At 31.5% G+C, this 70,619-nt stretch overlaps 6 protein-coding genes and 1 long non-coding RNA gene across 11 annotated transcripts in view; 5 read left to right on the plus strand and 2 right to left on the minus strand.

The window, feature by feature from the left end:
• Nucleotides 1-3,602: 3,602 nt before the first annotated feature.
• On the minus strand, nucleotides 3,603-56,896 carry LOC129913203 (chromatin-remodeling ATPase INO80). Of its 2 annotated transcripts, XM_055991759.1 has the most exons (15): nucleotides 56,302-56,895; nucleotides 56,049-56,242; nucleotides 52,945-53,880; nucleotides 50,759-51,888; nucleotides 50,509-50,691; nucleotides 50,277-50,454; nucleotides 49,254-49,651; nucleotides 48,927-49,188; nucleotides 48,696-48,863; nucleotides 32,421-32,579; nucleotides 31,825-31,927; nucleotides 31,447-31,529; nucleotides 24,394-24,631; nucleotides 5,192-5,362; nucleotides 3,603-3,989 (listed from the first exon to the last, which is right to left on the minus strand). In XM_055991759.1, the coding sequence occupies exons 1-15, from the start codon at nucleotides 56,528-56,530 to the stop codon at nucleotides 3,694-3,696; spliced, it is 4,728 nt and encodes a 1,575-aa protein (XP_055847734.1). In that variant the 5' UTR covers nucleotides 56,531-56,895; the 3' UTR covers nucleotides 3,603-3,693. The 2 variants fall into 2 exon arrangements, with proteins under 2 accessions (XP_055847734.1, XP_055847735.1); XM_055991760.1 differs by lacking the exons at nucleotides 3,603-3,989; nucleotides 5,192-5,362 and adding an exon at nucleotides 19,162-19,429 and having other exon boundaries at nucleotides 56,302-56,896.
• On the plus strand, nucleotides 13,266-14,357 carry LOC129913207 (uncharacterized). The gene has a single exon (XM_055991763.1). It carries the CDS (start codon nucleotides 13,365-13,367, stop codon nucleotides 14,163-14,165), a length of 801 nt encoding a protein of 266 aa, XP_055847738.1. The 5' UTR covers nucleotides 13,266-13,364; the 3' UTR covers nucleotides 14,166-14,357.
• On the plus strand, nucleotides 17,708-18,678 carry LOC129913208 (uncharacterized). The gene has a single exon (XM_055991764.1). It carries the CDS (start codon nucleotides 17,810-17,812, stop codon nucleotides 18,569-18,571), a length of 762 nt encoding a protein of 253 aa, XP_055847739.1. The 5' UTR covers nucleotides 17,708-17,809; the 3' UTR covers nucleotides 18,572-18,678.
• LOC129913205 (putative serine protease K12H4.7) lies at nucleotides 36,355-38,324 on the plus strand. The gene is made up of 7 exons (XM_055991761.1): nucleotides 36,355-36,694; nucleotides 36,764-36,945; nucleotides 37,004-37,239; nucleotides 37,300-37,531; nucleotides 37,586-37,755; nucleotides 37,824-38,114; nucleotides 38,169-38,324. Exons 1-7 carry the CDS (start codon nucleotides 36,494-36,496, stop codon nucleotides 38,285-38,287), a joined length of 1,431 nt encoding a protein of 476 aa, XP_055847736.1. The 5' UTR covers nucleotides 36,355-36,493; the 3' UTR covers nucleotides 38,288-38,324.
• On the plus strand, nucleotides 40,563-43,551 carry LOC129913206 (putative serine protease K12H4.7). Its single transcript, XM_055991762.1, has 7 exons — nucleotides 40,563-40,826; nucleotides 40,890-41,071; nucleotides 41,164-41,399; nucleotides 42,477-42,708; nucleotides 42,765-42,931; nucleotides 43,012-43,296; nucleotides 43,362-43,551. The coding sequence occupies exons 1-7, from the start codon at nucleotides 40,617-40,619 to the stop codon at nucleotides 43,466-43,468; spliced, it is 1,419 nt and encodes a 472-aa protein (XP_055847737.1). The 5' UTR covers nucleotides 40,563-40,616; the 3' UTR covers nucleotides 43,469-43,551.
• A 2,138-nt stretch (nucleotides 56,897-59,034) lies between the features above and the next one.
• Nucleotides 59,035-60,415, minus strand: LOC129916331 (uncharacterized). Of its 4 annotated transcripts, none has more exons than XR_008772436.1 (4): nucleotides 60,184-60,415; nucleotides 60,030-60,101; nucleotides 59,550-59,979; nucleotides 59,035-59,491 (listed from the first exon to the last, which is right to left on the minus strand). It is a non-coding gene; the product is annotated as an uncharacterized LOC129916331 (long non-coding RNA). The 4 variants fall into 4 exon arrangements; XR_008772438.1 differs by having other exon boundaries at nucleotides 60,173-60,192; XR_008772435.1 differs by having other exon boundaries at nucleotides 59,550-60,101.
• A 2,817-nt stretch (nucleotides 60,416-63,232) lies between these two features.
• Nucleotides 63,233-70,619, plus strand: part of LOC129913680 (DNA-directed RNA polymerase II subunit RPB1) — a 13,090-nt gene continuing 5,703 nt past the window's right edge. Inside the window, exons 1-3 of the mRNA XM_055992470.1 lie at nucleotides 63,233-63,318; nucleotides 63,494-63,692; nucleotides 63,751-64,275. Of these exons, the coding sequence (XP_055848445.1) occupies nucleotides 63,615-63,692; nucleotides 63,751-64,275 (603 nt within the window). The 5' untranslated portion in view covers nucleotides 63,233-63,318; nucleotides 63,494-63,614. The remainder of the gene's footprint in view (nucleotides 63,319-63,493; nucleotides 63,693-63,750; nucleotides 64,276-70,619) is intronic.

Below are 70,619 nucleotides of genomic sequence, written 5' to 3' on the forward strand. Positions count from 1 at the left end.
TATTTATTTTTAATTAATAACAATAAAAACAAACCTCAGTCATGAAATTTTGGTGCAAATTTGTAAAAAGTGGAGCAAATCCAAGATTTCCAGAGAAAATTTCTTAAATAAAAGTTATTCGAATTCATAAATTGTTTTATAAGCTTTATGAATTCAAGTGGTGGTTCAAAAATGTGTTTCCAATTTCAAAATAAATACAAATTCAATTACAAGCATTCATATTCAGGGTTGTTAATTATATAAGGTAAACAATTTTTCAGTATAGGTAGGTTTTTACATGGTACAACTTGCCCCGGAAAAATGTTACAACTAGCCCCAGCATGAAATTTGGCACATAAAATCAATTTAAAAAAAAAGCGAAACTGATGTAGACATAACATATACACGCAATTTGAGCCAAAACACAGTTGCATATAACAAAAAAACACTTAGCACTCTATCTTTTTCGGGTAAAGAGGTAGACCAAAAATAAAATTAAAAAAAAAAGTTACAAACAGGCATTTTTTGGGCACCACTAGTGTAACTTCTCACCCTGTCGTCTAATCTTCATCTGAAGAAAATGTGCCGGTAGATATGCAAAAATTGAGCATTTTTCTCCTTTACGCGTTTCTTAATATTGAAAGGAACATCGCTTTTTTTAGCTGTTAATTCTTACCCCTGTTACATTTAGCCCCACTCTCCCCTAACCGTTAAAGGCTTTGGTGTTATAAATAATAACCGTAACACTGTTAGGTCTAGTAAAGGGCCATCAATTATGTCAGGCTCATGAGTTAATAAGTTCCGGTCAGTTTGATAACAGTGTTGTTGAGTAAACTAATAAAATAGTGAACAAAAATGTCATTTGTCTTTACAAACTTTGTAAGACTGGTTGAAATCATAAACGCATCACTGTCACTGCCTTTGCATCGGAACTTTTTGTATGGTATAAAAACACTACCTTATCTGCAACGCATCAGATTTGCACCAGAATTGTTTTTGATACAAAAGCATCCCTGTATTAATGAATTCGGCCACTATTTCATAATCTATGATTAGGTACTTTTGTGATCTGTACACTTAGACGTACCTACTCTGATTCGTTTAGGGTTTATGATTTTGTTATCTACGTTCAGAATTTGGCTAAGAGGGACACTGCTAACTCCAGATATTTATCCGGAGTTCAATTTTGTTTTGATATTTTCTTTGGGTGGTTGTTCTGAATTGTAGCCTAAGCATGTACAAGTTTTTTTTTTTTACAGAAATACAAACACAAAAAATCACCTAAATTTTTTTGAGTCGGAGTCGCTTTTGGCATCAAACAATTTTGTTAAATTATCGGAGCTGTTAAAAAAAAAACAAAATTCCTTGAATTTAAAAATTTTTGAAAATTTTTCAAAAAAAATTTAATATGCCGTTTTTAAGGTTCAAAAATTTATTAGTCTGATTGTTATCTCGAGTTGTATTTTTTACGGATAACATGCCCTATAGTAACTTTATAGTTCTGTCAATATTTTTGAGGTTATTATAAGAAATTATTGAAATAAAACTTATAGGACTTTAATTTTTTACAACTTTGACGTGTATTTTTTTTACGAAAAGAGGTCTTCTTTTGCCATAAATCGTTGAAAACTCCGTTTTTTCTACCCACTACACTCAGAGAACAAAATAGTTAATATGGGGATAACTATTAAAATAGTTAAACTTTTTTAATAGTCAATCAAAGTACACGTATTCTACAAATTTGGCTATTTAAATAGTCAATAATGACTATTTAAAATAGTTATCCTGGTTTTAACTATTAAATTGTTATTTTTTCTCTGGAGTGTACCTTTTTAACTCCCTTACCCCACATCCATTGATATTAAATCGATTTCTCTCCTTATCTATACCGTTTATCAGGGGAGTACACTCCCTTGGGGCAAGCGGGGCGGCGCCCCGGGGCCCCCGACCGTCCCCAGGGCCCCCACTGGAGACAATGCAGAGCATGAAACTATTAGCATAAATTGAGTTACGAAGTAAATTAAAATGTATTTGAATCACTTCGGATACAAGGGAGACAAATTATGTCATGTATAATGCATTGGTTGCCACACAATATAAATTGATTTAAAAAAAAGGTTACCCCAGGGGCCCCAAAAAAATTAAATTGCTTTTTTAAAAGAAAAATTATAATTTTATCTTAGGGCCCCAAAAAATATTAGATACTTGAAAAATCTTTGCAACCACAAATAATACATTAGGGGCCCCAAAAAAGCAAAAAAAGTTTTAGTAATGGCATACCAAATATTCCTTCAAGTCAATACATATTTGGGGCCCCAAAAAAGCAAACAACTTCAGGCCAGAGGCCTAAAAAGCCTTTACTTCAAGGCGTCAAAAAAAATAAATTAAAAAAAAATTGGATTTAAAATAAAATTACATTTGTTGATGGATTACTAAATATTACTTTAGGAGCCCCAAAAAATATGACTTCGGAGTTCCACAAATATATAATATGAAGGGTCCCAAAAAATAATTTTTCAGGAACCCCGTTAGTTGAGAAGCAATCAAATATTAATTTGGGGGCTCCAAAATCTATTACTAAGGAGCCCAAAAATATTCATCAAATTTTCTGATGGCATGACAAACATTATTTGAGGATCCTCAAAAGCTATTACTTAAGTGGTTCAAAACAATCAAATGGAAAATTAAATATCAATTTAGGGGCCCCAAAATGAATACATCAGGGCCCAAAATAAAAACATTACGTTATTGGTGGCATTCCGAATATTACGTCAGAACAGAGGCCCCAATACCTATTAATTCTTGGCTTCAAAAAAATTATATTATATATTATAGGGGCCTCTAAGCACTTAATTTTGAGGCCCCAAAAATAATTTTTCAGGGGCCCCAAAAGAAATAAATTTTGTCTGATCAAATATATGTATTTATTACTTCATAACAGAGGCCCCAAGAACTATCAATTCTAAACTTCAAAAATTTTTATTTTAGGGGCCTCTAAATATTTAATTTTGGGGGCCCCAAAATTAATTTTTCAGGGGCCCCAAAATTTAGTCTTGCCCTGGGGCCCCGGCGACTCAACGTACGCCACTGCCGTTTATCCTTAATTTCCTCATCATTCATATTCTGCTAATAATTTTTCCTACTTCTGACACATTCCAATAGCTTCAAAATAATTTGTGAAGTATATCTGCGAATGACGATAAAAAGAAAAACAAGATAATAATGTTCGTTAGGCTTTTGACAGTTCTACTGTGACGTCATCGCAATCTCACTCCCAAATCAGATGGATTAAAAGAATTGCATTTCTTTTTCAAGTCAGTTGAAAACTGACCAAAACCAAAAACCAAAATGTCCCAACAAGGTCTCGAGAAAAAATTGCAACCCTACTCTAGTTGCACCCCAAGTCGAAAGTCATGCTTCGCAGCACCTTTTTCGAAGCAAATTTTGTAAAATATCAATTTAAAATAAAATTAAACAAAGTTTAAGTTTTAAGCCTTTATAATCTTTTCTTCCTATAATCAAAACCTAAAATAATAAACAAATTAATTTTGAAGGCAATAAGTTTTATTTATTCTTAAATACTCAAGTTAAAATCATACATATGTTTTTTTTTTTAATTTTTATTTTTAAAAGTGTAAAACAAGACTTTCTACAAATAAATGATTTTTCCTTAAAAAACAAAAATACATTATTAAATAATAAAAGAATATTTTTTCAATTTTCACCCTCGTTAGACTGAAAATAACTACCAGCCGCAGAGCTACGTTCTGATGCCGGACTTGGAGCTGGACTAATTGCTGGACTGCGATTAACCGGTGTAGCTGCAGGACTCTGACCCAATGGAACTACCAATGGTCCAATTGGTTTTCGCGGCCTTGAAATACCACGCGTTCCAGGATTAGGTGGACCACCTGGTTTTAATCTTGGTCGTCCAGGACCTCTTTTCACGGGTGGAATGGTCGGCACAAATGCACCCTCACCGGTATTTGTGAGATGTTCTGTTGTTGTACCTATAAATTGAAGGGTAGAAAAAAATAATTATTAAAGTCGTATTCATTAAAGCTAAACACGCTCGGGAAACACAAGGAAGAAATTACATTTTATATACAAGTCACTAATGACTTTAATAGAGAAAAATTAAAATTATGCAACAAATGCATTAGGCACGTTTCGGTTTTGTCGGTTTTGGTTTTGATGGTTACGGCAGGACATTTTGGAATCTGTTTTGCATAGGTTGGGAGCACGTTTCTGGTGTGCGGAGGAGTAGGTATATACAGAAAATCGGCACATGCCGGATCTGTGGCTTCCAGATCGATGCAAGCAATGAGCTTACTGCAATTATCCTGCACAAATGTATTTCGGGTTCGACACAATCATCCATAAGCCGATTTATTCAATTAACGCTCTGCAGTGCGTGCAAATGTTCCACGAACAGACTAAAGCAGAGAGAAATGCATTTCTATAAGCTGCTTAAACAACAAGCCTCCACATTATTATTGGCCAGCCATTGGATGACATCACCCAGGACAACGAACGCCGAACGCAATTTCCAAACGCAATGATACTTAATCATAAACATCCATTAGTCGTTAAGTACATTCGTCCTTGTTCGGAGGATTTTCTACAAAATATAATGTAGGGACAGGACAGACTAAATGTCTGCATTTTATTATCGGACACAATCATTGGCAAAATATTCGGGATACTTGTTCGTTATCCCAGGATATGATCTGTGCAAATATTTGTATGACTTGACTGTATCTGGATGGTGGAAGTGTGAGATATATTTATCCCTAGCGCACACATACGAAATTCCAGAGAGTAATGAAATAAAGATGGGGGAAGCACGTGCGGTTAAGTCGTATACATCAAACAATGTAACATGAGCATCAGGCTGTATGTAGATTTGTTATGGGGGAGTCTGTCTCCGTGAAGGAAGAGGGAATATACACTAATATTGAAGTGTTATGGCATAAACGACTGACAGGTCCTTGTTGGGTTTGAGAAGGAAAGTCGACTGACGATGTACAAACGTGACTGTCTTAAATGCTTTATTTTGGTGATTCGTGATTAAGATGATGCTACTTGAGGGTTTCCGTTTTGATACATTAGGTACTTAAAAAAATGTACATCCATGTAGGGTAGGAAGGTATATATTTTTTTAAGGAATTCTTCATTTTTTTGGGATCGATTAAGGAATTAGGTTACTTACCACCGAAATTGGATTCATTGGATGGGGTAGATCTGACTGGAGTTGTGTCTGTTCTGCAAAGGGAACCATTTCCGCCACCGCGACGAGATCCTCGCGGTCGACCACGTTTGGTTCCCCTAGGATGATGACGTCTGCGGGAACGTCCAATTGATTCGAAGTGGTTGAACATGCCTAGAAATAGAAATAAGGATATTTGAACATTATAATTAGTTCATTATGTTTAAAAAGTATAAATCTATTTTTGGATTTAAAAAAAATCACTTTTTTCATGGTTTATGGTGTAATGATAAACCCACGGCAGTTTTTTTTAATATAAAAAAAAAACTTCAAAATTTTATTTTTTTATAAAACATCATGAAAATATGCAACTAAATTAATTTTTTGATTTATTGAAAGCTTTTGTATGAAAGAAGGAAATCTTCCACAACATACCAGAACTTTTTTTGTCTAAAATCTCCTTAAGGGGGGAAATCCCTTTGGAAGACAGCTTTTTCAATAATTTTTTTTTTGGAAAACCGAAAGCATTTATAGAAATTTTGAAAAGTATATGATATTATTGACATTATGAAGTATTGATACAATATTTTTGAAGTAAAATAAAAACAAAATGGAGGCTCTACAGCTCTTTAAAGTTGGCGTCTACAGTTTGAGCCGTGCAATGCCCAAGTCCAGAATATTTATTACCAGCAAAAAAGAAATTTTTTTCCAATAAAATATATTTATACGCATTGCATGAACTTAAATTTAGTAAAAAAAAAGTGTCAAATAAAAATTAGAGACCAAAAAACCGAAAACACACAATGTTTATTTATAAAAAAAATTGTTAAAAAAAAATATTTACTGTAAAAATTATATTAAACTTTTAGGTTCATGCTATGGCCAATAAGTAAACGAGTAATTTGCAAATATTTTTTTTTCTACTTTGCATTAAAAAAAAAAAGTTAAATTATTTTTTTATAGCCATTGTTCAACGGTTATAACACTTTTTAATAGTTATGTGCAAGAAGAATCATTGTAAAATATGACTGACTAAAAAAACTGATGGAATCCATGCATTTGTTTCAGAAATTTGAAAAACTTAAGATTTTACAGTAAAAATAATTTATTAAATTAATAGCCTTTTTTTGCACTTTGGTACCAATAACTTCCTAGTAACTCTAGATTTGATAAAAACTTTTACCATTCTGCAATCCCCTTTGGACGCGCATATTTTCAAAAAAGTTGGCCACCTACGTTCCTATGGATTTTTTTTATACGACAGGTGTTTGAAAATTTTCATAAAAATTTTTTTTTTCACATTTTGTATCGAAAAACAAATTTCAAAATTTTTTTTAAAGAAAAGATGCAACAGTTTTAAAAACTTTTAACTTCTTATGTATTGGGCCAATTATTGTAGAAAATTATAAAAATAAAAAATTAATAAAATTCATTCATTCGTGTTTGTGGTTAAAGAAAACGTAAGATGATGAAATTTAAAGTACACTGAACGAAAAAAAGCTAATATTTTCTAAACTGGTTGCGATAGAAACTTTTTCTATTCGGTTTCAGAACAGTCAAAAGTGCACCTATCAGCCATTTCAGGCTTATCCATTTTCTACCGGACACCCTGTATATATAATCAATTTTTAATTTTTTTCTTAATTTTAATATTAATTTTGTTTTATATAATTTGTTTTATATAATATAATTTAATATTGATTTTTGGCACTGTAATTTATAATAATGGGTCAATGAACGCCCTAAGTTTTCGGACGAGTGTCGAACGCAATATTGTCAAAAATGCAAAAAAAACAAAGATTTGTTTTTGTTGAGTTTATGTCTAAAGGACTTTTTTTTTTTAATCGTCTAGCACGGCTTTAAAACTAATAACATTTCCAATAACACTGGTCAGCAACGAAAATAGAGCTTAAACCAAACCATATTTTTCGAAAGGATTTTTGTGTGCTGATTCCGTATCTGAAGTCAAAATTTCACTGGCACGTCACGTTTCCGAAATATTTGAATATTAACAGGTCAAAAACGCATTTTGTTGGTACCTCCTTTTGGCGTTGAATTTCATCACCGTTAATTTTTTTTTTGCAAAACTACTTACGCAATCTCCAAAAGCCATATTTTATCGTCTTAAATATTTTTATTTTTTTTTTTTCAAAACTATTTTTTTGTAAAAGATATTTAGTATAGAAATTTATGAATCTCAAAATCTTGGTGGTTAAGGTAACTTATGGTTTTTTTAAGCATATATGAAGCAAATTCCAGTTTGGGACTCCTGATTTGGATAAAAAAGCAAAATATTACAGAAAAATATATACCTATTTTAGATCAACCGGCAAAAAAAATTTCGTTCAAGATTAGTTTTTGGGACTTTATAGCGAAAATAGTGATGAGCAGAGCTCAAAAACTAGACGTGATGGAATAAATCTGAAGGGTCCAGGGGAAAAACAGCACAAGTCCATTATAGCTCATTCCGAAAAAAAACGCATTTTAAAATTTTGTTCTTCTCACAACTTAATACTAAAGGCACGTCAGTTATTTATTTTCTTAGCAAAGCTTAAATTTGTTTTCTAAAAGTAAGGATACCATCAGATAGTGCTCAGTAAATACTACAAGAAATAATCATTGGTTTTTGACAAAAAGTGGACATGTGCCGTTTTTCCCCTGGACCCTTCATCTGTTAACAGTTTTGAATTCAGCACACTCAAGTCAATTGAAATCACCTTACAGAGTTCTTGCTCCCGGCTTTTTTTGTTTTTTTGCCGACCAGTGTAATCGGAGTCTTTAGTCATCTCTGTTAAACTAATGGTTTCAAAGATATTGATTTTCAAAATTAAAAAATCACCACTAAATGTATTATACTAGTGCTAAAATCAGTATTGTACGATTTCAATTCAACGAAACTAAATTAAACAAAAAACAATAACTTGAAAACAACATTATTTTGATGATTTCAGATTCCACTATTGGGAAATTTTATTAGTTTTAAGGTCTTATTAGACAAGTTTTGCCAAAAACAAAGACTGAACTATTCGCTCCTTTATTATCAATAACTCTATCAAAAATTAGAACTAAAACTACAGAATCGACAAGGTTACTGGGCTAAGAAATTATAAGAAAGGTTTGGCAAAAAATTCAATTGAAGTTTTTTTTTAGACAAAACAACTACGAAATTATTGAAACCTCATTGGGTATGTTCAGGAAACATTATAGAGACTAGATAGTCTTTAGTCAACGCCAAATAAAAATATATGAAGATTCACTCATTTGTTCATAGCAGTCAGTTAAATATTTTTACATTAACTACATTTTAGACTTGCAAAAGTGTCTGCATGCATACACTTTTATATTCAGTAGAGTACATAAACTTTTTTTCTTAAAATCGTTAAGAGTCTATACAAATATGATTAATCTCAAAGGTTAAAATCCAAGTAATTTAAACTGACTCCCTAGTTTGAAAAAAAGTGATTTATCTAACTTAATTTGTAGATCGAAAATTATGGCTGCTAAGTATTATAAAACCAAGTTGGCTTATTTATTCCAATTATTCACAGGGTAGGATACAGTTAAGGTATTAAACAAAATCACTTTAACTGAAAAGACCTACTTTTTGTAAAAAAAAATAAATAAAAACTGAATTCATATTTTTATATCCAAAGAAGCCCAAAACATTCCTTGAATAAAATAAACAACAAATTTTATATTGATAAAACTTTTGAAGAAAGTTTTTCTTGTGGGTTCAAAATTATTGATTAAAAATGATATAAGTCAAGTTTTGATATTTTTTTTACACAAACTTTGGTGTTTAATGTCAAAACTCTTAAGTAGAAGTCACGGGTATTGAAGAGCCTCAAGCACCTGAGTAAGCTTTTATTTAACAGTAGAACACGCTTGTTATATATGTTGATAATTTTTTTTAAATAAATTTCGTTTCGCTTGACGATGAATTTCTGCCATATTAATCAACTTAGCCAGATACAAGTTTTTTTTTTTTTTTTTTGCTACGTTGAAAAACGTCTGAGTTAACAGATTCAGTTTCAGAATGTGTGAATTATGTCCATAAATTTTCTTATGTAGTTTTATGACTTGAGACATATTGAATAGAAAAAATGCACCAATATTCCATAATAATTTTTAAAATGATTTGGACCACTGTATTTCGTTATTTTCTGTGACTTCTAGTCCATGGTGAAGAATTTTTTGATGCATAAATAGATTTGGTGATGGTAGGGGAACATGCAACGGATTTAATGAATTCTTTACGTTTTGCTGTACCTATGCTGCTATACCTGCTCCCCTGTGTTGCGTGGTTATTTGAATTCAGTATAAAAAACTTTTGCTGGAATTCAATTGGAACCTTGTTAGGGACGGATAAGAAAAAGTAGGCAATCTTCTTCTGCTTCTTGATTCATTGAATATGAATGGAAAAATGTTTTACTGTTAGGAGACAAACAAAAACAACAAGCAAAACAAAAAAAACATTGAGATCCAGAATGATTTCGCGAATCAAAGAAATGTCAGTTGATGTGCATACGGCTGGTTGATGGGGAATATGCATTGAAGAACAAATGCCCATGACACACATGACATGGCTGTATAAAAAAGGTAATCTATTCTCTTTTTTTCATTTGGGAAGCAAAAAAAGATGGATTACCTCTGATGGGTTAATAATGCTATCATTTGAGTTATAAATCAACCTTCTGCCGTAAAATTGTTCGATTAAATGTGTAATAATCGAATAGTCTTGGTCAAAGGTGTGGACGTGCGAACATATGCTTTTTATTTCCTTTTTTTAATTTCTTAGATATGAGAGCAATTACTATAACCCACGGATCAATGGAGCATGTGGTATGGAAACAATTATATGCTTTTTATCGTTTTTTTAAAACATCATATTTGTTTTAGTGTTTTTTTTTTTTGTCTAAAAATAGAAAACCGAATCCTGCATTTTGTAATAGGATACTTTAAGAGCCTACCAGACCAGCATAAGGCGGTTGCATTTCCTAAACATCTTGCGGTATAATTTATAATCTGACACTCACCCACTTTTTTCGGAAAATATGTATTTAGAAAAAGGCAAAACATCTCGCGTTTAAAAAAATGTAATTAAATATTTTTGATATTAGTTTAAAAATAAAAGCATCCAGGATCTGTGTTATTTAATGAATTTTTATATGGATCAACTGGCCAATCTGTCGATAGGTAAAATGTTTACGCTGGCCACATAATGTTTCTAGACAAAATATCGATTGATAAAAAGTTTAAAGTATTTTAATTAACAAGTCGTTAAAAGTTGAGAAACATTTTTTTAAATGGACAAGGTGGCGTCGAAATCACCTTTTTTTTACTAAATTATTATCTAAAATATAGAACGATTATGTAGATAGTGCAGTAAATTTTGAATTTCAAATGGAAACAAATTGGGACAGGCTGAAATTTTGCAGGTTGTTATTGGGGAAATTAGTGAAATCAAGTCCAATTTGAGACCTCGAACCCCTTGCACAGCCTGAGTAATGGGGGCGGGCGACTCCCTCAGTAACGTCCACTTTTCTTAATGCTCGTTCCTCGTAAACGGTGTTACCGATTTATATAAAATTTTTAAAATTTATTTTTATTAAAAAATACAATCCGCCCACTGTTTTAAGAACTACTCGATTGCGATTTCGCTGAAATTTTCAAAGTGTATTATTTTCAGAAAAAGAATAGTTTAACTCACCGACACGTCCATTTTTTCTAACAATGCCGATTTTTCAGAAATCTTGTTCAAGATTTAGATGAAGTTTTCAGAATTTGTTATAACACGTAATAGAAACATATAACATTTTTTTTTTAATCTGCCCAACGACACGCAGTTTTTTAAATTAAAATCCTTATTTTTCAGAAACAATTTTTACGAATTGTATAAAATTTTCAGAGTCTTTTCTCTAAGGTGAGGAAAATATTCTAAAATTGAAATAAATTAGAAAATAGTTTTTGCAAAATCCTCGAATCTACCTTTTCCGAAACTCCTAATTTCTCAGAAACGAGTCTGGTAATTGAAAGTACTTTTCAGGGTGTATATTTTTCAGCGGGAAAAATATTCTAAAAACGCTTTTTAAAAATACACCCACCAACAAGCTCACATTTTCTTAATTCAGTATAATGTAATATTCGCATCAAAACCAAAAAAAAAAATAAACTGACTCTAACATGCAAACAAAATCAAGGAAGATTTCAAATATTTGTTGTAATTGTGTTTATATAAAAAAAAATTAACTTTAAACAACGACAATAAATTTTGTATCCTTAGCCTTTTAAGAACTAAAACAAAAAAAAACATTTTTTTAAGATTTTACCTGGTGCATATTTTCCCAGAGCATTAGACCGTTACAGTAACGCACAACTTTTTTGTTAATATAACCGATTATGTATGTATTTTTTATTTTTTTTTTTTCCGTAATACGGGACACCCTGTATAGAGCATTAGAAAAAAAAAAACTATTCTGAGATGCATTGAGAGAAGAATTTCCTCAATTCGAGATTTTACTCTACTTAACTAATTGCAGTTTAGAAAAAAAAAAAAAACAAAACCTGAGTAAAAAACAACAAAGTAAGAAGATTTTTTTCAGATTAAATTAAGTTAATTTCCGCTTAATTATTACACCCAAAATCTTTCAAAGAATTTGAAGCTATTTAAATAATATTTTTTGCATGTTTTCATTTAAAATCAAAGAAGTCGTTTTTAGAAAAATAAGCTTTTATATGAGATGTACTATTCCTTCCTTTTTGTTTAAAAACAATCGCCGATTTTAGACTCTTCAAAATAAACTACATATCTATATTTCTTTCAGACCTATTCTGCTATCCATCGGGGGGAATAATCTCTAAATATTCACCAATTACAATTCTGCTATCATCGGGGGGAATCCAAACTCACGTAGCGTCGGTAATATCGGTAATGTTGTTCAGTATTCCACTAATCACGTGAATGAACTTGCTCCATACATTTGCAATCCGCATAAAAAATGTTGCGGATCTGTCACTTTTGGTTGTAAAAATAAATTCACCATCGTTAAAATTAAGCAAAATGCCACTTTTCATACATTTTTAATTATTTTTTTAACATTTAATCGGCTGTTTTTATTTTTTCTATGCAAATAAACACAAACAAATTTTTTTTTCCTTTCAATTTACTTCTTATGCAGTTTACTCGATGGATAGCAGAATGGCAAGGTAGAGTTAAAGTGAACCGAATGTGTGAATCGGATCTGAGATTCACGGGAACAGCAGAATAGGGCTGTTTTGGTCAGCAGAACCTTACATTAAGACTTTAGGACCTGAGTTTCGCCGAAAAATAGACTAACACAAAATTGTAGGAACATTTTTTATCATCACAATATTTTTTTTAGTAAAGAACAATTATTATTTTTTAATTTAAATTTTTAACCAAAAGTGAAATGTTCAATAGAAGTGCATAATGCATACCAAGACTAACTTTTTTATCTACATACATTCTATGTATACACGCCGTGTATAGCTACCTACATAATCTTTAATGTATCATTATTGACCCCAGATAGTTCTAAGCCATTTAACAATTGAAGGATGAGGACAAAACACAAAGAAAAAACAGAAATTCTAGTAAAGCCGATTATGTTGAATACGGAAAATTGGACTGTTTGTTGTTAGATAAAAATACAGAATTGACTCTTTTAGGATTGAAAAGATTATTTATTGTCCTGTTGACATTCTAATAGCTACTTATGATAAATCTGATAAATCTTTCAAAATTTGTCTTAATTTGTCCAGATTTAATTTAAACTCATCAACTTAGCAAGAAGTCAGATATGTACAACTTATAAGTAGCTTAATAAAAAACACATTCCCAATATTCAGAGAAATTTTATGAAGAAATGACCCGTTTCAAATGAAACGAATGTGAAATAATTGATATTTTTTATAAAAAATGTAACACAATTTTTGTGTATCTTTCTGGTCAATGCGAGATACAGATTCAATGTATAAACTAAAATATCACATTTTATGATGAAATACGTTTCAGTAAGAACCAAAAATGCAGTTAAAAAAATATTATCTAAAAAGCTTTGAAATTTAAAATTTTTATATTATGACAAAAACAGAAATATTCTATTTCAACTAAATTTCAAGTAAAACTTTCAAAATTTTTCGCTCAATTTTCGGCATGTCAAAAAAAAATTCGCAGTACAAAACAAATTTGAGAAATGATATTATAGTAAACCATAAACCACGTTGGAAGCAATGGGTCGACGCAAATGCCAAGCCGAAAGTCTTGACAATTCATAAGGCTTCTCCAATGCCAACACGATTTCGTAAACCTGGTCCTATGAGGGAAGAAGATTGGGAAAGATTTCACAAATGGATAAATCAATCAATGACCAAAAAGTGTTTGCCAAATGACCAAGCTACAAAATCAAGAAAAAAACGATCCCAAAGAAAACCACTCCAAGAACGTTTAAATGAACTTGCACTTCCAAAGAATAAATGTGAAAAATATAATTCATCATCACCTCATGTTTATACTTTTAAACCCATCACAAATAGCTCAAGGAAAACAGTAATTCACTCTTCCAAATGTGTAAGAGTACCAAAATGGTGGAATCACGAAGAATCAGAAATGAGTTTTTGGCGTGATATGAGATTTCCTATTAGTTATAGAGCTTTTCAATATCAAATTTCAAATCGCATTGAAGACTTGGCAAAACCTAAGAAATTTCCAATTAAACCACATTGTCCTGTACCAGAACCACCAGTTTTTGAACCAATTGAACGAGTTCAGATGACAAAGCAACAGTGGAAGGAACATTTAAGACGATTGGAATATTTGAGTGATTCGAATTTCAAGACTACTAGAGTTGAGAAAGTTTTAGAAAAAATGAAACCGGAGATCAACAATAAAGTAAAACTAGCGTCATCGTATGGCTTGAGAGTGCATTCGTATGCAAAGGACTTGGATGAAGTTTAAAGCTAATGCCACTTTACACGATAAACAATTTGCCACTGTTTTTGACATTTTTTTAACAATTTTTTTTATTTCAAATATTTTGACAAAATATGTGGCAAGTTGTCACTCGTAAATGAGGCAAAAGTCAAAAATGCAATTCAACAAACATTGATAACTTAAGTAAAAAAATAAATTATTGTATTATACATTGAATTAAGGATTTGTTTATTTATGAAGTTATTCTGTAAAAAAAAAAAAAAACAAACAAAAAAAACTAAACTAAACTTTGGAGACTCACCTCCACCTTAAAACTGAACCGATTTTCAAAATGAATGCGATCGCACTATACGATTTTTTTATTTATTTCAATTTTTTTTAAATCTGACCTGGGAAATTAGTATTTGCGGACATGAGATTTTTGTAAGGTTTTTGAGGTAAGTTAAAAAATATCCAAACAAAGATTAAAACAAAACAAAATAAGCTACAAGCACTACGTCCGAGGTTGTACGAGGATTTTTAGTGCATATTACCCTAAAATTTTCCCCTTTCGCAAAAAATACCATTTTTCATAAATATATATCTTTTCTTCATTGCATTGTTTTAATTTATACCTACAAAATTTGTGTTACTCTACCATAAACTGTAAAGCTTTTTTGATAGATTTTATCTGCAACTGAAACTGAACGTTTCAAAAACGGAAATGGATTTCATCAAAAAAAAATAAGTAAAATGGTAATTAAAGTATTTAGACATCATTTATTTTGCCAAAACTATCAATTTTTTCTATTATTTAACTTTAGTTTTCAAATCAGCTGGAGTTTGTTCATAACGTTCTTTAATTTCTTCTTGACAAAAATTCAGTACGATTTTTGATTTTATAGACGAAAAAGCCTAACAATATAATTATTAAGAAAATTTAACAATTTGAGCGAGAAAAAATGTTTTCGTAATTAATTTTGCTGACACTTGTTCAGAATTTTTTTTTGTCGTTCCTGCAGATTTTTCAAAACATTTTCATGGCAACACTGCTCGTCGGGTCTTTTTTTTTTTGTTCGACGTTTTTTTTTCAGCCGGTTATTTTTTCGGTTTTCGTTTTTTTTTTTTTTTGTAAAAACCGGTTTAAACGGGGAGGACGAAAAAACCGAAAAAAAAAAACGGTTGACTAAAGCAAAAAAACCGAAACCGATTTAAACTGGCTGGTTTTTCCCATCCCTAAAAAGAGGTATTAGTTTTTTTAGATTTCTTGATTTTAGGTTTTTTTGGAATCAGCATGTATGATATGTGTATATAATACCATTGTCTATATTGCTAATTTTAAAAATCTCAATTTCGCAGTTTGACCTTGAAAATCGTGACTTGCGGACATGAGATTTTTCTAGACTTTTGGGGTAAGTTATAGAATGCCAAAACAAAGATATTGAGCAAAACAAAAATCTATTAGCATTCATTTCGAGGTTTGCCCTTTTCTGCCTTATTTGACTGTACTGTTCAGCCAATAAAGACACAATTCTGCCGCTAAGAAATGTTCAAAAACTAACTTTACCAATGCAATATCTCACCACCAAATTGCAACATTGTGGCGGTGGGGCACGAAAATGTTCCGGCCAAGTTTTCGAATCCAAGCCTCTAGGTTCGAGATGACAAGAGAAAACCATTGCTTCAAAGAGCAAGTTATATAGAGGATATCAAATCCTTGGGTCTAGGCGACTAGGGCCTTTACACAAGGATCGAGTCTTAAACAGAGAGCCTTCATAGTTCGAAAGACTCTTCTGTAAATGAATGTCTATACCACTACAATTAAGATCGATGAAGAATTTTGACGAACAAATATAGCGAAGTGCAATCTTCAGGTCAATACTTCAGGTTAGTTAGACCGATGCCAATGAAAAACAGACTGCGAGCTCCATTTTTGGCAGAAAGGAGGAGTAAAATGTGACCGGGTCTAGGGTAATTTTTTTCTAATTTTCTTGAAAGAATCTGGGGCCAAATCGTCGCATCCGTTGACGAAACCTCAAACGTACGAAAGATAATTTCGTGATACATTAAACGAGCACAGCGATTGGGATGACGGTATACGTTAGAAAACAGAACGAAATTTTTGGTAGAATCTACAACTGCATAGGCCAAAATATAATTGGGTGACAAATTTGACTTCGTCGACCCCTATGCGAAGATGGCCGAGCGGTCTAAGGCGCCTGACTCAAGAAGCAATGTTGCTTTCTAAAGATATGGGAGAGTAAATGACGTGGGTTCGAATCCCACTTTTGGCAAGAATTTTTTTTTATACATTTTAAGAGTTTTATTATTTTTTTGACTAATCACGTCGTTTTAGTTTTATAGCCTTTTCACACCAAGCCAAAAACGCGGTTTTTGCGAAAAAACCCAAAAACCTATATCAAAAACACAAGTTTTTCCATACATTTTCCATAAACCACAAGTTTTCGTAAAACACAAGTTTTTGATTAAACTCGATAAAAACCTGAAAATGAAAACATTCAACTCCAAACGAAATAACCAAACAAACCTTTTGAAGAATTCAGCACAAATTCAGCAGACAAAAAAAAAATGAGAGCAGACAAAAAAAAAAAGAACTGACAGAATCAGCTGTTTTACAAATGCAGTTTGTTGATTTTTGCAACTGGTAAGAAATATTTTTGTATTCATTAACAAAATATTCTGTATAATTAATCAAATTTCTTTTCATTAATTGTAGAAAATGGCAGAGCAGAAAAAAACAAAAAAAAGATGTCCAAACGATCTTCTTCATCAAAAATCTCTTCTCAACTTTACTAATTAAGCTATCTGGATGCTACTTCGAAGTCGTTTTTTTTCCTTGTATTTGGTGTCTCAAAGAGGAAGAAACTTTGCAAAACTTTTATATATTCCTCTGTTTTATGTTAATGAATTAAAATTATTTATTTAAATTGTCAGAGTTCCTTTTATTTGATTAATTTTGTGAGCTCAAGCTGATTTAAGCAATAAAAATTAAATCCCATCGAAAACTTGACATTTGGATGTCAAAATATTTTAAACGTCAAACAAAAACCTGTAAACTTGTAGTGTGAACGCTTTTCAGGTTTTTCAAAACTTTTTGCCATAAACCGCGTTTTTGGGTTTGGTGTGAAAAGGCTATTAAAATCTAATTTTTTTTTTTTTCATATTATCCTAATTTGAGGAATTATTTTTTCTTAAATCATTGGGGGTTGGTGCTGGTGCTTTGAACTCTTTTGGTGAAATTTATTTTGTTAATATATTATGCCCTAACGTATGTTTTCGTGATTTCAAACAGTTTGATTATTTTTAAAATAAGATAGGTAATCTTATATTTTAATAACTTTTTGAACCCGTTAACAATTTGTTCGAAAGCTTCAAACCAAACGAATGACATTCCGTTCAGTTTAATACGAAGTCGTTTGCTGTACGTATGACATCATGCCAAATGAACAGATTTCGTTAACGAGTTACTCGCTAACGTATGCGACGATTTGACCCCTGGTTCAGATTACCCAGAAATATGTGTGCTAAGAAATTGTACTTTGATTTTTTTTTTTTTTTTTTCAAAGATCACATTCTGCTCGGAATTCACTTCAAATTGAATTTCATTTGTTCAAAATTTTTTCGTTATAGTTTGTTTGTTGTGTAAATTTGTATCGTAATTGTTTGAAATGCCTAAACCGCACCATCATACTGAACCAGCAGTTCGAACCGTGCAATCGCATCAAAATGATTCAAACGAAAAACCAAGATCAAGATGGGATATTTGGGCAGCTAAAAATGCTCTTCCGAAAAATCGATACTACCCTAGGCCAAAATCAGAATCTACACGTTTTCAAAAGCCTGGTCCAATGTCTACCAAAGATAAGAAAAGATTCCTCAAGTGGGCTATGAAGAGATCTCTTCCTAAGAAAATTGAACAAATTCAACCAAAGACTAGTGAAAAACCAATAACGAAAAGATTACTTCAACGCAAACAAAAAAATATGGCTTGTATGATGCGTCGAATTCAACTATTGAGTGTACCAAAATGGCCACGTGATAAACACATTCCCGCTCCACAACCAATCTATCCATATTCGCCAAAGATTCATTATAGAAAACCACCACATCATGATAAAGGACGACCATTTCAAAATGTTTTACTTCCACATTGGTGGTATCACGAGGAGCTGGAAATTGATTTCTGGCGATGGATGAGATTTCCCATTAGTCGCTGTGCTTTAAAATACAAGATCACTTGCAATACTGAAAGAATGGCGATTGCAAAAAAATATCCTGTCAAACCTCACTGTCCGTATCCACCGCGTGATTATTCACCACCAGATCGTGTCAAAATGAAACCAAAACAATGGCGGAATCATTTAATAAGATTGGAATATCTTGCAGATGCTAGTTTTAAGGTGACTCGCCAGTTTAAAGTTAAAATATAAGGGTTTAAAAAATAAAAAATTAATTTTTTTGTCAATTTGTCAACAAATTCTAATAAAAACTTGCACTATTACGATGACCATATTGACAAAAAATTTTCTGACGAAAATTATTGAGTTTTTTTTATCTGCTAACAAGGCAAATACAATTTTCAAGTTTTGTTTTGTCTCATTATAATGCTTGTTCTGAAATTACTGAACTTAACACGAGGCTTTTTGAACTACATACTAATTCAGAATTATTTTCAAAGCTATTTCTCCAATACACTCTTTCGTAAACTTTTTAATTTTCTTGAAAAAGTGAATTGATATTATAAATAGTTTATACTTATTTAAATAAATGTATGAAATTTCGAAAAGCGTTGCTAATTTTACAAAATTATTTAATTATTAGTTTTTATTAATTTCAAACAAAAAACAAAAAAAAAAAAATAAATATATGTATTTAAACAATTTTTCAGATATTTTTTAAATTAAAGTTTTAAAAATTCATGAGTTTTAAGTACTATTTTGACCATTTTAATAAAATTAACATGAAGTGAAGACGATTTTTTAAAATTTCTTTTGTTAACGGTTAATAAATCAACAATATTATTTATTTAATCAACATAAATTAAAATAAAACTTATTAAACAGCAATTATTTTTATAACACGTGAAACAAAAATGTTCAATGTATTTTAAGTACAATGTTGTAGAAAGAACAAACATCTTTTCAAAAAATTAATGGAATTTAATTTCACATTTTTCATATTTTTTTTTTTTTTTTATGAATAATTTTCTTGAAATCTTGAGAGGGAACAATCTTGAAATCAGTTTCTCTTCAATCGTTTTCTTGAATCTTGAAAAAAATACATCATACCTTCAAAACAAAAAAAAAAATAAATAAATGTTAAAACTGAAAAGGTATGCTTGTATATAAAATTAATATTTTATATAAACGTGTTTCCACGATAATACTTATGTTAAGCAATAAAGACTCCACTATTTAATGAAATTAAAAAAATAAAGAATTTTATGTTTAAATTTCCTTCAAGATTCAATGAGTTGGAACTCCTTTTTTTTTTAAATACTATCCCGAGTTTTATATTTATCAAAAAAGCTAGATTAAAAAATTAATAATAGATTTCAACATTATTTTCAATAAATTCTTATTTTTGTTAGAAAAAGAAGATGACGGGAATCCCACGTATAACTTTTGGATTTCAAAGAGCAGTTAAGAAGCTTTTAAAATAATTTAAAAAAAGTAGTTTTTAATTCAAAACCATTTCAGAAAAACCTATTTTTAATAACTGCTACACGACTAATCCGATTTCAATAATTTTTTAATGCAAAAATAGAGTTCAAAAACAACATATTTTTAATAATTGCAATTGCAATTGTCTCCTTTACAAAAAAAAAAGAAATGTCGCCTGTGTATTATACCTTTTAATTATAAAAGTATGCATGAATATGTTTATTTGAAAAAAAAAAATCAATAAAAAATTTCCTAAAATGTCATAATCCATTCTGTCTCAAATATTCAGATTAAAATCTATTAAAAATGTTTCTATTTTACTCCATTTTCACATTTGTGCTTTGTCGTTATAAATCTTAAATACCAATATTGCCCACTCAAGTGTCACGCACTCAGAGATAATGTGCACTGTTAAACTAGGCCTCAGAGTTGTTTTAAATGAGTGCACAACAACAAAAAAAAATGTAATAAAACAATGTTCCAAATTGTTTCACCCAACATTTAACTTTGGAATTAAATAAGTTATCGATTAGTTAATTATTTCAATTTATATGTAATTGCAACTTTGACTTGAAGTGTTGATGTTGTCGATGTAAGGAGAAAAAAAATTAAACGGATTGACAAGTACACCTGTTGAGTTTTTTTTGTACAACCAATTAATCAAGTTGAATTTATTTACACTTCATTGCCCTAATACCTAAATGGATTTTTCTCTTCACACGATTGTACATTAATCGATTTGAAAGAATATACTTTAACCATGGATTTAAAGACTATATGACACTCGCAGCCTACTTAGAATGAATAATTGAATATTTTATGTTTTTTTAAGTTCTGTGAAAAAATAAGTAGGTACATATGTAATATGAAAAACTTCAAATAATAATTAAGTAGAATGGAGAACTACTTGCTAAAATTATTTATTGTTCAATGTTAAGCACCTTAAAAAATGAAAAATGAAAAAAAAAAAATAAGATAAATACTTTTTAATGAAGTGCTTCAATAACTTTTTATATTACCAAACTTTTTTTCAGTATTTTTCTCAAACAAAATTAAAATTATTGAAATGCTTTGAGGTCTAAAAAGTTATAAAAAAACTTATCATAAATTGTAGTGTTAATAAACTTAAAAAATGGCAATATTTCTATCTCGGAATGGAACGGCTCAGATTTTAAAATACCGGTAGTTACAAATACTTTACCCACTTTGGCCGTATGTATATTTAAATTTAAAATCAAAAATTTTGTGAAAAAACATTGTTGGCATCATTTTCTTTTCGTAAGCAAAATTTTTGAAAAAAAAAACATGTTTATTCATAAAAATTTAAGTTTTTGTTAGCAGAGACGAACTCTGAGTTACTGAGGCCCCGAAGCAAAACAATTTTGTTTTCTCTTTATCAAGTAAGGCATCAAAAGAAAGGTCTTTTTAAGCTCTATTCTTTTTTGAGGTATGGTTATGAGTGATTTGCATTCAAAAAATTTTGTTTCCAACAATTGGATGCAGATATTTGGGGACCAAAGACTTGGAACAAGTTTTTTACGGACTTCCAAAAAGGAGAGGTATTCAATTCGTCTGCATTTTTTTTGTTTTTGTTTTTTAATGTTGACATGGTTGACTATAAAAATTCTAACTTCTCTTGAAGGCATCTTTGAAATGAGATTGATAGGTCATATGAAAGGTGAAACAATAAGCATGGTATAACATATTTTATAGGTTTTCAAACAAAAAAATTGATTTAATAGCATGAGAACATACAAATAAATATTTTTTTGCTTTTTTTGATGAAATTTCATCGAATTAAAAAAACTAGCTCTTTTTGTAGATGTCTCATAGACCTGATCAATATATATATTCTGAGCTTGGACAATAAGCTTTCAGATGGTGTAAAAATTTGTACAGGTTGTTAGGGAAAAAAATGGATTTAATAGCGTGAGAAGATAAAAATACGTGTTTTTTTCCTTTTTTTTGATGGAAATTGATCGAGTTCAAAAAATTCTAACTCTTTTTGTAGATGTCTCATTAGGGTGTCGGTTATTTCCCAAAGTGATGTTTTCGGGGGTGCCACCCCCTAGATCGAAAGTTTAGGACCTAAATAAGGGGAATTTAGAAAAAAAAAAATTTTTGGAGGTCATTAACCCGTGCCTCTAGGGTCATACTTTCCCCATACAAATTTGTATGGGAAATTTTTAAGTCATACATAAAATTTTTTTCCTCTCGAGTTAAATCATATTTTTTTTAATGTTTGATAATTCTGGTTGGAAAACAGTTACTTTAAAAGATCAAATTCAAAATTTCCCGTTAAACATTTTTTTTTATATTTTATTTCGGTTTTTGAAATTATTAGCTTTATTCGTAGTTTTTGCTTTCACCTATCACACAATTTTAAATGCAGTTTTATTGGTTTTTAATTCTTTTCAAATATTGCATTCAAAAATTTCAATTTTTTGAATTTTTTTTTTTTTAATTTTTGCCGTTTTTATACGTTTAAATTTATTTTTCTCGAACGACAAAAGATATGTTTGCAATATTTTTATTGAATTTTGTTTAAAAATTATAAATTACATCAAAAAAGTTGCAAACAAGAAAGGGTAAAGTATTTAATAATATTTATTTATTATAAAAACGGCAAAAATTTCAAAAAAAAATTTCAAAAAGTTGAAATTTTTGATTTATTCACAAATTTTTGAATGCAATATTTGAAAAGAATTAAAAACCAATAAAACTGCATTTAAAATTGTGTGATAGGTGAAAGCAAAAACTACGAATAAAGCTAATAACTTCAAAAACCGAAATAAAATATAAAAAAAATTTTTAACGGGAAATTTTGAATGTGTTCTTTTAAAGTATCTGTTTTCCAACCAGAATTATCAAACATTAAAAAAAAATATGATTTAACTCGAGAGGAAAAAAATTTTATGTATGACTTAAAAATTTCCCATACAAATTTGTATGGGGAAAGTATGACCCTAGAGGCACGGGTTAATGACCTCCAAAATTTTTTTTTGCTAAATTCTCCTTATTTAGGTCCTAAACTTTCGATCTAGGGGGTGTCACCCTTGAAAACATCACTTTGGGAAATAACGGACACCCTAGTGTCTCATAGACCTGATCGAAACATATATTTTGATCTTGGACAATAAGCTTTCAGATGGTATAAAATTTTTTATAGGTTGTTAGGGAAAAAATACATTTAATAGCGTGAGAAGATAAAATAACGTTTTTTTTTCGCTTTTTTGATGAAAATGATTGTTTTCAATAAATTATTTTTATACTTTTTGCGCATTGTAAAAAGTATGGCTTTATTCTTTAGGAAAATTTTGTTGTAAGCTTTTTAATGGTTTAATTTTTTTTTTTTTTTAATGATTTTTTAAGGTTTTTAAGGTTTTGAATTGCACACATGATTTTTTTAATTTTCCGACTATTTAAAAAAGAACTTATATTGTGGCCACTTTCCACAAATTGACTTAGGGAATAACATTGAAACATTAAACAATGTTAAAAACTGAATACAAAAAAGATGCATTTGATGAAAATAACTTATATTTCATATTTTTTTATCTACGACTTGTATCAAAATAATACTTACTAAATGACCCACTAACTGACTAAATCCATATATTCCTTTCCAGACTCATAACTAAACCTCCTTTTGATTATAGACTTGAAGACATTACCCGTAGTTAAACATGCTAAGCCTATGTCGGTCGATTGGGTGCATACATTTTGTTATTTTGTTTGTCCATATCGCAATCATATTCCCATGTTATGCCGTATTCTTCAAAACATATTGACAAGATAAATAAAACAACATACAATTCTGTTTTTTTTTAGTACAAGAAGATATTCATACACGCAATAGAGTGAAAAAAACATTTGGAAAGTTTTGGAAACCACAGGCATAAATAATAACAAAAAAAAAAAAAATGAAAAAAAATAAACTTGTTAATTGTCGAAACGATTCACATTGCAGATTAATTACTGCCGATATTGTTACATCCCACGTGAAACATAAACACACACTCAACCCAATTGCCAATTGCAATATTATATTTCCCCTAAAAATGAATAAATAAATTACAAAAAAAGAAAAAACCGTCAGCACTAGACAGCCTTATGATGTACTAATTTGATAGTTTGTTTGGTTGGTTTTAGTTCGACTAAAAGAGTTGCTCGTACATGGGGATATTTATGTGAAAAAAAATGGCCAAAATGATTTTAAATTTTATTACAAATAATGAAATTATTGAGAAACAACAATTTCACAAAGTTTGAGATAGGAAAAATAAAACTATTTTTGGCAAAATTTTATCATCAAACATCCTCATGTATACAATACCTGGTCGTGCTGATCAACTATCCAAATACAAAGACTACGCCAGTAATAAAATCGTTAACCATTTTCAACTACTGGGTTCGAGTTTCTCCTTAAAGTTTGACCCAAGCGAAAACTACTTCCAATCTGAGTAGGTATAACGTACTTTTGCCAATTATTTGGCAATAAATATTCAATTTGTAAAGGATTTGATTGCAAGCTAATTTTTATAGACTAAAACATTTCTTTTGGTTTTAGTTTTTTTTAAACAACTTACTTGGTGATGTTCGTCGAAGTGGTGTATCACCATCAACGATCAAAGCCTCATTGCTGGATTCATCATTTCGCATAACTGGAGTTGCCCCGGGCACAAAAGATTCTGTATGCGATAGCTCATTGCTGGGAATCGGACTGTTGGCTCCAACATCAATATTTGAATCATCGTCTACTTCTATTTTGATGCGTTTAGCTGCTTGAGTGTCGGGTGTAGAAGTAGAACCATCAGCAGGTTGAATCTGAAAATGAAAAGTATGTTTAGAACGTGCAAAATAGAACAAAATAAAAGAAATAATGAAATTAAGTGGTTGGGTAAATTTTCTTAGCGACTGTCAGTTGCAGAGAAAAAAAATTGTCTTGAAAAAAAATTATTTTTTATGTAGAGTGACGAGACAAATTGGTCAAATATTTTGCCTTTTTTCAAAAAGTTGTATTATTTGCATAAATGATATCGTTTTATTTTGTATTTTTCTATATTATGCAACTATTTGTTTTCCTCATTTAAATCTAAAAAAAGATAGTATGTACCTATGAAATTGGTGTTTCACAGAGAAAAATAGACCACATAAAATGGAACAAAAACAATAAGATTTCTCTATGGTTTTCATCCAAGAAGGAAACCTTATTAAAACAATCGGGTTTTCCTTATTGTTTTAAAATCTGCAAAAAAATAAAAAAAAACGAAGACAAGGCTGGGAATCGAACTGGAGACTTCAAATCATTAGTCGCCCACCTTACCACCTGAACCAACGTGCCATGAAAATATTGATGGCGATTTTTGTTCTAGTGCTAAGTTGCAAAAAAAAAACAACTTTTCAGTCAAATTTTAATAAGATTTTCTCTATAAAAATAATAAGAAATCTCCTTAAAAAAACCTTATTAATCGTTGATTTTAATAAGATTCCTTATGAAATGTATGGACGGTAAAACAATATGGCAATCTGTTAGTTTTTAGCGGGTCATATTTTTCTCTGTGTTGGACTTAACCAATTCTGCCCGTTTTGGAACAATGCTATTGTATCAATATTTTTAGTTCTCTACAAAGCATTTTTTTTTTTTTTTTTTTGGAGGAGGTATTTACGACTTTAAATAAAATTTGAACAAATAATAAAAGGAATTTATCTTTTATACCAAGGCATACAAAAAATCAAAAGGGAAAATATCACTGTTTTACTTTAAATACATAAATATCGAAGTTTTCAAAATATATATGTGCTCACTTTAAATGTTTTAACATTATATTTAAAAAAAAAAAAAAAAGATTCTTAAGACAAACCTTAGGCTTATTGCATACAACTCTTAGGTTTTTTTGATTTTCTCATTGAATAATGTATTGAAAATATTATGTGAATATTTCAAGTGAAATAAATCCTTTTCAAGTTATTTTATCATCATTGAAAGGCTTTCTGACCCTCAATAAACATAAATCGTTCCATATATGCATTAATCGATTTTAAATATTTGAATAGATGTTTTTCTGAGCTTCGTTATTTGAGAAAAACTGTAAAAAGGATAATTTTTACACTGAAAAAAAAAACAAAGTTTGATTTTTAAAGGGTTGTTAATTTGAAACAAGTTTTTTTGTTATAACTTTTGAACTAAGGTTGGACTAACGAAAAAAAAAAGTGATGTAATTTGTTGGAATCAGCATGATAATTAACAAAAAGTGGAAAAAGCTTTTCTAGGTGATTATAGGGCAAACCAAAAAATCAATGATTTTTACACTTTTAAAAATATTTGTATGTTGTGGTTTTTAAGGTGAAATGTCAACACAAGCTTCTTAACAGGAATGTTATATGGACTATATTCAATCAAGTAAAAATTGTAAGTCAAATAAATAACATTTGAGGCGCAATACAAACACCAGTGGATTTAATTGTTCTTAATTATAAATTTAAAAAAAGGTCACTGTGGTGTATGCGTACCTACTTTATTTTTGGTGTGGTGAAAACTTAGCGTAGGATAGCGAAAATAAAAGTTGGGCTATTCTAGCCTTACCTTGAGCAAAAAAAAAAACAAGATTTTAAACTAAAAATAGTGGAATAAAAAAAAAAAAAAACAAAAGTTGGGCTATCCTGGGCTAACTTTGGGCAAAGCAACCACAGTGCAAAACCAATAATTTTCAAACTGAATAAAAAAAATATTTTTTGTGATTTTTTGAGGTACAAAAAAAATAATTCCGTTATAATTTTAAAACTAAGGGTGGGCTAGCGAAAAAAAAATCTTGGGCTATACTGGGCTAACCTTACGCAATTGAACCAGGCATGTTTGAAAATTTAGAATTTAGGGGTGCCAACTTCACATAGCTTAAAAAAATTGGTCGGCAGCTTCAAACCCAAAAAAAGGAGCTTTGGAGATTTCGGACCTGGTGGCTGAAATAGATTCTTTTAAAGTTTTGGCCAGGTAAATAAGCAGATTTTCGGGCTTGGATTTTCAAACAGCAATTAATAACAGAAAATGTTGTAAAAATAAAAAACCCAAAACAGAAACCGAGTCGCTGCTAGTTGCGTTTTCGTTTTAAAGCATACCCTCACAAAAAGACTGTTTTATTTGCGACACTTAAATAAGAGGCAGATTTTTAATTAAGATAAAATTAAAACGCGACAAAATTGATTTTAGTAGGTAAAGAAAAGTGAAACTTTAAAATTATTTGCACATTTTATTTCCCATGAAAATGCAGGAATAAATATGCTGTACTCCTTTGTTTGAGTATTTGGGGCTTGATTTCAAGCATTTTACTAAAAAAAAAAAAAAAAGCAACGTAACTCCCTTACATACTACTTTGTTGAAACCTCAAGGGCACTCCTCTACTCCCTTTGGCCAATTTAATTTTTAAAACAACATTTTTTTTACTATTTATTGGCTGGTATTTTTTTCTAAAAGGAAAACACTTATTTGCAGACCAAAAAAAAAAAAGATACAAAATTGTTTTCATTGTAAAAAGTAATCAAGTGCATTCTTGTTGCTCTAATTAAATGCAAAATACTTAAACAGTAGCAATAATTCCAGATCATTTATATACTGTATCATTAAAAAATCCGCACGTAATAATTTTATTCCATTCATTCAGAAAATAGGTACACATCAGATACACCCTTTTTGCAATAATAAAAAAAAAAACTTCAAAACAAAAACAGAAAAAAAAAACTATGATTGTTGGTCAACAACTTACGATCATTCATTCATAGAACGTGGCATCATCCGGTGTGGAAGCAAGCAATGATGAGGCGCAAAAAAATTAAAAAAAAAAAAAAAAAAAACAACTTTAAATCCAACCAAGCAACTAAGGGACCAATAACAGCGACAACAAGAAACACTGGTCACAAGTTTAAAAGGGAACCAGCAGCGGGACAGACACAAAGTAGTTGTCAATAAGTCTTGTACGGTTTATGATTTCCAAAGCGTTCTTGTTTCATTGTATGTATAGTTGGGGAGATACACCTAGAAGGGTATACAATTCTTGTTCTTAGTTAAAGTGTAGCAAATGTAGACGAACTCTTCATCTTCGTCTGATACCATTTCTTGTGGTATATGAAGCATTTTTTTTTTCTTCGTCTTCTTCTGTTCCTTCTTCAGTAATAATAATCAGTCTTCCATTGAATGAACAAAGTCATCTACCGAGACCGTTGATGGCGATGCCAAGAAGACACGGCCCTGTCTTCTTCCCTTGTCTAGAAATCTCGATTAACTTTATGAAAAAAAAAAAAACTTTCCTCTTATATAGTATACAATAAAATTTATTTTTACTTCATATAACAATAAATTAAAAAATAAACAAAAAAAATTAAGTATACGACTCGGTCGGACGAACTTGCTTTGTACAAGAACACGACAAGACACAATAATTGAGAACAAATAAAATTAAACTGCAGGTTCATGGCAGACTTCTATTTCACTTTCTTCTTGGTTGTCAAGCTTGAACGTAAAACAATCATTTTGCGATCTTGATTTTTGAAATAAAAGTTAACACCGAGATCAAATCCCAGAAACCGATTTTTTTTTTAACCAAAAAAATAGTCCCTTAACCGGAGATTATAATAGGTATGCAAGTACAAAAGTACCTATACAAAAGGTTTGGACTGATCTTTTCGAACAGCCTTCTTTCATTCAAAATTCTTTCATTCAAAAATACTTGTATTAGAAAATGACAGAAAAGTTGAATTCACTTGTTTTTGAATGAAGAAACAACCAACATAACAATATCAGAATGCTATCAAATTCTTATACAAAACAGGTATTCAATGGAAAAACAATTAGTCCTCGGATGCACCTTGACATTAGCCGAAAAATGGACCGTGACGCTTTTACACTCATTAGGAAGAGAACCGAATGGACATATGAAAACATCACAACCTTATTATTTACATCGTAACATCACACACAAAAGTAAGTATGGAAAAATCCACCTGTTCGGTTGACCAAGTCGTGAAGCAGGTTCAAGCAATCGACTGAACGGACAATGCACAATCGTACATCATCTATATGAAATCGAATAATAATTGTATTATGAATTTCCCGAGGGCCATTATTTTCTCCAAAATTATAATTTATGGGGAAGTGGATACGCTTGCATTTAATGGATGTGTTTATGCTGATGGTCATGGTAAGCGTGTGTATTGAGGTAGATTCGGTTGCATTTTATAAGGACATTTATACAACGGTTGTTTTTTAGGGTAAAATTATTAGGTATTATGTGAAGGACCGAGTAATATTCGTGACAGGAAACGGGTGTGAGAGAATCCTTGAGAGAAAGTTGTGTATAGTTTTTGTTTTGTAAGAAAAAGTAAAAGAGAACACGTTTTTTTTTTTTTTAATTAAATGCCAACAACAGGTTTTACTCGTAAACATGTGAATTTTCTTTTCCATTCTTGAAAAGTAAGTGTTTAAGAATTAGGTGTTTTGTTTATACAAAAATTATGTTAGTTTTGGTGAATGGCCCAAAGTACTAACAAATTTAAACTTGGACTAACTTTTCAATATTTTAACTAGTTTAAGATCCAAAATTAATATCTTAGTGTAGAATTTCCATCGAAATATGCATTTAAAGGGTTACACAATTCAAAATGCTGGAAAAAGTTTTTTTTTTGGATTTTTTTTACTTGAAAGAAAGTTGGTAACAAAAAAACTTCATAATTACATAGGTTATGATTATGAGGCAAGTATTAAAATGAAATTACAAAAATGTTGATAGAAAAAATATTTCAAAATGGCGTCTTTTTAGTGAATCTCTGTATGCACCTTGTAATAATAACAGCTCTAAGTTTTGAATCTTTTATTTGAAATTTAGTACAAATCCAAAAAAACATCCCGCACAGAATTAATACCATTTAATGCGTGTTTTTTCTAATACTCAGTAGCACTCATTTTTCATTTTATTCGCAAAACAATAATAAAAATTACACAAGTAAGTATGTATTTGTTTTTATTGTTTTTCGAATAAAATAAAAAAGAGTATCTACTGAGTTGTAGAAAAAACGCGCCTTTAGAAAATATTAAAACTTGGGTACCTATTTGAAAAGTATTTTAATTTACTTGTCGTTTTTTTTACTCAAAATCAAAACTATTGCTTATACGTAATTTAAAGTTAAAAAAAATATTCAAAACTGCTTGTGTTATGACTTCGTTTATTTACACTTTAATTACTCAAAAAACGTAAGATTTCATGTAACATTGATTAATCTTACGTTTTTTGAGTAATTAAAGTGTAAATTTGAATAAATAGGCCAAAATTGTAAACAATGATAAAAATTTTTTTTCGAATTCAAGCTTTTTTCATTTTTTGAATTTTACTAGAACATGTTCTATAGTATACTAATGTACAATTTTTTTACACCATCAGAAAATAGACATTTTAACGAACGAAATGCCCACCGACTTTTTGAAAAAAGCTGATATTTTGACACGTGAATTTTCGATTGAAAATTAGGGTGTTTTTTTGGTATTACGTCAAAATAAGGTGAACAAATTAATATTTTAAATCAAATTAATTACAGTGTATTTGGGTAAGTTTTCACCAAATTTCGTAGAAAAATTTTTGTTTTTAAAAAAGATAAAAATAAAAAACCAAAAACTCGGTTTTTTGAATTTTTCACATAAATTTTGAGGTTATGTGAAAAAATTGTTGATACAAAAGTTGTAGATCTTTTTATTATCTACAACTTTGCCATACATTTTTTTTCTATAGGATTTGTAGTTTTGCCGGAAATCGAGATATACCATTTTTTACCATTATAAACTCAACCCACCCACTTCCCGAACTCGGCTCTCCCGTAATTTATTTTTCCTTTAATTTTCATCATATGCACCTCCTTTTCCAATGGGTTTCATTCTACTATGATTTTTTTTGGTTTCAAAAATTATCGACCCTGGTCTACTATGAAAAGGACCTTTATTTAGTTGTCGGTTCAATAGTTGCGGTTTTTAAACATAAGTTACATAACGGAAAGAAGCAAATTATTCATTCCACGTGCTTATAAGATGTTGATTTCATGCAATTCAGTGTTTATGTTTTTTTGTTTTCATGTTTTCTAATGTTATTTGAGGTATAATTTTAAAAATTGTTGATGCACTACTTAATGCGTCGGTGATGAAATTTGATGCTTTTTTCGTGTTCAAATACCTATCTCAAAAAATGTGACTTGCTGGAGAAATCTCGGTTTCGGAGCAAACGCGAAAAATTCTTTTTAAAAATCATTGTTTACCAGTGTTTTTTATACTTTTCACTCAATGATGTGTTTGAAATTTAAATTTTTATAGCTGATGTTGATGTAGTTCGCTAAAAAAATAGACCCTTGACTAAAAAGTTTTAAAATAGTCGAAGTTTTTGGAATTGATTTCAAATCCATACCTGCAGGTTCAGATTATTTCGGATACATACTAAAATCGGTAGCTTCTATCGACAACTAAACAATATTTTTATGTTGTTATTTTTTTTCATTCAATGTAGGTTCTAAAAATGATTTTCACAAAATCTTAAAGAAAACACGCAGTTTTTTTTTCAAATCCGCAACTTAAAATATATATAATAAAAAGAAACAAAATTAATTCGACCTACTTTGGTAGTGAGCCTCCTTTTCTTTTCGCTGTTATCCTTAGGCAGTACCTCATCAGATTTACCCTCTTCTGTCTTTTGACGATCTATAAATAAAACAAAAAATAATGTAGAATTAAAAATACACAAAAGAAAACAATTAATGCTTTCTGAATAGTTTGTTCAATAAATTAGAAATTAAAACAGTGCAGTTAACTTGCTTAGGTACAGTCGAAAACTCATTTTTGTTTTGCTTATGTATCAATCAAAAATATTTATAATGACAATAGATCTTTTTTTTCTCATTATTTTTCCAAGTATGTATCGACTTAGAATTGTTTAAGAGTTAATTTAAGATTTTATTGAATGTGTCTAGTCTAGTGAACCGAACTGTATACTTACACTTAAGTTCTATTTCTTCGTCATCCAAGAGCAAAGACACCACTTCCTTTGGCTTAAGTGTATCTGGCTTAAAGTTTCCACCACTTATAACCATTCGTTGGATCTGAATGTAAAATAAAAATAAAACAAACACAAGAAAACACCATTATTATCTTTTATCAAATGAAACAATCAGAGCCATTGAAATGTAAGAGAAGCAGAGAAAAAACCCATAAAATATTAATAATCTCATAAAACGGGCGCCAATTTACTATCCAACTACCAAAGATGGGTAATTGTGTATTTGTCTATTCTTTCTTTGTCTTTTTTTTTCTAATTTCTATATTTTTTTATTTTTTTTGAAGATCACACGCCCGCCTTGCTGCTATCGGAACCAAGCTTCCGGTTAGAATTTACATAAATAGCATTAAAAGTGATCATGTTCCATCGCATTATAGCATCATAGCACCGCATGCAGCACGTGCGCAACAAATGCGGGCAAGTACATACAATCGGTTGGTGGTTGTAATGTATTTTTTTTTTATTTTTATTATTATTATTTTTTGTAGTGCTCTTTATTGTGGTAATTTAATTTTTTTCTTACAAAACGTACATACCTCACTCTTTTCCCGCGCTCGCTGAAGAATCCTTTCTTCGATGGTACCTTTGCAGATGAGCCGGTAGACGGTTACCTGTTTGGTTTGTCCCAGACGATGTGCACGATCCATAGCCTGTTGATCGACAGTAGGGTTCCAATCGGAGTCATAGAAGATAACCTAGAAAAAGGGGTTAAACAGAATATTAATTTGTATGCAGCAATATAAAACGGGGGTTATTTTTTTTTTCTTTTAATTCAAAAGATATTCATTCAAGACTTAAATATATTATTTTTGTTCAATTGAGAGAAGGGTGTCTCTTTTATCGTTCATTTTGATGCACGTGAGGAAAATTGAAAAATAAAATATTTCAAAAAGATGCGCCAATGAGAGACAATGATAATGGGAACGAAATTCATCCTTTTTTCGTAAAGTGCATAAACGTGATCCTTTTATGTTAAACTATTTGAGCCGAATGGATTTTTCTTTTCTTGTCTTCTTGCCGAATCCAATTACAGGAGTTAAAATGGAGGGAAAATCATGTTCGATATATCCGGTGGATGTATAATTTCTAGCTACTGGAAGGACATTAAAAAAAGGATAATATACATTTGAAAGGAGACAGGAAATCAAAATGAAAAGAGTACGAGTAGCTTCTGTATAGAAAATAATTCTTTGAGAAATTATAATTATGGTCCTTGAAAAAAAAACCTATTTTGGTGCCAGGACAGACTGATACGAAAAATTCAATTTGGAAACCATCCCACCATATTTGAAGACAAACATAAAGATCTACAAGCGTGAGAATAATTTTTCAAACTACTCAAACTTATCAAATACAAGAGATAGTATAAATACAAGTAAAGCTCATACTAAGTATTAGGGCTGCTAATTTACACGGTTTTAGTCTCCTCAGTTTGAAACCTCCGTCACATACTAAGCGATTCCTATTGACTCTTTCCTCAAAAGGTAAGCTTAAAAATGGTGTAAATTAAAGATAAGTTGATACTAAAAATGACAAATAAACGGTTTAAATAACACAAGTAAAAAAAATCTTAACTCTTTTTTAATAAAGGAAAACGTTTACAAGAAATTTTTCAACAAAAATGTATGAGTTTTTATAAACTAAGGCCCAATTTATTCACTGTTCGATTATATACAAATTTTTATTATCCGTTACGCCGATACACAGTGGTGACTTTCGTGCTTTTTGGCGTCAAAAATAATTTTTGAAGTAAAGATTGAAAAAACATGAAATATGTAATAAAAAAAATTGTTCAGTAAAATTGAATATTTAATTTTAGCTGAACCAAAATATACAGGGTGATTCAGAAGTAATGTGCCAAAAAGCTAGAGCGTGTAGATTAGGTCGAGACAAGAAAAAAATCCCCTTCGTTTAGCGGGGAGGGGCAGTTAAAAAAAAAAATTGACTTATTTTGGAAAAAAATCCATGGGCGGCGAGCACCCCAGACATAGTAACAAAAATTGTCAGGTAAGTTTTCAATTGTGGGTTGATCAATTCAGGGTTAATCCAATACGGTATCGCTTTAATGTATCCTTACTTAAGTCTGAATGTTTAAAAAATAGTTGACGAATGATTAATGTTCATAAATTAATTTATCAACAAGTCCAGCCATGTAAAATCAAAAAATAAAGAGGTTTTTTAGAAAAAAGTAGTTTTGGTTTTTTGTTAATTTTTCGAAAATCACAAGATATTTTTAAATCTTGTTTTCTGTTTTTATTTCAAAATAAATAAGAGCATCGAATTTTAAAAACTAAATTAGTATTTAATTACATGAAATTTTGAAAAAAATTACTTTGACATTTTTTTTTCCAATTTTTTTTCAAAATTTTGATTTTAAAAATTAATTTTTCAAAAACTCTGCCATAAAATGGATTTGTTTAAAATGTTTGTAAAAAACTAGGGTTTTGGCTTAACAAAAAGGTATAGCACGTTATTGTAAGTACAACCGTTGATTTTTAATAATTTTTTTTCCAAAATAAGTCAATATTTTTTTATATTGCCCCTCGCCGCTAAACGAAGGGGAATAGACCCCATCCTCACATACGATTTTTTTCTTGTCTCGACCTTACCTACACTCTCTAGCTTTTTGGCATATTACTCCTGAATCACCCTGTATATTTCTAATAGATTATAATTTTCTTTATTCGAATTTGAAGTAAAAAAAATCTATGACGTCACGTATTTGAGATGTAAGAACTTCAAGATGAGTTTTTTGAAACAAAGTAGATTTTTTTGACTTCACCACAATTTCAAAATTCTTGGACATATTAATAACTTTGAAAGTGCTATATTTCAAGACTTAAGTTACACATAAATTAAAACAAATTTAGTCACTTTCATGGTGATTTGTTTCAAAGTTAAAAACTAAAAAACTTCTGAGCTGACCGTTGGGCTCGAAACCACAATGCCGGCGTTGCAGTCATCTACTTCCTCTGTGCCATGGCCACCTGCTTATTGGTGATCAAACGAGGATTATATTGCAGCAGTTTTGATTTAGGTGTCACTAACCCAATTGAATAACGTTACCTAACCTAATCAAATCTTACCCAACCTAACCTAACAAATTGAGAAATCTTTAAGAGACTGTATGAACACTGGGGCCAAGATAAGAGCAACTAATTCTCTACCTCATTTTAACTCTTCTGACATATCAATTTAATGTATTTTGTCCATTTGTTCGAGTTATCTCATTAAAACAAACGCTTTTGTTTAATTTAAGGCTAGGCGCACACATGCGATTTCAGTCGTGCGATTATTCAGTAGCAAAAATGGATCACACGGATTTCAATGCCGGTGAACACACATGCTTCTAAAAAATAGCCGCGATTTAAAAATTGAAAAATGTCCCATTTTTTTGGCGACGCGACTGTCGCAAATTAAAATGGAACAAATGGATCAGTATAGTTGTGCACACACTTGCGACTAAACTGAAAACGACTAAAAAGTAGCAGTCGCAAAGAGGCCAAATCATGCGCACACATGCGATTTTCAACCACTCGATTTTTTAGACGCAAGAAATGAAACACATTATTTTAAATGAGAGCGCACAGACTTGCGATTTTAAAATCGCAAAGTTTAAAAAAATGGATCCGGTTCTATTTTTCGCGATTTTTTTTGCTGCACATAAGGATATATTATAAAGTATATAATGCACCTGCCCGCGCGTGCGACCCTTGGAACAATTATTTTAAGTACAATAATGGATATACTAGAAAGTGTTGTATAGTGGATAGTTATAAACCATAGGAAATTTAAAAGGACAATTCCATAGAATTCATAAAAGAGAAAACCCTCAGAAATTTACCCAGTACTATAGAATGAGTATACAATGCTTTGGTGAAATAATGGTACTCGTAGGGCCTAAAATAAGATACAAACATACACATTGCAGAGAATCTATTTCTATTTCTAATCTGGTAAACAAGCTGTCAAACCCTTACCAAATTTTGAGACTTGTATCACTTTACCACTTTTACCAGAGCTTACATTTGTTCCATGAATTCACCTTATCATAAAATCCGATCGTAGATACCATTTGTATGAAATATTCCATTACGAACGGATTTCGTGATTGTTTTCTTTGCGGTCATTTGACCATTAGATTTGAACAGTGAGTATCTCCTGGCTCTTTTGATTTTGAGATGATGCATTTTATCGAAACACGGTCAACTCTTTTTCGACCAAACATAATGTTTTTTCTTGCAATAAAAAATAGTCGCGCGATTTTTTAGTCGCAAGTGTGAGCACGGTTATTTTATGTTGCGACTGCGATTTTTTAGTAGCAACGACTGAAAATCGCATGTGTGCGCCTAGCCTAAATCAAAATAAATTAGAAAACCCCTTAAAGTGTTAACTTCACAGTATGGGTTCACTGTTAATTGCTTTTTAACACCTTTGTAGATAATAACTACCGGAACATTGAATAACCCCCATTTATAAGTTCAGATTAGAAATTTAAATTCGCCCACCTTATTAACAATCGTCAACTAACGGAACCTTCATTAGCATTTGAATAAAAGTCAGTTGTTTTTACAACAATTTTCATTCCTTCAACCAACTGTGTGTTAGAATGATGATCGAAAGAACTACAATCGCAGCCATTTTGTTCTTGTCAAGCTGTCATGGCTCGTCAATATTTGAAAGGACCTTTAATCTCCTGCATCAGGAACCTCCACCACCACCGGCAACCAGTCGATTTGACGTCGCTACACGTTGGATCGAACAGAAATTGGATCAGTTCAACGAGAGCGATACGAGGACATGGAAAATGGTTTGACAGATGGAAAATATGTGCATTTTTTTGACATTTAATAATAAAACTCATCCATCATCCAAATAGAGATATATGGCGAATGAACAGTACTTCGAAGAGGGAGGACCGTTATTCATATTTGTTGGCGGAGAATGGGCAATTTCAAGTGGCTATTTGACAGGAGGACACATGCATGATATGGCAAAGGAACATAAGGGATATCTTTTTTACACCGAACATAGATACTATGGACAAAGTAGACCAACAAGGTAAGAATTTTAATTAATTTGCAATGTGATTGTGATCGATTGAATTTGCAAAATTTAGCGATCTTCAAACGGAAAATCTTCAATATCTAAATGTCAAACAAGCTTTGGCTGATTTAGCACATTTTATTCGAACTGTCAAATCAACAACCCCGGGAATGGAAAATTCAAAAGTTATTTTGACAGGAGGTTCCTACTCAGCGACAATGGTGACATGGTTTAAACGTTTGTATCCGGATTTGATAGTGGGAGCTTGGTCATCAAGTGCACCACTTTTTGCAAAGCCTGACTTTGTTGGTAATTGTTCAAAAATACTGACTTTCTTACAAAATGTTTAAGACTTGAGATTTCTAACAGAGTATAAAGAGGTTACTGGACGATCAATTAAACTAGTCGGTGGAGAAGATTGTTATAATCGAATCAAAAATGGTATCGAATCCATTGAGCAAATGTTAACCGACAATCGGGCTGCAGAAATGAGAAGCCTTCTTAAGATATGTGATAATTTTGACGAAAACAATGATTTAGACGTTTGGACTTTCTTTAGTCAAATTTCGGATGTATTTGCTGGAGTTGTTCAAACTCATAGGTAAAACATTCTGTTTAAAAAATGCATACAAAATTAATTATTTTTTTTATAAAGTAAAGGGAGTATTGAAGGAACTTGTAAAAGAATAATGGAAGGTGAAGATGATTTGACAGGTATGTCAAACTTCATAGCTTCTTTTAGTGGATCTTCAAATTGTTCAGAAGTTTCATATAAAGACATGATATCTGATCTGAAAAAGGCTGACAACAATCCTAATAAGATGTGTAAGTTGAAAACTATCACCAGAAAAGAGGAGCGAAGTGATATAAAATCAATTTTAATAACATTTCAGATCGACAATGGTTTTATCAAACATGCAATGAATATGGATGGTATCAAACTTCTGGTTCTACAGCTCAACCTTTTGGAAAGAAATTTCCTTTAGATCTTTACGTGAATGCTTGCCATGATATTTACGGTGAACAGTTTAATAATAAAACTATGCATGAAAATGCAGAGAAAACAAATGAATTTTTCGGTGGTCTTAACCCCGGGGTGGAAAATGTTTATATAACTCATGGTGAATTGGATCCATGGCATGCTATGGGAATAACTGATAGTGATAAGGCTACAATGATACCATGTAAGATTGATACTTCAATTTATAATCCTTATTCCTAAAATTATATTTTTGTAGTACATGCACATTGCAAGGACTTTGGTTCAATCAAGTCAACTGATACAGAAGAAATGAAAGCATCAAAGGAAAAAATTGCAGAATTAGTACGCAGTTGGTTGAAGCCTGAATCTTCATAATAACCAATTGTAGATTTTTAATTTTTTTCATAAAAAGTAAAACAGTCTATCCAACAATCTGGTGTTTTTCTTAGAATCTAACAACTTTTGATACCATATGCGTCAGTTAGAATATTTTGGACAAATTTAACCGGTCAGTATGCCGATTTGGAACGTATGCTGAACGTGTTGATCAAAATAATGTGGAGTCAGCGTAACGTTTATGTCATTTTTCTGGTAGAATCGCCATTTAAGAAGCTTATTTTAATCGGTATAACATTCTGCAAGTTTTGTTTTAGGTGCTCCTTACCAAAGTAAATCGGTTTCTAAGTTTTTATTTTTGTTTTGTTAGTAATTCATCATTCTAAGGCGATGTGCTTCAGCATCCTTCGGGATACGAAAAACTTCCGGCCATTAGAGTGTCCCGCCATTTTATGATGATTTTAGTTTTTGCAACTATCTCATTGAAAGAGGTATCAAAAGTTGCGTATTAACGAGTAGCTCTTAAATAAATAGACTCGTTAAAAGAATTGATGTTTGCGATTTTCTAATCAAAAAGGGTATGAAAAGATCTGCTTTAAAGTCTGAACTCTATAAATAAATTAAATTTACGGGTCTATTTAATCTTTAGAGGTCTCAAAAGTTGCGTATTAAAGAGAAGAGTCTGAGGGTATACTTACTTTTTAATTTCTAGATAACTTTTGGGTCTCTACCACCGATTATATAAATGTTCTATTTGTATCCTTTAAAGTCTTTTAAAGCCCGAAAAGTTATGATCAAATTAAAAAGTAAGATCATATTAAATCCTACTCGTTAATACGCAACTTTTGATACCTCTTTCGATGAAATAGGAACAAAAATCATCATAAAATTATGGGACACTCTACCGCCCATACAGCGTTTTATATGGAATTTGTCCGTCACACTCATAGTCTTACCGCAACCAAGCATTGCTTAAACTATTTTCGTCATGATTTTCAATGAAGCGTTTCGCTTTCTTATTAAAATGTGGCGTATTGAAAAAAAAATAAGGTCCAATTTATAAATTAAAAAAAAAAATATTTTGTAACCCATGATAACGATAGGTACATGTCATAGAACCGTTTGCTTGATTTCTGACTTTCTACTAAGGTCCAATTTATTCACACTCCATTAAATTTAAAGTCGCCATTAAAAAAGGGAAATTTTAAAATTTGTATGCGATTTGACAGTTTTATAATTTTTAATGGAGCCTTTAAAAATAATGGAGAGTGAATAAATTGGGCCTAAGGTCCAATTTATTCACACTCCATTAAATTTAAAGTCACCATTAAAAAAGGGAAATTTTAAAATTTGTATGCGATTTGACAGTTTTATAATTTTTAATGGAGCCTTTAAAAATAATGGAGAGTGAATAAATTGGACCTAAATGATTTAACCGATTTAAAACGAAATTTTTTAAAATACCTACCTTTTGAAAAATTCAGTTTTTGAAAACGGGTTGATATTTTTCTTTATTTTGCTTTTATGTGGCGAAAAATTATTTCTTAAGTATAGATATACTATTTCTTTTAAATTTTTGAAAAATTAAAAAAAAATACAATAAGAAAACACGGTTCCTACAATTTTCTATAAAAAAAAAAATATAAACATTTTTGCTGTACAAGAAATTAAATTTAAAACCATTTAAAAGAGTTTTTCCAACAATAAGCTTATTTTTTCATCTATTATTATAAGATAACATTATCAATGTTTTTTAAAACGCATTTTTTAGATTCTTCTCAACGTTGCGTTGGGAGCGAATTCGTGCTACTCAAAAACTACAGTGTCATCATCAAAAGTAGTTCAAACCTGACGAATTCAATCTCACTTCCGGATTTGGTAATTCGGTAATCAAGGTGAATAAAAATGAGTTACACTAATCACTATCTGAAGTTCACAGCGTAATCAGTCCCTAAATTAAGTGTTTTATGTCCTATGATAAGAATTTTCGCTTTGGCGCTTGTTTTTGTTGGCATTTTCTATGAACGGATATTACAACAACTTTTACAATACAAGATACAACACTCAAACATCTCTAATGGGAAGTACCTACTATTATTTAGTTTATTATAACATTGAAGGATCAATCTTATCAAAGGATATAAAACAGTCAATAGTAACAAAGTCTAAACGTTTCGACAGTGAAAATTGATAAGCGACGTCAAATGCAACTTTAATCGATAATAATTCTTTTTAAAGTTATAAAAATATAGTTCGATAACACATTCATCAGAGGACCATAAATTTTATTCAATTATATGAACTAGCTCGTGGTAATTGTCAGAAGAATTTATTTTTCATTCAGCACAAGTCGGTCGTTTAATTTGGAATGAAGCTAACAATATCGGTTATTTTCGCAACTATCTGCTTAGCAGCAGGAGCAGTAGTTGAAAGTTCAAACATTTTCGAAAGAAATTTTAAATCTTTACATCAGGAGCCTCCACCACCATTGACCAAAACCCGAGCACAAGTCAAAACCAGCTGGATTGATCAGAAGTTGGATAATTTCGATGCAAAAGAAACAAGAACATGGCAAATGGTTAGTATTGTTGGGTGTACTTTTTCCGAGCTTTTTTTTACAATAAAATCAAACCTCTTCCAGCGATATATGTCCAACGATGAATTTTTTGTCCCTGGAGGACCAATTTTTATATTTGTCGGTGGAGAATGGGCTATTTCAAGTGGATACATTACAGGTGGGCACATGTACGATATGGCCAAGGAACACAAAGGAGCATTGTATTACACAGAACATAGGTTTTATGGCGAAAGCAAACCAACGAGGTGACTTCTTAATTATATTTTTACATAAAGCATTTTTTTTATTTTTTTAATAAAAACATTTGGCCTTATTTTATCTTATTCAAATTTTTCAGTGATCTTCGTACTGAAAACCTTAAATACTTGGATGTCAAACAAGCTTTGGCTGATTTGGCAAATTTTATCACGACTATTAAGAAAACTGTAAATGGAATGGAAAATTCTAAAGTTATTCTGACAGGTGGATCTTATTCAGCTACAATGGTGACATGGTTTAAGCGATTGTACCCGAATTTGATTGTTGGAGCTTGGTCTTCAAGTGCTCCACTTTTGGCAAAAGTTGATTTTGTTGGTAAGTTTTTTATCAGAACTAATATTTACGTTCAATTTTAATTCATTAAAAGAATAATCTTGAAGTTCCTAACTTCTAACCTTTAAACTACAATGTTTTTGCAATTCTCACAAAAAAAAAAACTTTAAAGCGAAAATTTTTAAAAATATTTTTCTGATGAAACGAAAAAGTTTAGAAGCTTTAGAAATTACAATGGGTTAAAAGTGTTGATTTATTGATCGATAAGATTGTACTAATACGGTAATCCCGCACTGATACAAATTACATAGGTCTGTCACGATTTCGGAAAAATAAAATACATGACTGAGTTTAAATTTATCAAATTAACGTTTTTACAAAATTAAAATAAAAATACACTCAGCCCTATCGCGAATAAAAATTCCCCGGAAGGAACTTTGCTAACGCGAAATATCTTCGAAAAAAATTTCCCCAGAAAAAAGCTATCGTGAATAATGTTTTCTATGGAAAAAGTTCGGAAATCATTAAAGCATTTGAATATTAGAAACATTTTTTTTGTGGGAAAAAAAGTTCGTGGGAGATTCGCGATGGGAAAATTCTATTCCGGGGTAATTCTTTTTCTCCGGGTAAAAAAAGTTCCCATAAATTTGGCGATAGGACTGACTGTATGCAATGATCCAAGTTTTTCAAAAGTCATTTTTTTAAGGCACAAGCGTATACATGATCGCGTCATTTAAAAAACAGAATCTTTTATATCTTAGTAAACGGCTGAAAACCTTAAAGGCTCAACTTGGATTGATCGGCAATAAAAAAATTTTAATTCAGCAACAGTGATCAAAGTTACGGTTCTTTTTTTTTACTTCGCGGTCGTATTGGAATATTGTATGATATGGCCTTTTTGACGGAGTTATCAGGATCTCCCCTTCAAACATGTCAACAAAAACTGATCGGTCTTGTTCTATTCTTTGAGAATAAACTTCCTCAGATCTTCACACTTCTAATTCGGTCAAACTTTGTAATTCCTGATGTCATACAAAGCAAACTTTTCAAGATTAGTACCAAAAAAACTGATATTTTCTTAAAATTTTCGCAAGAGTAACAATTTTTTTTTCTTTACAGAATATAAAGAAGTCACTGGACAATCTATTAAACTTGTTGGAGGAGAAGCATGTTACAAAAGAATCCAAAATGGTATAGCTGAACTTGAAAAAATGATGAGTAATAAACGAAGTGCTGAAGTCAAAGCAATGTTAAAAATTTGCAATAATTTTAATGAAAAGAATGAATTAGATGTTTGGACTTTGTTTAGTGAAATTTCTGATTTATTTGCTGGAGTTGTTCAGACTCACAGGTGTGTACATTTTTTCTATAACATAAAAATGATTTATTAACTTAACTTGTTTTTAGCAAAAATGATATTCAAAATGCTTGTAAAAGTATTATGGAAGGAGAAGATGATGTGACAGGGGTTGCTAAATATGTTTTGAGAAATTTTGGAACATCAGGTTGCTCAGATGTTTCATACAAAGCCCTGGTGACATCGTTATCAGAGTCATCATACACAAGTGGAATGAGTAAGTTTCTCTTAATAAGCAAACATCTAAATTTAAAAAAATAAAAATCATCATTGACTGATTTGTATCAACTATTCCAGTGCGACAATGGTATTACCAAACTTGCAATGAATATGGTTGGTATCAAACGTCCGGATCTTCGGCGCAACCATTTGGAAGCAAATTTCCTGTAGATTTATATGTAGCTGCATGTAATGACGTGTACCAGATAACAAATGAGACAATTCATCAAAATGTTGATAAATCTAACAAAGACTTTGGTGGATTAAATCCAAATGTAGAAAATGTTTACATTACTCATGGTCAATTAGATCCATGGAGTTCAATGGGAATTACAGATTCTAATAAGGCTACTGTTATCCCTCGTAAGTTACTTTACGATCATTATACGAAAAATTGTTTAAACAAATACATCTCTTTTTTTTTATAGTATATGCTCATTGTAAGGATTTTGGATCAATTAGCTCATCGGATTCATCTGAAATGAGAGCTTCTAAGCAAAATATCGCAAACTTAGTGCGGGAATGGTTAAAATAGTTTAATTTAAATTAAGAACAAAAATTGTAGGTAATACATTCCCTGAAATCAAAAACTAAAATAAAAATTGATAAAATTTGTAATGTTAGTATTTTTTTTACTTCTTGGTATTTTTAATAGACACGATAAGAATGGCATTTTCAAGACCACTAATCTGATAATCACAACTTTATTGCCTACCTTAATAAACTATATATCAAAGATAAAACATGATAAGCTTATTATTAAGTTGAATTAAAAGCGGATTTGACAAGCTATTAAAGTTGAATTTATGATCTATAATCTTGAGTGGCTGGAACAATAAAATGATTTATATATGATGCGACAAGTAGGTCATTTAAACTTTTTTAATAGAACCTTAAAGGTTCCTCTACACTGTTGAAATATCTTATAATTGCAGCGATACTTATAAAATTACTTGGAGCTGACTTTCAGAATGATACCATGACAAAAAACTGTGTTTATTATATATCTTTTTTACAGTTTATATAAAAGGCAGTTCCTGACATTTAATTCAGTAGTTCTTCTGAAGTGTAAAAAGTTTAAATATCTGAGATCTATGGTACCAACAGTTAAGCTACTTGTGAAAACGATAGTATTTATCCCCTAAGTATTGGGTGGAAGAAGTAACAAATAAAACAACTACAGCATTTGGATCAGATCTATTGACAATACTGTCATCATTCTAGCTTAAAAGTCTTTTCTTGTTAACGCAATACGACATTATCATTAATTTTATTTCAGACATGGATTAAACACACCAAAATCCAAAAGCCTTTTGAAATCAATGTAAAGATGCTGTTGTCACTCATTTGATATTTTATCTTTTTCCCATTGCACAAGAGATCCAAGCCATAAATACAAATGAATTAATCCTTAATTAAACTGCACCATAATGTTACCATCTTTATGCAAAAATTACAAAAGAAAAATAAAATATCAGAAAATCATTTCGCATTACAAAACACTCCCAAACAAGAGCTTCTCAGTTCTGCAGACGTCTTTGATAAATATAATTGCTAATAAGGGTATCCACGTATATCTAAGGAATTTCCAACTTCTGTCTACTCTTATAATTCCCTTGCACAACTTCTTGTTGAAAGTACAAAAACAAACAAAAGATACAACACCAAACCAAAAATCAAATGCAACCTGTTATGAAAATTCCATAAACGAGTCGGTTTGGCAATGAAAATAAAAATAAAAGCACTCTAAGCCTACAACTGCTCGATTCGAGGAGTACATAAAGTTCAAACCAACCGGTTGACTATCGAGTAGAGGTACCCGTACCGAGATGTAGAGCTCTACACACCACAAACTACCTTTACCGATGAAAAAAAACAACCTTTTTTCTATATGTGCAAACGACAAATGTCGCATTCAGTCTTACTTCATAAATCAATTAAACTCTGCCATTTCTTGCAACGCCAACAACTGCTCATCATTTTTGTTGCTGATTCCTCTTCTTTGTACCTATACTGCTTTTTTTTTTATTTGAAAATTGTATGCCACAGTTTGTTGGGAGCCGAAGGTACACAGTTTCTTTTCCATAAGCAGTTGCACAGCGAGTAGACATATCCGAGAAGAGAGCTTCTTTCAATGCATGTATCGCTACCGATTAAAGGTGCGATCAATAAATAATGACAACTCCTACAAAGGAAAACCTGAAAGGGTGTAGGCAGGGGGCGCAGAATCACCCACCGTCATCGTCATGCCACGACATACAAATGATAATCTTTCCCACATCTGCCTCTAGGCATGACGCATGCGCCAAACTCTCACCAAATCTGAAGTCAACTCAAGCCGAACTAAAACCAGCGAATTACTAAGAATTTATTATGGGTATTGTATTTGATTTTCTGATAGTGGGATCATTTCGCGAAGTTCCCTTCAAACTAACATTAACACTCCGCGCAACTACTTGGTATGCCCCTCATCGTCAGACACAATCCACCGATCAAGATCAACAACTGCTGAAGGAGGTGTGCATAGAAAAGAACTTACTGCTGCCTGATGTGTTCTACAATCACTCGAGAAGATCTATAATTTGCTTTAGCAATAAATTAACCAATTGTGGGGCATCGATAGCTGTTGTTGTGATTGGTATTCGAGACGATGTCTTGGGTACCTAAATCGCTTCTGGGAAAATACTATCAACAACTCAACACAACAGCGCTGCGGCCCTTGATGTTTTGCAAAATGGTTCGATTTGAAAGGTAACCCTTCCCTTCCGAAAAGCAGAGGCACCTGGAATTTGGTGTCCCGCGTGTCGGTTAAATGTCCACACATTTCATTTCGATTTGGAGCAACACGAGTATTTTTTTTTTCTCTTTTTTTTGTTTGTTTGCTTTTGTTGGGATTTTGTGATGGGAAAACGATTTGTATCCACGATTTTGGGATTAAGTCGGGTGGAATTAACTTCTTTAACTTCTGTTGTTATGGTTATATTTTGGTTGGGATGTTCGGAAATGAGAGAATATGTTTGGAATTTAAATATGTTCTTGGTGCGGTTTCAATGCTTAAAATTTGTCAAGCTTGTTCACGTTCGAAACACTTTTCTTTATTTATTTTAAAATAAAAATTCACACAAATTCCACACCATTGGTCAGCTGATGATGATGATGTGGGAAATTTACGAGATCGATTTAGGTTCACATCAGAAAACGATTGAAATTTCGAAACGATTTAGGTGTTTTATTTATTTTTGTTGTGGTTAATTTATTAACTGCTACTGATGGACGGTTAAGTCGTGTGATGTAGTGCGTTTATCTGTGACTCGAAATCGAAAATCATGAATTGTTGATAAAGAATTTTTACGACTTTTCATGATACAATCACAAAATTTCGGTCATGTGTTGTTGTTTCGAAATGGTATTGGGCTTGATAACAAAAAAAAAACGTAATACAGTCTTCACAGCCTTCAAGCTAGAACGATAGATAAGGTCATGTACATGAGTTTCAAACTACCCCATGCACTTAAAATGGCATTGAAGATTTAACAACTAAAAAATATACTATCGTTTGTGCTTTCTTAGTTGACAACATGCATAGATAGTACTTCCAATTGCAAATGTTCAGCGGCACGAGTAAATGGGATTCGCAATCTTCTTCTCTATTTGGCGTTTTTATGATCTCGATATGCAGGGTATCATAATTCTCCCACATATCTGCTCCATCATTATTTGTAGGATATCATATCTTTTTGCAATTTCGCGATAGCATACATGCTTTAACATCGTTAACAAATTTTTGAAATTCTTAATTATAAAAACTTTCATCTTATTTAACCGATACTTTACTCCTGCTGTTTTACGAACAACATGGAAAACGGGCCAAAATGGCGATTCGAATGCGTTTTGCAAGATTTGGAAACTAACTATTGTGAATTTAAGAAAAGGATATTGGCTTATATGTTTGAAAACTCAATTCGATGAGAGTGTTTTATCTAAAAACGGTCCTGGGCCTAATCTTATCTTATATTTACACCTCTAGCCTTTTTTGTTAAACTACTTTAAATCATGGATTTAAATAATATACTTGCGTTAGAGAAGCTCAGAGCCACAATTAAACTAGAGAAAGCCCGTCAAGAAATGTGGCTGAGTCATCTAAAATTGCATAAGACGAATTGACCCCAATGAACCCCTAGTTGATTATTATGACCGTTGAATTTCATTTTTCATATAAAAATATTTTCGTTGAATTTGAAACCAATGCAAACAAATTTCAAAATGTACGTTTTAAGCTGGATTCAGATCGATACAAAATTTAATTTTGTGCATTATTCGGCGAGTATCAGCACAGAACACAAAAATTTTATTCAAATTATATTTAAATATTGGACGAAAATTTTTGCGTCGATGACACAATGACTGGGGACTGATCGAACAGCTCATATATTTGCACCATTACCATTACCTGTGTACTGGCTGAAAATACATACAAAATACAAACTCAAACTATTTGCTTTTGAGATTTTTGTGTACAAATTTCAGAATTTCCACTGCAAATAGAATATGAAATCTAGTTTCGTAATTGTGTACGAAATCTGTGCGTTTAAAAAAAAAAAACTTTTTAAAATAAAACAACAACAAATGTTCAGACAAATGTCAAACAGAGAAGTTTGTGTGAAAGTGCGTGTGCTTGTATGCGTGAATCTTGATAAAAATCCAGATTCAGATTTTTGAATCTCAAATTCATTTTTTTTGAATCTCAAGCGGCAAATAGATCATGAAATCTGAGATTTTTCCACTTTTTCCCCTGTTCACCCCCTCTTTCAGCTGTCAGATTCACAAATCTGATGCTGAACTCGTCAATAGAAAACGACATTAGATCCAAAATAAGTAACAATAATAAATATTGGTTATGGTGTAGGACTCTTTTATGACTACAAAGTCTAGCTCTTGTCAGAAACTTCCTCAAACGTTCACTACGTGGTTATTATCTCAAAAATGTTTGCCCCTGAGCTTTTCTAAATAATGTTGCAGGATGATCTGTTACAAAATGGGGAAAAAAAAAACATTTTTTTGCAAAGTTTGAATTTTTTTTAAGATTTACTCTTGCTCATATCTCAACCTCATCTTTTTTGTTGTTATTTTGTATTGTTAATATTAAAATAAATTAACTTTTTTAAGTCGGACATTTTTGGTTTTAATCTCATAAGACTTTGCATTAAAAAATACATTCAACGTAAAATATTTGTATGAAAAAAGTTCCATTACTGCGTAAGAAAAAAAAAATATTATGCAATGAAGAAATGTTAATTGATAAACTATTGAATTAATTTGAGCAATACAAAAAAGTTTAATGGAAACACATCCACATCAGAAATAGTTATCAAAAGGTTATGATATTAATGCAGAACTTTATTTATGATTTTAAATCAATTCACTTTTTGTGTTAACGGGCCTTCTGGAAATTGAATATATAATCTGCAAATTTAACGTTTAGGAATTTGGCAATATCTAATTCTTTACTTTATTTTGTGAACAATTGTCGATATTTTTTTTATTATTTTGTTGAAAAAATTAAAAAAGTTTTCGACTCAATTTAAGGTTTTTAGGAGATATCAGAAACTTGTCATTTATATAGTATAAATCTAAAAATATATAAATAAAAACTATTATGAACGAAGAGAATTTGAATTGTCTAGCAATCATAAATAATTCTTAATAAGATATACATATCTATGATCATTTATACTAATATCATCTATTGTGTATGTACTTACAGTATCAGCTGCAGTCAAATTGATACCCAATCCACCTGCTCTGGTTGATAGAAGAAATACAAATATATCAGCACGATTTTGAAAATCAGCAACCATATCACGACGTGCCGATATTTTACTCGACCCATCAAGTCTCATATAACGATGTTTGCGGTGCCACATATACTCCTGAATAAGAATGATATATTTTATTTTAATTTATGTTATCCAAACTTATCACTCACGACTTACCTCTAATAAATCAATCATTTTCGTCATTTGCGAGTAAATCAAAACTCTATGTCCTTGTGCTTTTAATCTTGTAAGTAAACTATCCAAGACTGCTAATTTACCAGCGTCAGAAACGAGTGTTTGTTTATCCGGTATCACAATGGATGACCAACCATATTTAGGCTTACACAATTCCAGACTGTTGTAAAGAAGATTATAACCCTCTTGATTATCACATTGAATGTGGCGAATGTGACTCCATTCAGCGGCTCGACTTTCGCAACTAAAAATAAAAAGAATCATCAACATCATGACTAAAAATTCAGTATAAAGTAAAAATAAACTTACTAAAACCGTCTTTTGACGGCTTGAACCTTTTGTCCCAAGCCATATAGAAATCTTGGCATTTCAATAGCTTCACAAAAGAACTTCCCTGGTGGTCGGGGTATATGCGGGAATTCTGGCAGAAGAATAGTAGACGCTTTAACATTCTTATCTGGATTCTTTGGCGGACGACCTCTAGGAGGAGATGTAAATGATTTGGATTCTTCTTTTATGACCACTGGTCTAGCAAAATCTTCTTCGATATCGATTTCGGATTTTAAAGAAATGTTTCCTTCCATCGTGGGAGATCTTATTTCGGTGATCTTTCGCTTTCTGCTTCGAATGACACGATGTTCAATAGTTTCTTGCATGTTTCCAATTTGATAGTCACCAAATGTGTAAATAGAGCTTTCTGATGATGTCTAAAGTAAAATAAAAAACAATGTTAAACGTTAGGAAGAATATTCTTAAAAAAAGTACAAATAACTTTAATCCATATTGAATCAAACATCTTCGAACTAAATTGACTTTTTTGTGACGACAGAGATTAAGATTGAAAACCGACCTTTCAAAGTTTTCAATTTTTCTCATTCATAATAAACACTGCAACTTATTAATATTTTGTAAGCCAAAGTCCTCTAATGTATAACTACTTGTACTAAATTTAGTATTTATTATTTCGACACAGTTGACAATGTTAGCTCCAAAAAATTAAGTATGCTATAGTAATTAGACTTGGAGCATATTATAAAAAAATTGTAAATATTGGCATTTCTAACCTCACAAAAAAAAAACATAAAAATGAGCTGCAAGTTGCATTAATTCGTAAAAGCTTGAAAATCCTAAACCAAGACGGTTTCCAACTTTTATCTTTAAACTTTCATGCTTTTTTTCATGAGGGTATATTTTTTGAGGGATTAATAAGAAGTTTTACTGTAGGTACTCTAGTGTACGGGGGCTCTAAAAATTGATATTATCTAAGCCTTTCAAAAAAAAGTTCAAAAATCTATTATGCCACTATTACAATATAAAATAAACCAAACTTACCATTCTTGTAAAAATAAGGTCCTTCAGCAAACTATTATCTGTCATAAATCTTTGATCCAATAAGTTTTGTAAAGTTGGTTCTAAGAGCATCATTTTTCTATTTGAATAGTTCTCCCACCACTCCAGTCGATAAGAATAATCCGCATACTCTCTCAAAGTTTTTAAATATTTTTTTAAACTGAAAAAAGAATGACGATATATTTGAATTCTTCTACTTTTTTATTTCTCTTACAATGCAATAAGTCCGGCAACAGTCATATCTTCAATATCCTTTGGGCTCAAATCACAAAATCGACTAAAACTAAACGCACAATCCATTCCAACGTCTATATACCTCGGGTATTGTTCTAATCTTTTGCGTGGTTTTTCGCCAAACAGAGATTTTTGAACATTCTCTCCTTTGAATATGTTGAATCTGGCAAGAGAAAAGAATTAATATCTTAACTTTTTTAATCGTTCAAAAATGTATTGTTTTAACAAACCTATTATATAGCAGATGTTTGTTACTTGGAATTGAATAACTGAGTAAAGCTTCATTAAATACTAATCTCGGCATAACATATTCCTGACATTTCATCGAAAACGGACTTTTTGCATCTCTTCTTTCAAACAATTCTGGATGATTACACACCTTTCTGAATTGCATAACTAAATTCATCAGATTCGATGTGAAATTTCTGTCAACATGATGACCATCACCTCCGCCAATAGTAAAATGCAAAAGATCTTCAATGCGAATTTTTTTCTTCAGAGCCATATAGAGCAGCTTTTGTCGTGTTGTCAATGGACAATACACCATAATCTCGATCTTATCTGAGAGTTCATTCTCTACGTCTTTTTTGATTCTCCGCAACATAAATGGCTTGAGAATCATGTGCAACCTTGAGATCTGCTTCTCATCAATTCCCGTCTTGTTCTCGGCGTGACTTTCAATATCCTTTGAAAACCACTCGTTGAACTCATCGTGGGAATCAAAGAGTGTTGGCATTATAAAATGCAACAAGGCCCACAACTCTGCCATGCTGTTTTGAATTGGAGTACCACTAAGCAACAATCGATTGCGACAGTTGAAACCGAGTAATAATTTCCATCGCATTGAGGAAGAACTCTTAATAGCTTGAGCTTCATCCAGAATCATATACTGCCATTTGATTCTATTGAAATACTTATAGTCAGAAACAATCAACTGATAACTCGTGATTACAACATGGAAACTAGCATCTTTTGTGTGAAGATCTTTTTGTTCCCAAAATTGTCGAAGAATTTTCCTTTCGTTTGGGGAACCCCAGTAAGGGACTACATTGAAATCAGGTACGAAACGTTGCATTTCCTGTTGCCAGTTGTGCAACGTCGACGCTGGTGAGATTACCAAGAATGGACCCCAGACTCCATATTTCTCAGCTATGTGACAGAGGAATGCTATGGATTGAACGGTTTTTCCGAGACCCATTTCATCAGCTAAAATTCCACTGATTCCTTGGTCGTAAATGTTTGCCAGCCAAGTCATGCCTTTAAGTTGATAAGTCTTCAGAGTTCCTCGGAAAATATCTGGTTGTGGTAAATCTGGCTTGCAATCGGTAGAACAGGATGGGACTTCTTCATCTTCTTCCTCCTGTTAAAATTATGAATAAGAAATTAATTATTTTGATAAAGGAAATATTTTAAAATATAAAAAAGATGTAACATATATGTCGTTTTCGATTGGTTTCACTCAAAGATTCACTCATTCTGAAATCCAATAAAACAGTCTGAATCGCTTCCAAATTCCAACAGTCTGAATAATCAAATAAAAATATTTTGATTTTATAATAGGAAATTTGGTTTGAGGTTTAATTATTTAAATATTAGTGATTTTGAGTGAATTCTGTTTTGAAATCGAGAAGAGAATTTTTATTCTGAGAAGCGTTCTGTCTGTCAAATTCGAGCGAATAAAACACTTTCAGAAGGCTTCTGCATGATTCCGGACGCTTCCGGAGAGCCAATCGAAAACGACAATAGTCTTTGTCTTCTTGCTTTGAGCAATAGGGAGTTTTTTTTTTTTAAATTCAAATTCTCGAATGTAATCTAGTAATAATGTTACATTGGGATAAAACCCCTGAGGTTTTTCAAATTTTTCCTGTTCCACTGCATTTCGTGTGTATTTCAATAAGGAAAAGAAGAGATTAGGTAGATTTTGTGCGTGTCAACTATCGTTTTCTTGATCGCTATAAACGAGGATCAGGTAAAAATATTCAATTTCATTCAAACTGTTTCTTTTTTCCTGATGCATTTTCCTGACCGCTATAACCGGGTCCTAAATTGGCGTTTTAGTAGCCAAACAAAAAGTAAGTTTGATCTTGTTAGGTTGCATACGTGTATACTGGAAGGTTTCAAAATTACTTTTTAACAACTTGGAATCGACTTTTTTGTCTCAAATGGAATTGTAGCAATTAAGTCTTATATTTTCGGTAATTCGAAGGTTATAATGTTTCTTTACGATATGAACATTAAATAAGCTAACATACTTTTGTCAAAAAAGAATATCCATAAAATTAGAGTTCTTATACAATAGAGAAAAGAATTCATCCAAAAATTGAAAACGAAATTCAACCTAAATTAATTGAAAAATATTGAAAGAAGTCTAAAACCTTTAAAATTGTATTTGAATAAAAAAAAAATGTATTCTTACCTCTTTGATTTGTACATCAAACTGTTGAGTCCTTGCACGATCTGTGTTAAAAGCCTCTGCAGCATGTCTCTGAGCAAGTTGTTTCATCAATTCCGAGTCGTAATCATCATAAGCCGACAAACGAGGATTTATTTCTTCGTCGAGTTGATTCAAAATTCTCAATTGCTCTTCCTCTGTGCCAAAGCCCAACTTCTTTGACATGAAATGTGCATAAAGCTCAGTTTGTGTAATCAAGAAATTCAGCTTTCGCTGCTGACGTTTAGCCTCGATAATTTCAACATCAATCTTGCGCTGTTCCTCGGCCTCCTTCTCCATTCGTCGACGAGTTTCCCTTTCGACACGATCATATCGCTTCCAATAGCCTTGCATTTCTCGTGTCAAACGTTTAGCTCGCCAAATGGTCTCTTTCATAATCTTTTGCGACTGCATCGCCTTCTGTCGGGTCACCTTCATGCACATGGTGGCAACACGTTTGCAGCCCTGGAGCATTTCTTTGTGGTTATTAGCCTTGGCTCTTTGAATCTTGCCCAGTTCTTTCTTCGACATCAATTGGAAGACTTTGCGCCTTCTGGCTGCCATAAGCTCAGGGGTTTTGGCAAGCGCCGACTTTTTCTTTCGACCCCGACCAGAATGAGGTACTCTTTGTGAACCCATTGGACTATGAGATTTGGAGTCTGCGTCGTCTTCACCGAATTCCGATTTAATTTGCGACATGTTTTGGGATGCTTCCCACTTCTGACTCTTTGTATCATTGGATCCGGATGGGTCTCCATGTTTGCTTCGCCGTTGTTTTCTTGGTTTCGGAATCTTCGGTGGTTTTTCCTTCTTCTCTCGTTCCTTGCGGCGTTTTCGGACACCAACAATAGACCGTTGATGTTCAGGAAACATGTCATAAGCGGAGAGAAGCCCAGTTCCATAATAGCCGTATTGGGTGTTCTAGAAAGATAGATAGATAGATAAATTCTTTATTTGTTTTTTCATCATAATATTTTACAATATTATTTCTTAAGAATAAGGACATGGCATTGACTGCTGTCTGCCTGAATTGACATTTCATAAGTGATAAAAAAAAAAATTACTAATAATAGATGTAGGTGCTGGAGAAATAATTTATTAGTGTGGAAAAAGTTTTATGAAACACTAATTTGCTAATAAATTAGAAATTATTAGCAAATTCGCTAATAATTACATATTAGACTAATAGCACTGGTCAACAAAATTTAACTTTTTTTGCCACAAGAACCAAAATATACTTTTCTAGTAGTTTTTGATGTGCTGAATCCGAATCTAAAGTCATTTTGGCTGTTTTCGAGGTTCTGTTTTTATGTGGGGTAATTTATTATAAACAAATTTGTAACGGTGTAAGAACAGATATTTTTCTTTCAAAAACTGTTTAAATTTTCCCGATATCTTTTTTATTGCTCGAGATATCTTAAGTTTCAATTAATAAGCCAAAGAGAAACTAAACTTAATCTAAAGTTTAAGTCACTGGTCACAGAATTTTTGCCACAAGAACCAAAATATACTTTTCTGAAGGTTTGTGGGTTGCTGAACTCGAATCCGCAATCAGAAAAATTCTATTAGCCTTCGTTCTTGAAATATTACCGTTATAAAAAAAAACCTTTTTTTGCATTTTATAACGGTAATATTTCAGGAACAAAGCCTAATAGAATTGTTCTGATTGCGGATTGGAGTTCAGCAACCCAAAAACCTTCAGAAAAGTATATTTTGGTTCTTGTGGCAAAAAAAGTTTAATTTGGTTGGCCTGTGTTGTTTCTGATTCAAAGACCGCGCTACTTAAATTTTAAATATCTCGGGCAGTAAAAGAGATATCGGAAAGATTTATACATTTTTTGAAAGAATAAAACCAGTTCTTATAGGCACCGTTACAAATTAGTTCATAATGAACTACCCCACATAAAAACATAGCCTCGAAAACAGCCAAAATGACGTTTTTTGACATTTTCTAACGGTAATATTTCAAAAAACGGAGGCCAATAACAATTTTTTGACTTCAGATTCGAGTTTAGCACATTAAAAACTACTACTGTTTTGGCAAAAACCTAGTTGACCAGTGTAGTTTTATGAAATACGGCCTAGGAAGATGATCTTTGATCTTTGGCGCCGGGTAAAAAGGGGTTAAGTCAGAAAAGGTAGTTTTGAGAAAAATGAAATTGAAGTTTCAATTTTTGTTTGTAAATCTAAATATTATTATTTAGAAAAATTAATGATGCAGAAACATCTCTATAAGATCTTTTTTAATATCCATATGCTTTTGACCAGAAATTAAACGTTCTTAACATAAAAAATATGTTGACTTAACACTTTAGAACCATTTAGTCATCAAAAATAAACTTGATACAAAGGAATTAATTTGTAAAAGAAAGTTGGAAATATCAATGTGATTATTTACCAAATGTGACAATTTTTTTTTTTTTTTTTTTGAGTTAATATAATACTGTAGAAAAATGAATTTTCGTTTTCTGTCTTCCTCTTAACTTAACGCCTTAGGACCAATTTTTGTATTTTAAAATTAAAAATTAATGCAAAAACAAAGGAGGTAAGTCAACTTACGCTCTTAGTACCACAAAATTTTAATAATTTTTGACTTAAACCCTTTGTACCGAATCATTTCTAAAGGAAGGAGATACACTAGAGCTATGGCGATAGAACCAAATGAAAGAGAAAACAAAACTGACTAAAGTCCAATAAAAATCCGAAAATCGATTTTTTTGACCTAACCCCTTTGTAACCCCGGTAGCAAAGAAATATCATCAATGAAAAGGAAAAAACAGTAAAGGGCTCAGAATACAACCTTGCGGCACATCGGCTTTTGTTTCGAAACTAGTTGAGAAATCATAACCATCCCATACCCTTGCCTTTGATGCGAAAATTAAATTTTCGAACATAAATAAAAAGTTGCGAGATACGAATATGCAGGATAACTTATAAATTAAAGCCTGTATGTTTGTCAAAAGCAGCTCTTAAATTTACAAAGCAAGTGTATAGTTTCTTCTTCCGTTCGATTAACTTTCTACAGATTGGGTGTTCTATATTTTCAGAGATTCTGGTGAAAATTAACAAATTTGAAAGTTAGAAATTACCTTTTCCTTTTTGTAATATGATTCTCTATATTTTTGCTCCCTTAGATGACTTCTAAGCATTTCCTTGACATGATCGTCTTCATCAGAGATTTCCGAGTCTGTCTCGGTGTCACTAAGTAAAGCATCACAGAGCCACTCTCTCTCACTGGTCACACTGGACAGATTGTAAATATGAGCTTTATCACTTTGGCGTTCTGAAAAATAGAAAACCAATTAGACAAATTTTAGTTCCCAAGTAAAAATGTCCTCTAACCTTCTTTGGAACCATTGATGCCTTTGAAGCGTCCACCAGCCCTTCGCCCTTCATCATTTTCTTCATCGTCGGTTTCCGAATCAGAACTAGCCAAAGGCTGTGATAGCATTTTATGGGCAAAAGCCATGAAAGGACCCATGTCCAGACTCGCTTCCAATCGCTGCAAATGCAGCGGCTTGGCAAATTTTTTCGAGCCAGAGCCATTTTCTGCGGTTTTCTTCGTGTTCATGTTTTTTTTTTCCACTTATAACCTATTTCTTTTTTTACAATAAATTGCGTAAATCGTGGGGCTTAAATTGCCCCCCACTAGAGGCAAAATTTCTTTTATGCCACTTGTGTTTGTTTATAAACACACACAGTTTCTGGAGATTAATTAGTAGGTTAGGCTTGCCAAAACAAAAAATGAATTTGAAGAAATTCAAGTTATTATTTTTTAGAATTCAGAATTTGGCCATTTGGATTTGGTAAGATTTTAATTTATCGTCAAGTTTTCTTTACACACGCCGTTTTAGGGTGGCATTTAAACCAATAAAACAAAATGCCAGAGATAGAGAAAAAAATTTGTTGAAAATTTGACATGTTGTTTTGGTTTTTTGCACATTTGCCAGTGCAGGGATGACAGCTAGTTATCAATTTAACGAAAATTTCAACGAAACCGGTCTTATTTAACGAAGAGAATATGTGAAATGTAGAGGGCGCCCTGTGAATGTACTAAAATGAATGCGTTTCAAGTTTTAAGGCTGTCACACACCAAAGACGAAAAGACAACGAAAAACGCAATCCACTGGATACAATTCCAAACCGGAACGTATTGACTTTCAGGTGTAGAGTTTTTTTCATACAAAAACCTTAGAGGATATAATAGGTGTGTTTTTTTGTTTATCTATATAGATTTTGTGCAAAAAAACGACATCGAGATTTTTTAAATCCGTGTAATTATTTGGCAGCACTGAACATTAACTTTGACAGAGTCTGTCAAAAAGTTTGCTTTTGCTTTTTTTATTTTAAAAATTAAAATTTAATAAAACATAGAGAAAGAAACAAACAAAAAAATTCGTAGAATTGTTCCTGTTTTGTCGATTATCATGTTCCTCTAGCTGTGTTAGGTTCCATTCCAAACTACCACCAGGAATTCTACCACATGGTTTGCCCACTGTGAAGGAAGTTGCATCTGCCATAACACAACTTGAACACAAAAAAGAAGGGCTCTATCTGAGAATGTCGACGTCTACACAGACTTCATTGGAGGTGGTAATATTTACCACCCAAAACTTGTTGATTTTTTCCAGAACCAAGCCACTCGTTATTTAAGCCCACTTCATCCCACAACAGTTCCCTGCCCCTGTATAAACAAAAACATTTTCCAGTCATCAAGACGTTGATTTAAGATAAGATGGAGGTTTATGTCTATTAATACATCTACTTCTGCTTTGCTGCATTATGTTTAATTTGAAATTAAACATTGAAATCGACAATCTGGAGAATGAAAGTCAATCAAATTAGGTATCTAAGTCGCGAACTTTTTGTATTTTCGAATGGTTTAAAATGTGTTTTTTTCTTATTTAAACTTTCAGGAATGCTGTGAATAACAACCAAATAACATGCAAATCCTAATTTGCATAATGAAGAACTCTTGTCTAGAGAAGCTATACGCATGTGGCACAATGAGTTGAATGAGATAAAATTAATTTTGTTTTGTTTATATTGAACCAATATTGTTTTAACTTTTTGATTGTATATTTAATATATATGCAAAGTGAAACGAATTTGTTTAACAACAGTTGGAATATAAAGTAAAATTTGTTCAATTGTACTTAATCTATTAAATCATCCCTCATGTAGACTCAATTTACTTATATGTTTTAACAGTAATTTTTTTCAATCAAGCCCTACACCCAAACTTATAATCCTTAAAAAAAAAAAAAAAAACTTAAATTACTTAGTGATCACATGAAATGATTTTCTGTTTTAATTGTGGCGAATGATAAAAAAAATTAGCATTAGTATGAACTTCCGCAAGTTCTGGATCCGCTTCTAGTTTAACTTTTGCTTTCATAAACTGGACGGCGGGAGATGATTGGGCAGAATTTGGTAGCAGCAGTGGATGTGGTGGTTGATGTGACTGTGACTGGGATTGTGATGTGGTTACAATTTTATTCTGCTCCGTGTCGCTCTTCTTCATCTTTCTTGTTGATTTTTCCTCGGCATTAGCTTCATCTAATGGCGTAGAAGGCATATCATCAACTTTCTGCGTTAACCTCAGCAAAGCAGTTTTTTTCATCTCTAAAAATGAACCAAACATATGGAATGAACTAGCGAAACTAGAATTATATTTCAAACATATTAAACAGATATTGATTGAGTTATTTTTAACAAAACACTTTCGTATCTAGTTTTATTGAAAGTTTTCCAGCTCTCTTTAGAAGAACACAAAATATTAAATATACTTTAACCTATTGCAGAAATTCTTAAAATCTTGTATTCACTCGCCAGATTGAATATTTGAGTTCTGCTTCAACTTGGAGTTGGTTATGAGACTTTTCTTGTATAAGTACCTAGCAAGCAACAAAACAAACAAAAAAGAAACAGTTCTGAGATTATGCAGTGAGGCGCGCACACATTTGTTTATTTAACTTTCATATCGGATTGGAAACTGGTCAAATAAATCTTAATGAGAAAACAGATTACGTTTCGGGGAAGAAAAGATAAAACAAAATCTCCCGCCTTTGTAAGGACTCCCACAGCTGGATCAAGAATGATAGCTTGCAAATATGTTTTTTTGTTTATCCATGTGTATTGCAATTCAATTTTGGTTTATTGAACTTGCTATTTACAATTGACTTAAAATAACTTATTTCTAAGATACATTTATAGTTACAAAATTTTGTTGGCACAAAGGGGGCCTAACGTTAAATAATGAACAAAGTTATAAAATATAAACAAATATAATACATGGATAAACTTAATTTAAAAAGTCTGCTGTATACGTTGTCCTCGGGGGTTGGTTGAGTTGGCTTGGGAATCCATGTGTACTGCCTTAATTCCTTCCCCTGCATAGCTGTTAAGGAGGGGAAAGTAATTGCGAAGAAAATTCATGCAGATATCATTTTCTCGGGATCTCGGCTTTACAGCCATTTGTAGAAGACATTTCCTAAAGAAACAGGACGACATCAATGCAGGCAGATTATATCTGAAGAAGGAATAAGGAATATATCGAACCAATAAAGGAGAATAAATAAAAAAATTACCTGTAACCAATTGGGGACCTAAATGATGCTCTGATTTTAGGGAGCCGAAGGATTTGGGTATTGAATGAGCTGCAATGCAAGGTTGGGATTGTCTTGCTTGTTGCTGTCTGCTGTTTGGGATGAAAAGTATTTCCTGAAGGAATATTTTTCAGGAGGTATGATTGTACTTGCTTTTTTTGCAGCGCACAGACATGACGTGTATCTTTTTAAAAAGTTATGAGACTTTTTGTGGTGGGCATAATGAGGCGATTGATTAACAAGAGCTTTGTTGTCATTTAACCATGTTTATCGTCAAAGAATAGACGTTTTCGCAAACGAGTGGGCATTCCAAGTGCATTTTACATTACATTTGGCTGTGAGGTTTGAAGGTATCGACACGATTAAGACACAAGCGCACAGTACACAGAATTCTTCTTTTGTGAAATAATTCCTAGTAAAAAGATAAATATGCTATCTCATTGTATTAATAAATTGATTTACTTTCCATCTGCTTTTCAGGTTTTTTTTCTTTGGTTTTGTGGAAGATATCGCACTCTTGCAAATACGTGAATCCTAAAATAATTAAATTAAATTAAAAAAACAAAGTTTATGGTACAATTTTTATGTTTTTCCAAAAAATATACTTGTACTTAACATTGATTTGCGTTGTTTGTTATTCCTAATTTAATTCAATTTTAAATATTATATTTTTTTTGTCATATATCTGTCAACTGCAGCTGTCGTTTAATAGAATTTGACATTTAATAAGTGTAATGTACCTTGGCAGTACTGTTTTCTATCGAGAGAAAGTAAAATCTGGATAATTATCTGGATTTTTCAAAAATCTATATAGATAAAGTTTTTGTTGTATTTAACACGTAAATTGTTTTGATTTCAAAAATCTCGATGTCGTTTTTTTGCACAAAATCTATATAGATAAACAAAAAAACACACCTAATATATGGAGTGCTTGTGCTGTTAGTTCCGTGAAGCTTTTATAGGGGGCTCTAGTTTCTTTAAGTTTTTCGATGAGTGCATGCCTCCATTTTATTTTCATTTGATGTCTGTCATCAACAGCGTGTTTATTTACAGCTGCGGAACCGGACTCGCACTGAAAAACACAGTCGACAGTGTTTGTTGCCTTGGTTCAGGAATTTTACTTGCCGATTTCAACGGATTAGCTGTGGTTCAACTTTGGTTCAAGACTAGTACGCGGGTTGAACTAAATTTTAGATAATTTAAAAAAGTAAAAAAAAATTATTTCTTTTTTTTTGAAAAAGACTTAGGGCCAGTTGTACAAACGTGGTTCAGCCTCGGATCAGGAATTTAACCCACCGATTTCGGCGGATTTGCTGCGGGTCAACTTCGGTTCAAGCATGGATGTGGCTATTTTTACATATGTGGACCTTGCACCAGTGCTAAACCGGAACCTTACCACCGATTTCAGAAGATAAAAGTTGCTAAACCACTTATTAAATATTTGTACAACTGGCCCTTAGTGACTATAATGCCAACTTTTCACGAGTCGATTTTAGCCGCGTGATTATGTCGTTCGGCTAGGATTTTTCTATAGGGATTGTCACTTTAGTCGCCCAATTTAACGCGACGGTAAAATTTAACCCGACGATACTTAAACGTGGGTTTTTAGCGATTCATTATTGGTAAGGCTCTTTTTATATAGCCTAGTACGCTGCTGAAGCGAAACGAAAAATTTCGAAGTCTCCAAACCCGGCAAACAATTTTGGTTCTATAAAGCTTTACAGATGCAATTGTTGCTTCTGTAAAGCATTATAGAAGCAAAATTGTTAGTAGGCAAGCCGACAACGAAAATGCTAACGAAAAAATATCATCTAGTATTTTGTCAAAGTCAGAATAAAAAAAAATCAAAATTAATTTAAAATCAAGAAAAATCAACAGAAAATAATTTTTAAAGCAAGAAATAAATGAATTAAGACTAAAAGTGAAAAAAACCGTCAACATTGCTGTTGGAATCAAGTAAAATGCACAGGACAGTAAAAAGTAAGTGACAAATGAGTGAAAACTCTCCAATTTTTCGCTAGAGCTGCGTACTGAAAAACGAAAAGCAAAACGAAATTTTTCGTTCAAGATTTCGTCAACGAAATTTTGTATGGAAAATTTCGTTTCGCTTCAGCTGCGTACTAGGCTTAAAGGTGCAGTTTAGCACTAGTTCAAGGTCCATTTATGTTAAAATAGCTAAAGTCATGCTTGAACCAAACTATTGATCCACAGCTAATCCGCCGAAATCGGAGAGTTAAATTCTTGAACCGTTTATTCATAAATTTAGCATCTTATAACAACCTCCAAAAGCCTTATTATAACATCCAATGCAAGTTATAGTTTCCATTGCAAAACTATAGCCTCGCTTAAATGTTTTGTAAAAAGGCCTCCATAAGGTGTTTTACGCTGTTCGTCAAAAGCTATTAGCTTGTGGATTACATGTGGAGGAAGGTCTTGATTAAATTCGGTAATGTGCACCTAAGGGCCAGTTGTACAAACGTGGTTCATCCTTGGATCAACGTTTGAACTCGGTTCAACTCATTTGCAGTGTTGTACAATCGAGGTTCAGGTCTTAACCCACTGCTGAACCACGATCAGAAGTTACCCACCGATATTGGTGGGTTAGCAGTGGTTCAGCCATGGATCAGATGATTTTTAGTGGAAAAAATGTTGCTTTCTCACTTTAATCTGAATTTATTGACAGTTCGGCTAATAGGTGGTGGAAATGAATGTGGTTCTCCCAAATGATTGAGGTGTTTTTTTTATTTGTTTTTCCATGTTTTTGTGATGCTAAATAATAAATAAAATAATAACACAGCTTTTACCAGCTTAATTTATTTTTTTAATACTTTATTAGTTTTTTTTCTTATAAATATATACAATTTTCTGCCCAAAAAAAAAACAAAAATAAATAAACAATATAAACAGGCACCCAAGAATCCTCATCCTCCTGATTAGTCCACTAATGAATGCATAATCCGGCCGCCATTAGATTAGAAGGGGCAAAACAACTAGTTTCACTAATATTATGCTTTATTTTTGTGTATTTTATTGCCAATTACAATTAATAGATGAGGTTTTAGTTAAATTAAGAAGACGAAACATTTTCACGCACTTGTGCTTTATAAAATAAGGACAACTGACAGTGACATTAGGTATATATATATTAAAATTTTCTTGTATATAAACCTGAACTGGGGTTCAGCTGACTCTCACTTGATCCACAACTGTACAACCCACTCAAAGTTGAACCTGGTTCAAGAGTTAACTCGAGTTCAGCTGATCCGTGGGTTAATCATCAATTTGTACAACTGGCCCTAAATGATCTGCATAAGACCTGTCCTTCTTCTTACACAAATCAAAAAATTGTTTGTATTGAACCTTGTGCAAATTAAATTGTCATTTAGGAAAGTGCTGAAGCCCAAAAAAGCATAGCTAATTTAAAGAGAGCTAAATATCTATTATGCCATCGATTTAACAAGATACAATTTTCTAAACCATGGTTTTAAAATTTATATAAAAGTTGTATTGTTCTTAATTTTAATAATTGAAAACAGAGCCATCTACCCACCACATTTGAAGCTATCATTCATTCTCGAACGTGTCCCCATCAAAGAAGCCATCAAAATCTACTACATTTTATGGCGTGCTAAAAACTAGTACTAACAAATATAAATTTGGCAGCATTCATATATAAAAAAGAGTGCAGAGAAAACCAACATGTCTGCTAGTAATTTTCATACCATTGTGCTGTCGTTGCATTAACTTTCAGGTAAATAAATTGTTTCTGCCGACTGCTGAAGACTTCTTAAATTAACCGCATAAACATAAATAAACAAATAAGAAACTTGCGCTCATTTTGATATGAAATATGTCCATAAAACCAAAAAATTTCCTACCCATTTTTTAATTTTAAATTTTTTCTCTTACATATACATGACGTATAGTTCTACAAGTGAAAAAAAAAATCATCTCCGCATTTAATTTTATACAATTTTGAAAAAGTGAGAGAACCAAGGGGGTTTTTAATCAAATCTTATCCGATAAACAACACAGCCACCAACCACAATGGCGTCGAGCGATTCCAAAGCTCCCGTACGCCAGGTTCGCAGAGTGCAATTCGGTATTTTGTCGCCTGACGAAATCGTGAGTACTTGACTTTAAATTACTGCTGCCCTTTTATTCACAATTTCTCTTTTATTAGCGTCGTATGTCTGTGACCGAAGGTGGTGTAATGTTCCCAGAAACTATGGAAGGAGGTCGGCCAAAACTTGGCGGTCTCATGGATCCGCGTCAGGGCGTCATTGATCGAACATCCAGATGCCAAACGTGCGCTGGAAACATGACTGAGTGTCCTGGGCACTTTGGTCATATTGATCTGGCAAAGCCAGTATTTCACATTGGTTTCATTACCAAGACAATTAAGATTTTGCGATGCGTATGTTTTTATTGCTCCAAAATGTTGGTCTCACCCAACAATCCTAAAATTAAAGAAATTGTTATGAAGTCGAAAGGTCAGCCGCGAAAGCGTTTAGCTTATGTTTATGATTTGTGCAAAGGCAAAACTGTTTGCGAGGGTGGCGAAGACATGGACATGACGAAAGATGGGCAACAAGCTGATCCGGGCAAGAAGCAGGGTCACGGTGGTTGTGGTCATTATCAGCCATCGATTCGTCGTACAGGACTTGAGCTGACTGCTGAATGGAAGCACGTCAATGAGGATTCACAGGTAATATGGGTTTTTTTTATATAAACGTCTGCCTAACTTAGGCCTGCGTTAGATGTTGGGGATGTTTTCATAAACGTCGGAAATTTGCGTTAGAACAATCATCTTTATGCTATGTTGCATTAATGAACATATCAATTCTGAAGAATGTTTGCAGGCCAACTGAAGTACAATTTTCAGTAGTCACTGTTGTGGACAAGAAAAAATGAAGAGTAGGGTAGAGTTGCCTAATTCCGGCTGTCTCCAATAGCCGGCCACCTTTCAGAAAAATCATTATAATTAGTGATTTCGTAGGATTTATTTAAAATTTTTTGAAATGTTGTTTTTCTTATTAAATATATTATTATTCTTCAAATAAAATAGGTTTTAAATAGAAAAAAGATGTGAATTTTGGTAATTTTAAGGGATGGCCGGAGATAGAACACAAAAAAAGCCCCCACGGCTCGTTTGAACGCGACACTACTCGAAGTGTCTTGCACTCCAGATTTTTTGATGCAGAAATATTCCTTGGGGTCTAAATAGTAAGAAAAGAACTTTTTTAAAATCTTTTATCGAGCTATTCGATTTTGCGAGCTTAATTAGTTATGAAAAAAACGTACTTTTACTTACTCTCCCTCATGTTTTGCCTAATAACTCTGTTGTTAATAATAACGGTAAAAATTTAAATAATGGCTCTATTTTTAGAAGAAATATTTTTCTTTTTAGCTGCGTTTCAATTAAACTGATATCATTTTTAAATCTTCAGATATTCAAACTTAAGTCCGTTCATTTCGTCTGCCCTATTCGATTTCACTAATGCAAAAGTTTTGTTTTATAGAAGTCAAAGTAGGTATACTTCTAATGGTTTTCGACTCGAAGTCAGAAAAATTCTATCACATCACGTTTTTGAGATATTACCCTTTTTTAACAGTTTTTGAGGTTATGTCCTTTTGCGTGATAAATTGTTATAATTAAATTAGTGGCGGTTTCTCAAAAAAACTAAACTTCTGCTTTCAAAATCTGTTTAAATCTTTTAATATAACTTTTCCTCTTTGAGAAATCCTAAGTTGAATTCAACATGTTTGGTGCATATTCTCTATGCAAAAAAATCCTATGTTCGTTTGGGTTTCATGGCAAATCTCAAAAAATTCTTTACCGATCACTTCCAAATTTTGACATAATATTCTATTTGCATTCCTTTAAGTTTTTTGGTAAGTTTATAGGCAAGGAAAGTTTTGAGATTTGCCATGAAACCCAAACGAACATAGGATTTTTTTGCATAGAGAATATGCAATAAACATGTTGAATTCAACTTAGGATTTCTCAAAGAGGAAAAGTTATATTAAAAGATTTAAACAGATTTTGAAAGCAGAAGTTTAGTTTTTTGAGAAACCGCCACTAATTTAATTATAACAATTTATCACGCAAAAGAACATAACCTCAAAAACTGTTAAAAAAGGGTAATATCTCTTTTGCGTGATAAATTGTTATAATTAAATTAGTGGCGGTTTCTCAAAAAACTAAACTTCTGCTTTCAAAATCTGTTTAAATCTTTTAATATAACTTTTCCTCTTTGAGAAATCCTAAGTTGAATTCAACATGTTTGGTGCATATTCTCTATGCAAAAAAATCCTATGTTCGTTTGGGTTTCATCTCAAATCTCAAAAATTTCCTTGCCTATAAACTTGCCAAAAAACTTAAAGGAATGCAAATAGAATATTATGTCAAAATTTGGAAGTGATCGGTAAAGAGTTTTTGAGAAACCGCCACTAATTTAATTATAACAATTTATCACGCAAAAGGACATAACCTCAAAAACTGTTAAGAAAGGGTAATATCTCAAAAACGTGATGTGATAGAATTTTTCTGACTTCAGATTCGAGTTCAAAATACGAAAAACCATTAGAAAAGTATACTCTGACTTCTATAAAACAAAACTTTTTGATTAGTGAAATCGAATAGGGCAGAAAAAATTAACGGACTTAAGTTTGAATATCTGAAGGTTTAAAAATGATATCAGTTTAATTGAAACGCAGTTAAAAAGAGAAATATTTCTTCTAAAAATAGAGCCATTATTTAAATTTTTACCGTTATTAACAACAGAGTTATTAGCCAAAACATGAGGGAGAGTACCTACATAAAAGAACGTTTTTTTCATAACTAATTAAACTCGCAAAAACGAATAGCTCCATAAAAGATTTAAAAAAAGTTCTTTTCTAACTATTTAGACCTCAAGGAATATTTCTGCATCAAAAAATCTGGAGTGCAAGACACTTCGAGTAGTGTCGTGTTCAAACGACCCGTGTCCCCTTTTATTGATAAAAGTTTAAAAAATGGGGAAAAATAAATACATTCTTGAATCATTTGATGTCATAACTTATTAACAATAAAAATTGTTTTTAAATTCTTAAAACACAAAAATTTAAATTAAAAACATTCAATTTATTTAAGCTTGAGGCTTGACCTAATAAAGTCAGTGGCCGGAAATGGGACACTAGATGGCAGAAAATAGGAAACAAAGGCAGGATTTAGGAGAATCGGGCTTTTTTATACAAAAACTTCAATAAAATATTTTTGGGAACTATTATTAACTTTTTTTTAACCAAACAGAAAAATAAATAAATAAAGTACATTTTACTTCAAGATTCATTCGAAAATGTTGAAATTTGCCGTTTCTGTGCTTTATTTTATGAGACAAAATCCATAAGGGGCCGGCTACTAGCAACTCTACCCTATTTAAAATTTATATTTAAGCAACCAAAAACGATATCAAAATTTTTCAAACGTACATAGTTACAAAAAATAACATTTTTTCATAAAAAAATTTCTACCATTAGTATGAATAGAGAAATTGATACTATTAAACTAGAACTACATCTAAACACAAAGTCAAAAAAAGTATAAAAAGTAAACAAAAGTACAAAATAACAAAAACAATTTTATTGATGTGACATTTAAAAATTAAAATTATTTGAAAAATTAGAAACTTTTTTTTAATTTACTCTAACATTATGGTTATTTGTAGAAATTAATCATTAATATTTTTTTTTTTTGTGGAGTTTGCAAATTAATCGGTGATTGGAATAAATTAATAAACACTTTTAAAAAATCAAATATTGCATCCAAAAACGAATAAATTCACCAAAAACGAGACCTATTTGGCTATCGTTTATTTATTGACGATTATTGACGATTATTGAGAAAATAAAAAAAAAAAAAAAAAATAATTTCAATTTCGGGAATCGAACCTCGGATACCCGAGTAAGAGGCAACTTCTAAATCACCTAGACTAATACGACTTTTATGGATACGAAAACTTTTATTTATATAAACTATTTAGAAAATATTGAATCAGAATTGACTTAAAATAGCTTTTAAGATTCTCAAACTGTAAAACGATTATCATCGATTCGATTATCGTTTTCAAAATTACGGAATGACCCCCCAGGCTTTACTATTTACACAGTACAACGCACATAAATGTACAAAGTACATTCTAACTGATTTTGATGAGTAAAAACTTATTTGATTCAGCATAAATAGAACAATAGAACTGTTTATAAAAAAATTTCAAAACACAAAATATAGCTTAAATTCTAAAAAACGGAGAAAAAATGTTGTACTTTGAAATTCAGTCCATAAAATCTACACCCAATTTAATGCTTGAGCAAAATAAAAAAATATTTAAAAAAAGAACAAGTACTCCTCTGTTTAGAACTGTAAAAAATCTGAAATTGACCGAAAAATGACTGAGTAAAAAATCGTTGAATTGTGAAAACATTGAAAAACGATAACTTGAAATTTTGAGGGTCTATAAAAAATTTCAAGTGCCCAAATATGATGTACTCAGTAATACCTACCTAGGTAAATAGGGTAGTGCACAGCTAAACTGCTGCATACACGGGGGCCTATTGGTCCATTGTGATTCCCTTTTATTCAAAAATCGCATTGATGTTCCTAAACTATTTTATCGGTTTACAAAGACTGGCTCATTTACTAACCATCCTGTACTTTCAATTAATTTTCTCATATTAGCCATTGCGCTAGATCGTCTAGTTCTCCCACGAACCTATTTCCGAAGTAAAGAGTCGGTTTGTTTGGAGGTTTGGACATTCGCAGAGCATGTGTTTAATGGACTCTATTTCCTATTCATCTTGAAAGCTCCTGCAGTACAATCAATCTAATAGCCATTGTACCAATGGCACAATGACCCGTTAGTACCCCTATCAATCGTTGATTTTGGGCTATAAACTTTTACAGATAATACAATCGTCCTCTGCTAGGTCACTTCCAAAGTAATACATGATTATTATTTTGTAACACAGTGCTATCAAAGGAAAAAATATTTTTAATCAGTTTTTTTGCACAGAAAGTTTGTAAAGTTTTGGCTCCATACAAAATTCTCTGCACATTTTTTATGTATGTATCATTATTTATCAAAGAGAACAAAAATGAAGCAAAACCAAGAAAAAAATACCAGCTAAAAATTAGCATGATAAGTTTAAAATAAAAGGTTAAATTCTAGTTTTTGATACCAAAAAAAAAAAACTACTAAGATTTTCTGATGCTGTTCAGAAAATTTTATTGCTGTCAACATTTCAAAAATAAAAATGGGTATTTCAAAGATCTGACGTTCTGAAGTTACAAAGGAGAAAAATAAATGCAAAGAAAGAAAATAAAATAAATAAATGTAATTGACTGATTTGAGAAAAAAGGCGTCATTCAAAAAACTATTAAATAATTTTGTGCAAAATTTTCGGTTTAAGAAAATTGTCTCCTTGAAGGTGATCAAAAAAACCTACCAAATCGAGTTTAAATCTACCAAAGCCGAACAAAACTACCAAGTTTGGTAGGATTCTACCAAAACGGCAACCGTGGCTTCAGCTCTTATTAACATTATTGTGGTAAAAAAAAAAACTATTATAAGGAAAAAACTTATAGAATAATTAACTAAATTAGATTTTACACATGTATGCGATACAGATTTTTTTAAATATTACCACATTATTTTCTACTTTTGTATCATTTGGTAGATTATTGAATAATTTCAAACCTTTACGAAACAATATATTGATATTCTGAGATCTACTAGTTGAGAAAAATGGTAGTCTAAAATCGCCTCTGTTTCTTAACTGATATGGTTGCACATGCACATCGGATACATAAACTATTTTATTAAACAGATAATATTGCACATTAAAATACACCTTATTTGTAACTTTTGTATTCTTTCAGTAATTTGATTAATACCTAAACACAGTATTGTTGAAGAATATTTAAAATGGAGTTAAATCATGACATATTTTTTTATTGCACAACTTGGTGATGATCTATTTCTAATTCTTTGGAAAAAGCCAATCTTCTTTGCAATTTTGTTGCAAATATAATTTATGTGCTTATGAAAACTTTTTTCTCTGTATTAAATAACTCCCAAGTATTTGATTTCATTAACTTTTTCAATATTATTTTCATTGATTTATACCATTTTTTATTGCTTTTGTTTAATTAACAATTAGTTTTAATTTATTCATTTTGAAGTACAATTTATTATAGGTTTTATAGATCGCCATTAAGTTAGTTGATGTATTCGCCCGCTGTGTTTCCCGAAACGTATATAAGAGTGTCATCTGCAAACATTCTTGCCTTCTTTGAATGTTTAAAAACTTTCTCCATGTCATTGATGTAAATGATGAAAAGAAGCGTTCCCAAAACTGCAACTTGAGGCACTCCCAGTCTCACCTCTATACTTTTGGAAATTTCGTTCTCTACTTTTGTATTTTGAGTTCTTTTTAATAAGTAACTCCTAAACCATTTGAGTTCTACTCATTCAATACCATCTTTTCTCAGTTTCTGAACTACTATGTCTCGATCGATGGTCTTGAATGGCTCTTTGAAAGTCCAAAAAAACGCAACTATGTACAACCTTTTTTCATATACTTCGGTTTTTACTGTGTCACAACCAGATTTAAGACCGACTCGCATCATTTCAAAAAGCTTTGTAATTGTTTATGAACAATTTTTTCCAACACTGCTGTCATAGCATGTTTACCGGGCGAAACCCTGCTGGATTTACCTTATTCTGTAATTTTGCTTGAATTCCAAGAGTAAAATGAAATGACTATTGATTAATGTTTGAATGATAGCAAATGGTAGGTTAATGATAAAGATTAACGTAGCGATAATAAATATTAATTTGTTTATTTTTAAATAAACTTCTAATGTGAATATTAATTTGTTTACAAAGTTCTATGAACCAATTGCAAACAACCATTAAAGACGATTGTACTCACGCAGATTTCCAACGATCATGAAAACGTACTTTGTTTTAACTTTTTGCATCACTCTCACATTATTCTTTATTTCTTTAA

Source organism: Episyrphus balteatus, chromosome 3 (genome assembly GCF_945859705.1).
Source record: "Episyrphus balteatus chromosome 3, idEpiBalt1.1, whole genome shotgun sequence".
NCBI lineage: Eukaryota > Metazoa > Arthropoda > Insecta > Diptera > Syrphidae > Episyrphus > Episyrphus balteatus.

Excerpts from the sequence above, each read along its gene's own strand:
- LOC129913207 (XM_055991763.1), top strand. The coding sequence starts at position 13,365 with ATGTCAAAAAAAAATTCGCAGTACAAAACAAATTTGAGAAATGATATT.
- LOC129913208 (XM_055991764.1), top strand. The coding sequence starts at position 17,810 with ATGCCTAAACCGCACCATCATACTGAACCAGCAGTTCGAACCGTGCAA.
- LOC129913205 (XM_055991761.1), top strand. The coding sequence starts at position 36,494 with ATGATGATCGAAAGAACTACAATCGCAGCCATTTTGTTCTTGTCAAGC. Across the intron at positions 37,756-37,823 it reads CAACAATCCTAATAAGATGT|ATCGACAATGGTTTTATCAA; the intron begins GTAAGTTGAAAA and ends ATAACATTTCAG. Across the intron at positions 38,115-38,168 it reads TAAGGCTACAATGATACCAT|TACATGCACATTGCAAGGAC; the intron begins GTAAGATTGATA and ends ATATTTTTGTAG.
- LOC129913206 (XM_055991762.1), top strand. The coding sequence starts at position 40,617 with ATGAAGCTAACAATATCGGTTATTTTCGCAACTATCTGCTTAGCAGCA. Across the intron at positions 42,709-42,764 it reads GGAGTTGTTCAGACTCACAG|CAAAAATGATATTCAAAATG; the intron begins GTGTGTACATTT and ends ACTTGTTTTTAG. Across the intron at positions 42,932-43,011 it reads ATCATACACAAGTGGAATGA|TGCGACAATGGTATTACCAA; the intron begins GTAAGTTTCTCT and ends CAACTATTCCAG.
- LOC129913203 (XM_055991759.1), bottom strand. The coding sequence starts at position 56,530 with ATGAACACGAAGAAAACCGCAGAAAATGGCTCTGGCTCGAAAAAATTT. Across the intron at positions 50,692-50,758 it reads AAACATCTGCTATATAATAG|ATTCAACATATTCAAAGGAG; the intron begins GTTTGTTAAAAC and ends TTCTCTTGCCAG. Across the intron at positions 31,530-31,824 it reads CGAAGAAATAGAACTTAAGT|ATCGTCAAAAGACAGAAGAG; the intron begins GTAAGTATACAG and ends TTTTATTTATAG.